Source organism: Lytechinus pictus, chromosome 3 (assembly GCF_037042905.1).
Source record: "Lytechinus pictus isolate F3 Inbred chromosome 3, Lp3.0, whole genome shotgun sequence".
Lineage (NCBI taxonomy): Eukaryota > Metazoa > Echinodermata > Echinoidea > Temnopleuroida > Toxopneustidae > Lytechinus > Lytechinus pictus.
Genome location: NC_087247.1, coordinates 49,129,988 through 49,202,076, shown reverse-complemented (window position 1 = coordinate 49,202,076; position 72,089 = coordinate 49,129,988). Strand labels below are relative to the sequence as shown.

At 36.9% G+C, this 72,089-nt stretch overlaps 3 protein-coding genes across 4 annotated transcripts in view; all 3 read right to left on the bottom strand.

Moving 5' to 3' along the window:
* Nucleotides 1–12,179, bottom strand: part of LOC129257090 (uncharacterized) — a 24,853-nt gene extending 12,674 nt beyond the window's left edge. Inside the window, exons 1-10 of one of the 2 annotated variants that reach the window (XM_054895343.2) lie at nt 10,471–10,531; nt 9,819–10,155; nt 8,994–9,183; nt 8,512–8,658; nt 4,633–4,751; nt 2,359–2,542; nt 1,693–1,817; nt 1,258–1,389; nt 538–640; nt 1–125 (exon numbers count right to left, since the gene is read on the bottom strand). The exon at nt 1–125 is cut by the window's left edge and continues 36 nt beyond it. In XM_054895343.2, coding sequence (XP_054751318.2) covers nt 1–125; nt 538–640; nt 1,258–1,389; nt 1,693–1,817; nt 2,359–2,542; nt 4,633–4,751; nt 8,512–8,658; nt 8,994–9,156 — 1,098 coding nt within the window. In that variant the 5' untranslated portion in view covers nt 9,157–9,183; nt 9,819–10,155; nt 10,471–10,531. Of the gene's footprint in view, nt 126–537; nt 641–1,257; nt 1,390–1,692; nt 1,818–2,358; nt 2,543–4,632; nt 4,752–8,511; nt 8,659–8,993; nt 9,184–9,818; nt 10,156–10,470; nt 10,532–11,846 lie in introns of those variants that run through there. The other variant, XM_064097255.1, reaches the window with a different exon arrangement.
* An 11,377-nt stretch (nt 12,180–23,556) lies between these two features.
* On the bottom strand, nt 23,557–47,495 carry LOC129255526 (uncharacterized). The gene is made up of 22 exons (XM_064097254.1): nt 46,923–47,495; nt 45,349–45,844; nt 43,551–43,589; nt 42,171–42,419; nt 41,629–41,818; nt 41,324–41,436; nt 40,703–41,055; nt 40,214–40,387; nt 39,663–39,838; nt 38,525–38,648; nt 37,574–37,843; nt 36,447–36,596; nt 35,668–35,925; nt 34,336–34,509; nt 33,899–34,024; nt 33,387–33,530; nt 32,539–32,706; nt 31,982–32,113; nt 30,698–30,823; nt 29,685–29,804; nt 26,193–26,312; nt 23,557–24,379 (listed from the first exon to the last, which is right to left on the bottom strand). Exons 2-22 carry the CDS (start codon nt 45,635–45,637, stop codon nt 24,179–24,181), a joined length of 3,696 nt encoding a protein of 1,231 aa, XP_063953324.1. The 5' UTR covers nt 45,638–45,844; nt 46,923–47,495; the 3' UTR covers nt 23,557–24,178.
* An 8,190-nt stretch (nt 47,496–55,685) lies between these two features.
* LOC129255528 (carbohydrate sulfotransferase 1-like) lies at nt 55,686–57,421 on the bottom strand. The gene has a single exon (XM_054893877.2). It carries the CDS (start codon nt 57,413–57,415, stop codon nt 56,177–56,179), a length of 1,239 nt encoding a protein of 412 aa, XP_054749852.2. The 5' UTR covers nt 57,416–57,421; the 3' UTR covers nt 55,686–56,176.
* Between the last annotated feature and the right edge of the window lie 14,668 nt (nt 57,422–72,089).

Genomic DNA, 72,089 nt, shown 5'->3' with positions numbered 1-72,089 from the left:
AAGGAAGCTTGAAATTGATCTGAGGTAGACATGTTCTCCATCATCACTCCCAGCTTCACCAGTATAAACAGGGATAGGACCAACTGTACAAGAACTCTTGGCAATATCAATCTGAAAACTCAGTCCTGAATCAAATTTAAAATGGATGATATCGATAAGATTAGAAGACCTACACATGGGAAATAATATGATCCTCGAGCAAGATTGGAATCAATCAGAACGAAAAAAAATGAGAAACGATTAAATAGGAATTAAGTAGATAGCAATATATTAGGATGGAAAGGATTATTTTGTATCAACATAATAGGTGTAATGAAGTTGTATCAAAACTTGAGTAGGGCCTACATTGATAAATATTCACCGTGGCAACTGACAACCCGTCTCACCGATTCACAAATAAAACACATTTCATTGACGTATTATAAATCTTCTTAGGCCATCATAACTCTTTAATCTTAGGACATGCTTTAAAACAATTTTTGTCTAAATTAATTTTATTCCAAAAGAAGTCTAAAAACGAAAATTAATAATATTTACCAAGGTTATAGTCGTGAACTTCTTTCATGGGATCTTTGGGCTCGCCAACACCCCAAGGCTGGAACTGATAGGCTACTATGTTTGCTTTGTAGTTATAATATTCCTGTGGAGTGTAGAAGACAATCGTATTACTATATAATCAAGGGATATGATAACTTTATTGTACTTATCATGCTTATAGTATCAACTATTTGTATCTACAGTTGGATAATACCGGGGATGCAAGACTATTTCGTTTTAGTGTTATTTCATAGAATAGAATTGGAGACTGTTTTACGGACTCATCGGGTAAACTAAGGGTTCAAATTTTTTTTTCGAGAAAACGTGAAACGGTATGGATACCACAGAAACAGAAGTAGTTTGAATTGTTAGCTTACCTGAGAGGAAAGATTGGGGGAAAGATTGCCGTCTCCCCATGTCAGAATTTTGCTGAATTTTCCTCAACACAATTTTTCTAAGGGAAACCCCATCCCCCAAATAGCATTTACCTTTCACAATTTTTTTAAACGATTTTTACCACTGCTGTGGATATTTCGTGTACTGTACGTAGCAAGTTTTCATAAAATTCATGAAACGTAACTAAAAGTTACCTTTTGAACAAAGTGAGAGGATCAATGAGATGTAAGCCTACTAGTGTTGGCATGGATGATGAAGGGTGTGCGGAAACGTGTGTGAGTGAGATGGTTTGCGGGGTGCGTGTGCGTAAGAATGAATACGTACCCAAATAGTATAGATACGGTTTGCTGGTGCCGGTACTGCTAGCTCCACTCCAACATTGAAAACATCCATATCATATAGTTCAGGGAATGGTTGCTCACTTATTCGGTTCTCACACATATATCCCAAAGGGGGCTAAAATGGAAAACGATCACAAGACCTTTAAGAATTACTGCAGACTGACGGCTAATCACATCCATACATCATAACGTGAAGTTCAATCATCATCGCTTACCCATTTTGATTCTTTTTAAAACTTGTATTTATTACTCATTTATAATGATTACTTTCGTCAGTTAGGTAATTCGACCATATAGACATAGACACAACATATACACCCAAGTGCACAGCGTTTTTACATCGACTACTGAGTTAGACGAAAACGAGTAAAAATGTTGCTCGAAAAGCTTACTTTTTTGAAATACTATTTTCACTGACCTCGAATGCTCTCTCCTCGGCGACAGGGCCTGGTATGACTTCGAAGAAATCATAAATGTGATAGAAACTGTGTCTCGTGGGGAGTGGAATAGGTTCACCCCCAGGACCAGGAACATAGGTCTGACCTGAAAGATGATAAATCATAAATCAAATATCAATTTTCACACCTTATCTGATTGTAAATTTCTTTCATGAGGAATAAATATTTTAAGAAGATCGTTATTATCATCTCCACTAGATGGGTGTTTTTACAGTATTTCTTTTTAGAAACATTTTTTTTTCAAATGATAAGTATTCTGGAATGCAGCGCAAGCGAAAACATTTTGGGTATTTCAAAATTAAAATAGACTGACATGGTGCTAACTTTACAAACTTTGTGTGATATACCGTATATGAGAAATAAACATCAATCCTGAAATGATTGTAATAATATACTATGTGACGACTAACATCGAATAAACATCTAACGTATGTATTCGTAGATTAGGTTGTACGTGATAATGAAGGCTGATGGCATCTCACTATCGTTCTCTTGTAACGCGCGTTAACAGTAACATTGCATCTTCAGTGATCGGTCCATAATATGTTCAAAGTGACTTTTTAAACGATATACCTCCTTAACTATCACCTTCCGAAATGAAATCTTCCAATGCTATTAGACCTCACCCGTTCCATTCATGACTGCCCTGACTGGGATTTCTCCACCACCTCCTGCTGTCTTATGACTTGGGATTGAAAAGAAGTAGTCAAGAAGATAGGTCTGGTTCGTGCTCTCGATGTACATACAGTTCTGCCAGTGATTTGTTAGGATACCTCTCACATACTCTTGGCCGATGTACGTCTCATTATACTGGATACATCAAATGGATTCAAGAGATAATGAAGAAAAATGTTCATAATAATGATACAGAATACTGTATGATTCTGATGTTTTCAAGTGCCCAATCACCGAAAAGATCTATCCCACGGGAATCCAACCATGATTTGACCCAGGGGCGGCGGAACCGGGGGCAGAGGGGGCTCCCCCTAAAAAAAAATCCCCGTAAGTAAAAAGTGCCTTTTTCAAAAAATAGAAAATGCCCTTTTCTTCAAAATGAAATGTGCCTTTTTCAAATTGAAATACCCTTTTTTAAGTAAAACATAATCATGATAATACATTTCAGGTAAGAAAATCACATCGCGCGCTTCGCGCTTGCATCAATTATTGCATAGTAAGGTACTCGTCCATTTCATAATTACCAGAATGCTTATATTGTCCAGTTTTCAAGTTGGAAAATCAAAAATTCATATAACCATTCATAAGTCACTTAATGCAGTCCTTCATTGGTTACTTTTCTGGTCAGTATATTAAAAAATTCAGCTCGCCCTTTGCACTCGCCTTAATTCTTTAGTTAGATACACATCTTTTTCAAGATTACAAAAATCTGCTCGGAATGTTTAATTTTCATGTCTAATTACATGAAATGTCCAAAAGTTTGAGCTAACGATTCGCGCTTGCAACATCTCGCAAAGATGCCCCTGTAACATAAATTTACGCCGTAATTAACCAAAAGTGAATTTTACCACTTAAGATTGAAATTTTTCCAAACCGCTCGCTCTGACATGTCTGAGCCTAAATAGATGTATTTTCAATCAGAAACAGAAATTACTTCAAAATGGCTTTGCTCAACTTAATTACTACAAAAAAACACACAACTTATTCACGCAGATTATAATCTCATGGTTAAAACAAATCCGTTTTCACCAAAATCCCATTTTGACATATAGGTGCCCCCCTTTTTTTTGCTTTGCCCCCCTAACGAAAATACGTACCGCCGCCCCTGATACAACCATGGACTTTGGAGGACTGTAACATGTCTCCCGCAGTTTAAAAGCTAGTTGTTAACATTTTAAAAGTATATACCGCGACAACTCCCCCCTGCACCCTCTCGCACTTAACTGCTTAAGTAAAGTCCCACATGCTACTGTTCGGACGTTATATTGCGGGTGATATGTTAGGGGATTTGTCGTTGCTTGAATATCTGCGTGCCCCAAACAGGTCAACAAAGGTAACCACTTGACTTCTCGGCCCCCACACCAAAAAAAATACAACAGGCCCTTTTAGATGACCCTAACATAATGCCATCTCTCTCTTCGAAAGGCTGTAAATAACTGAAATGTCACAGAATATAATTTTAGAACAAGAAGTCATTTTGATAAGTGGAGAATTATAAGCATCAATTCAGCTAATTTTCTAAGGACCTTGAAAATGTTAAGCACCATATTCAGGGAATTAGATCAGGGCCCCATCTTACAAAGAGTTGCGATTGGTCCGATCAATCGCAAATATGGAAAGCCAGCAACATCAACATCAACATCTGAAATGCATGTTGGTTCAAAATATTTTCTAGATATGCTGTATATTCATGCACTCATCCTTTTTTTTTTCAAGTTCAGTGTGCTTTTCTTTGCTTACAAAAGACATTGAGTACAATTTCCTGCAAAAAAATATGACATTGATGGATTTCCATAGAGTAACGATTGATTGGATCAATCTTAACTCTTTGTAAGACGGGGCCCAGGATCGAAAAGAATTTAAAAAAAATAATGTCCGACCATATCATGCATATTGATACTGTATATAGATTTGTATTTATCTCAGTTTGGGTGTCAACAAATATATACATATAGACATAAGTTTAAAATCAACGATAACGTAATAACTTATCATACTTGTAACATAGATTTAATAATGATAGTTATATATGATGACCGGGGAGTTCATCCTTTTCAAAATGCAATATGCGATAGAGATAGCAAATGAGATTGAAATTTAAATATACAAGATCAAGAAAAAGTGTCGGTTACATAGTATCTAATTTATTTTTGTCTCTTCCCCCAGAATAGATATGATTTTGAATATGGTCAGTCACGAAAGATTAGCGAACAAAGTTACTTCACCTTTCCACCAAAAGTAAAGATATCATTAACCCCTCCGATATGAGGAGAGCCGTCTACAAGTTCGAATCCATAGAGATTGAAAGGCGTGGTAGACATATTTGCAACGACACATCTGTCACCTGAATAATTTTAAAACGGGAAATGTAGAAACAAAACAAAATATAATACTCTAGTACAGTGTTCATCATTCCCTGAGAAAATTAATGCTAATGTTAGTGGTCTAACGGTTTTAAATCAAAAACTCACTTGGGGTACATAATTTTAGTAAATGAAGTATTCGGAATTCCAAAGAGTGATTCTTAAAATTAAAACCTGAGCCCATTTTCAAACATTACAAATGCTATAATGATAATATACTCTATACAATCATCAGGCACCTCGGGATAGTTTTGAGAAAAGTTACAGAATATTATATTTAAGACTGATCATTCCTGAGGAGAATACTTGGATACACTGAGACGACACATTATATGTTTATTTGAGCCTAAATAATATTGACTGCAGTATATATATATATATATATATATATATATATATATATATATATATATATATATGTGTGTGTGTGTGAAGGGTAGAGTAGAATCAAGGATGAAGCAAAGTGTACACTATGTTGTAAAGCTTTCGGCCCTGGCCTTCTTCAGTTTTTATTTGCTAAACAAAACAAATAAAGCAAATCATAGAATAAGCAACAGAACAAACATAATGTAAATAATAGCAAATTAAAGCAAAAGCAAAACGAAACAATAAGAGAAATCATATGGTAATACACGGAATAACAAAGGATCATACTCAACAGAAATAAAAAGTAAGGTGAATTAGTACCTGACATGGGTCATAGCAAATTCTTCTGAATTAGGGTTGTGTTGTGTACCGTGCGTGTGTTATTTACAAAGTAAAACGTATTAAAAGCGAAGAGGGCGTACTCAGAAATTTGTGTGCATTTGAGCAGAACTAAGAACAATACAATGTGGAAAGGAGTGGCTTAACGTGGGACATGTAGTAAACAAGGTAAAAAATATATTACTCTTTATTCATATTTCGATATTTTTACAAAATGGCGTAGAAATACATGTATGAGATACATGGACGGCAAAATAAAATGTATATAATAATTCAAGTATACAAAAATACAAAAATTAAGGTCCAGACCAGATGAATGAAGGACAGACATCGAAAAAGGAATGAAGAGGAAGTGAAAGAAGAAGAAACAGAAGAAGAAGAAAAAGAAGAAGAAGAAGAAGAAGAAAAAAAAAAAGAAGTAAGAAGGAAAGATAGAAATAAATTGTTAAAGAAAGAAAGAGAGAAAGAAAGGAAAAAAGAAGAGAAAGAAGGAAGGTATAGGAAGGTGAGAGAAACATATATATATACATGTATATATAAAGACAAAACTAATTGAAATGGTTGTGTTTTACGGCTCGCATAATGTTCAACCTACCTCTAAAATGTGATTTCGCAGAAATCTAAGAGTTTTCATTGGGCGAAAAGTTTTGCAAGAATAGATGATTTTCTTTTCAAGGAATCCGATGTTATTTCAAAATTATGAGATAAACAAAATAAGGGAATTAAGAAGAAAATTAGAGCAAAATTAATACTTTTGTAGATATTAAATGCTTGAGTTCAAAGTGCACATGATAAATACTTTTACTTTCAAAATGGAATATGTGGATTTAGAACAGAAAATACTTTTTTATGATAAAATATTGTTGCTATGGTTAACATAAATATTCCAATCTCTCATTCCCCGAACGACATGACACAAAATGAAGATGATAATTTTTTTTCCGAATGCAGATCACTTCATATATCTCTTTACACTTCCAAAAGTTTCAAAATATCTAGGAAAGATTGACCTTTTCTTCACCTCGAAAATTTGAGAAATCTAGGATCATTCTGGTAGACAGAGTTTAACAACCATATACATTCACACAAACAGCAAACAAGCTTGTTTGCATTCAGGATTAGAATTTAGGGATTTGAGTAAGTTTTTATCATTTATTAGAATCGTTCAAGGAACAGATTTTCAAAGTCTATCGTGATATATGAAATCAGTCGTAACAGTTTTGTGGAACCCGGTGTTACTTCTCGAAAGTGCTAAAAATGCCCATTATAATGGAATAGAAAAATGTTGAATCCATTTTTGAAGGGGCTTGATTGATGTTATTTTGCATTTTCATTCAAGTTCATGGTTGAGGTTATATTTGTAAACTAGTGTTTTTGAAATTGTGTGTGTGGGGGGGGGGGGCTAACCATGCAAATACTTACAACCAGATGATAATTTTAACGTTTTGGTACAGATTAGTTTTAAGGTCAATAGATTGGTAAGTTTAAATAAGAAAACAGATTATCGCGTCCTTGGTTATGCTATATTTGTTGAAATGAGATCAGGCTCATATGAGCAAAGGTTACGTTAAACGTTTACTAATGATGCAAATACGAACGAAATAGCTTAAAGGGATGGTCCGGGCTGAACATATCTATATCTAAATAAATAGAGTCAAATTCACAGTGCAAAATGCTCAAAATTTCACCAAAATCTGATAACAAATAACGAAGTTATTGAATGTTAAAGTTTATAAATATTTTGCGAAAACAGTTATAAGCACATCGTCATGAATATTCATTAGATGGGCTGATGATGTCACATCCCCACTTTCTTTCTACTTAGGTTATTACATGAAATCATAAATATTTCATGTTTTCATACATTATGTAAATGATGTGTCTCCGTTATGATGAAATAAGTTGCGGCAATAAATAACTAATGCACTAAATCAGTTGTCGATTCAATTTTAGTTCTCGGTAGAACATTTTTGAATAAACCTAATTTCATATAAAATACAAAAGAACAAGTGGGGATATGACATCATCAGCCCACCTAATGAATATTCATGACGACATGCCTAGGACTGTTTCACCGGAATAATGCAAATCTTTAAAATTCAAGAACTTCGATATTTGTTCTCCGATTTTGATCAAATTTTCAGCATTTTGCTCTGTGAATTTTGAGATGAAATATCTTCAGCCTGGAACATCCCTTTATTCCAAATTTTGAGAATTTCGCACCCCCATACATGATGTCTCACAACAATGAAGGCGGAAGCCGTTGTGCCAAATTATCTCAGCATGTCCAAATCACGTCTATAACATATGCATACTATACATTAGGAATTACATTGGATCATCTAAATTGCTGAATTTCCGTGCTTTCTGAAACCATCCTGCATTGCATCTACCATCTAGTTTATGACTCTGTATTATTTCCGCAACAAGCGTAGCAAGCGATGGCAAATATCTGACATTAACAATAAGACAAAGACATCTGGCAAGATCTGCCGAATGTATTCTTTTCAAGCACGTTGTAACATCTTGGAGCGACACAAGGAGTATCTTGTCTTGAACTATAGACAGATTATGTGGCCTTCACTTCATTATCTTTATGACACCTGACTCCCAAAATACTAATGAATACTTACAAGTTTACATTTTATTAAATCAATTCCTTCGTTTCTTAATCAATGTATTTTGCTAAGTTTGGTTTATTGCCAATTACAACACTATTTTTAACTTATATATTTATTCATTCATTTATCCTTTAATAATCAGTGAATAAGTCGGCTTGGGGCGTGTATCTACCCCCTCAGTTGACAACCATGTAGAAATGTCGACAAAGTCCCGACATTCAGAGATGTTATTCTCTAACTATACCTCTCAACAATGTCTTAATTTCATTTTGACTCTGCAGGACAACGTGCGCCCCTATCCAGTTTTGTTATAAACTAATAAACGACGAATATGCCGCGTGCTGGTTTGCCCTTTTAACATTATTTCATGTCCTAATATTTTGGTTAAATTGGTGAATTTGATACTTGGACGTACCTATTGTGGTGATGGACTGTCCGGTATTGTAGTTGTAGGAAGTATGGGATTGAAACCCTCTTGACAGGGTATCTGATGCACCCCTGTTACCTGGCTGGTCGTAATATTCCTGCATTTCAAGTGAGTAATCCTTATTCTTGATGTTCGCTGAAAAATAAAGATGCCAAACAGCACATTCAGTTGGATAACGGTTGCAATGGTGATCATGATAAAGACAATGACGATGAATATAATAACAATAATAATAATAATAATAATCACAATAATGATAATGAAATAATAATTATAATAATAATAAATATGTCAATGATAATGATAATATTGGCATACTAATAAACAATATTGGTAATGATACAAACGACAGCAGTAATAATCATAATAATAATGATGAAAACAATGATAATTGTGAGAATACTATAAATACTACTGAATTAGTATCCTCACAATGATAGCATACAAGTGTATCATGTAGATAAAGATACCTTCTATCCTGAGACGGTACTGGGTGGGTAATTTAGGGAGGGGTGGGCCCTCTCCCGTAGGTGGTGCTGGGATGCAGACATTGGGATCTGGCTCTCCTGCCACGATGAAGATAGACACCGACAGGATGAAAGAAGCAATCAGAAATCCTCTAGGTAATTCCATCTTGGAAATGAACTAGAAGCAAGTCCCCTGTAAAGTAAATTTGAATTTTGTATTTTTCGACTATTTTCTTCCAAGAACAAAATATAGACCGATAAATAGATGAGAGTGGATCGGTAATCATCAGACTTCGTTTATAGATATTTTGGTTTCGGAAAGTGAACCCTTTGAAGCAATGCCGAATCAGTCACGTTTATATTCAGGAGGGAACGGCTGACGGGAATATTAAAAAGATAATTAAAAAAATGAAATTCCTGATCTTGCTGTATTTCATTACATATCTAAGCAACATCGTTCATGTGTACCCCGCTTTCACACGAGAGATGTTATTGTATCGACATATGACGCCAGACAAAGTGTAGACATTGTTGTCGTCAATTATATGTATCGAGTCAAATGACGTGAATATATAATAAGTTGGTTCGACCATAGAGCTATTAACAGCTCTTATTAATAGTTCCATGGTTCTACTGAGCATCATTGCTGTTGCAGTATTTTTTGCCGCTATCACACAGATCAACCATGCACTCTGAAATAAAATCAATATACTCCAAGAGTGAAACTGCAACGTTCGACTTTAAACTCAGATGAAGGGCTCATGTTATTAATATTAGAAATTAATTGATGCAGTGGACAAACTGTATATGTTCATTTGTCATCCTTACCAGATCTGCAGAAGATGTATCAGAAGAGTGCGGTGGTAAACAATTCACACCATTCACATTAGATCAAATGACCAACAAGACGTGTCCGTTCCCTCCCAGCTCTAGATCAAAACAAGATCTATTTGACATGATCACGAGAAAGCAATCATTGAGAAATCGTTTCTTTTAATAATCTAGACTAAAGGTCACCTCCATCGTGCCTTACTGGATAGATTGATATCCACCAAAAGCAAACAAAGATGCGAGGACCCAGGAATTACCAGATTATACACTTTGTGTCTTGGGACACAAGTCTTGACAATACGACAAGATTGTGCACGGTGTGCACGATAATAGCCTGACAATTTGAGAAAAAAGGGCATCGAAATCATGTTTGTTATAAAGAAAAGCATTTCGAACATCTTAACACTTCCCTTTCGTTATTGAAAAAAAAAACAGTCTATCTTACTTCCCCTTTCAATAAAGTATTTTCATACAAATATCTAGCTGTACATCTGTCTATCAATATGTGAAATATATATCAATAGGTTATATGGAACAAGATAATCATTTCTACGTAATTCCAAAGTGTCGTCTCTGACAAGAATGGAATTCAGTTCCTTTCATAAAATAATCCACTATATCCCTTGATCACACCATCTAAAATGTGTACTTTGTTATATAAAACACCAAATTATTGTTCTCCCGCTTTTTAATCACTGGCAATATGTTATAATTCCCCCGTAATAGCAATTACACCCCTTTGATGTTTGTCTAAACCAAAGGTTGGATCGGAGGGTAATTAATTGCCCAGTCGGTTATGTAATTAGATTGTTCAATAGTACGACAATTCAAAAGTACAAGGCTCATCTTATCTGCGACAGTAACATTAACTGTTACCCATTTTATGGGGAATGTTCATCGGCATTGATTAGAAGTACCACCCCACGTGCTTCCATCTACACGTGTCTACATAAAAGAATATAAGGATTATAAAGGTGAATGAATATACAATGCGATATCAATATTGATAACATATGCCTTACTATTTCAAGCTATGATTTAATTATTACTTTGTTTGTGGGTTTTTTGTAGCGACCATTTCCCTTATATTTTGTAGTCAATATTGGTTATGATACCTGAATCATAAAAATATTGTTTGGGGTAATACTACTGGTGCCACATTTCATGTGTGGGCATCTCGCCAGATTCTTATGATGTTCTGACAAACAAGTCAAGGAGCTTTGCCTGGGTATGTTGTAAATGCTCCTCAACCAATATTGGATCCAGTAACTCACTGCGTGAGCTAAACCTCTCAGAATCGAATCAGTTCTCATCCTTACATTATGACTGCAGTAATGATGACGAAACAGTTCCTTCTTCGATTCCTTTAATGTATAGTCCTACTTCACACCCTGTGAGAAACTGTCGACCACGATTTCAACCGTCAACAAGAAATCGTTAAGTAATGGTTGTCAGCTGTAATGATCTAAAAGGTATGGCCAAACAGTCTCGCTTTCACTCTATTATCGCACATCTCACTCCAGACTTCATCCTTTGGGTGTGAATCAAAACTAGATAGCAATATATCTTTTTACTCAATTTTCCAAGTAATTACTCTTTCTATCCTAAGGATAGAAATGTTCATGGAGCTGCAGTTTTATAGCTGACATCGATACACTAACTGTTACTGAATGTCCTGAATTTGACTTTGAATGTGAGATTCAATGGTGTAATGTTCAACTTGCTAATGCCAAACCACTTTACATTGGCAGCTTCTACTGCCCTTTCAAACAACAGTTAACAAGGCCTTGACCGCTTGCATCATTCATTGATCACGGCAAGGCACAGACGCACTCATCCTAACATCATACTCGGCGATGATTTCAATCTTCCTGGCATCAACTGGGACAACCAGATGATTACAAATCCCGCCAGTACTCCCAGCCACCAGAAGCTCTTGGATATTTCACTTAACAATTCTCTGTTTCAAGTAGTTAGGGAGATTACTCGTCCTGTTTCAAATAATATCCTCGATTTAGTAGTTACCTCAAGTCATGCCCTCGTAAAGAATGTGTCTATTCAGTCTGGTTTATGGATCACAATATTGTCAGCTAAATGCTTGCTGCAAATCACTGATAACTCTCTGCGTTTGATAATGTCACTTCTTGCTGATCAGAAGGAGGCAGTTGTCGTTGATTGATCAAAGTCGACTTGAAGATATGTAATATCTGGCGTGCCCCAGGGTTCCGTTATCGGGCCAACCCTATTTTTCTGTACATCAATTACATCTTAGATAAGTCAACGATGCGTCTATTCGCAGATGACGGTGTCATTTACCGTGAGATCAAGCATCATGACGACCGCCGAATTCTTTTAAATGACCTACAACAACTGTCTAGTTGGTCTACCAAATGGATTATGGACTTCAACATAAAAAAATGCGCAGTGTTGAATAGTACAATAAAACGCACCCCCATCATCCATCAGTACCATCTGACAAATAGTGTGATCCCTAGAGTTAACAACTACAAGTACTTGGGTGTCACAGTTTCTTTTGATGGAACAAACGTTGCCATCTCATTCAGCAGAAACCAAGACAAAGTCCTACTCTTGGTCTCCTGCGTAGCACTCTTTCCTCTTGTACAAGATATGTGAAGTCGAGAGCCTACACATCTTTGGTGCGCCCTCAACTGGGGTATGGCTGTGAGGCCTGGAATCCATATACAGTCACAGTCAAGAACCTGCTCGAACAAGTACACAAATAAGCGGCTCGCTTTGTTTACTATGACTACAGGATATCCACATCACCTACTACTCTTGTAATGTCACTGGAATGGAAAGCACTTCAAACACGCCGAATCCTTGCCCAATGTTCTCTCTTTCAGAAAATCCACTACCATCATGTCTCAGTTACTCATCCACCTATCGTCACCCCAGCAACATTTCCCACAAGACATTATCACAACTTGAAGTACATCATTCCTTAGGCCACAAAGACCCCTTCAAGTTCTTCTTCTATCCAAGAACGATAGGGAACTGGATCAACCTACCCAGCTCAGCTACAAACACCATAGGAATGTGCAGTTTCAAGGAGGCTGCTCTCCCTTCCATCAGAATGATGCAGCCTCCTGTTGGATCCCAAATGATTTAAAGTCAAAAGCTTGGTTTTTACTTGCACTCGGCATAGCATGTTCTACCATGTTTACTGTATATTACAAATTGCTACGTCTATCCATCACCATTTCTGCACTTTTGCATTTCTGCAGAGGATGTAAGACGGAAGAGAATCTTGCCATCCGTTGGAAAACGTTTTGTATCCGTTGTGAACTCTTTGCATACGTCTTTCATACGCTCTACAGTGCGTATCAATCCTGTAAAAGTATACATTTGTTATATCCCAAAGATTTTTCCACATTTTAACATTGGTACAGATCCATCTAAGCAAATGACGATATAACTGTCGAAAAATATTTCCGCTTGAGTGCGCACCACTGATTTTTGGAAAGTTAGTGAAAAATGATTTGCGCAGAACTTTGAAATAGTTATGCAAATAAAAGTAGACCTTAATCATGAAGAACACATGGAATTTAGCTAGTAAAATTGATTTGAAGATATCTTTTACCTTTTTACTTGTTTCCTTGCCCAAACCACTTCGAAGAGTGCATTGCGCCCCACCCCACTCCCCCACACACCGAGGCCATCGTGACGATATTTACTTTACACTGAGCTGTGATTTACATGAAATGGCTTAGGCTTGATTTTCATTTTGTTGATCATTGTCAAGCTTGGGAAAAATGTGGAGAAACAAGTATTAAACGAAAAATGAAATGTAAACCCACTTTAAATGATAAAAACATAGTGAAAAAATGCTGGAGATGTCTGATATAAACGTTTGTTCAGATTCAGTTATGTCCTCAGATCCAGCTGGCACAAAAAGGGTAAACGTTGTGCTTACTAAGTGTTGAAATTTCAATTTGGGTAGCAAAACTGTTACAAAATGCTTGAATGTATCCGTTTTATTTCAATTGACTTTAAGTGCAAGGAAAATGCATGAGAAATGTTTCGCAGGGTAAGTTTGATTTCGCCCTTCCCCTTTTCTGCGCAAACAGATTTCTACGAGCTTCACAAAAATGGACAGTGCTCACTCAAGTGTAACATTCTGTCAAAACTTTTACTTTCATTGGATAGATGAGACCCAAACCCAAGATTATATGTGAAAAAATTACCCACATGTTGTATATTTTTTAAATTCCCATGGCTTTTTCAAAGTGTAAACTTTTTTTTGATACGCACTGTATATCCATCAAGCATCCGTCCACTGTGATTTCATTGTTCGTCTATTTTGTCCATTGTCTGGAGCGGATGAAAACGGATGGAGCCACCCCGAAATGTCCTTGTCCGCTGTATCCATTATGAACTACAGGAGACTGGGATTACCACCACTATGGTTTTTCAGGTATAGTCGAGGAAAATAAACGGAGGGGAAAAGAGGAAGAATGATGCAAGGCAGATAATTACTTTAAAAAAAATTGTTGGTCGTGTAACACTATATTCTCATGTGATCCTATTCGAATATGAACAAATGAATCGTCTTGCTCCCCCCAGTGGCGTAACAGGCGGGGGGGGGGGGGGCAGGGGGGCAAGCTGCCCCCCCCCCCTGGCGGATTTCACCGGGAAATTAAAAAAAGGGGGGGGGAATGAAAAGGGAGGGAGAAAGAAAGGGAAAAGGGAAGGAAAGGGGAAAGGAAAGGAGGAAAAAGAAAGGGAAAAGAAAACAAAGAAGAAAAAACATTTTTAATGGAAAAGAAAGGAAAGCGGGAAAGGGAACGAAAGAACATTTGAGAAAGAACAAATCATATAGGCCTATGTAATGCAATAGCATGATGGGAAATGAATTAAAAGATGACAAAATGGCAAACACTAGCGGGAAACGAAGGTAGAATGGAATTAGTCAAAAGCTAAATTAGAAAACAAAGAAAAGGGACAAAAAAACAAACTTCATATGACCGGGCTGCCGAGGATAGAAAATAAAGAGCGAGAAGAAAGATGGACTGCATACAACATTGTGCTATACGCTTGCTAAATTTTATTCAAATAAGCTACCGGGGCTTTGCCCCAGACCCCACGCAGTAGGGGCTCTTCATCTATAACCTCCAAATGGCTCTATAACGCCCCCTGTAAGGACCCTTCCTACATTAAGCTTTACGTTCAATCACTGGTGTACAGGCGGGGGGGGGGGGGGTCTTGGTTCCACACCCAAGAGGAAATAAAATAAATTAGAAGAGACAAAGTATAATGAAATGAATGGAAACAATGAAATGTGATATTTGCTGAATGTAATGGATATCTATCATATAATTAAAATTTAATTTCAATAGGCACTTTTAACAAATTTTCCTACATTGCTATATTTTGCCCCCTCAAAATACTTGGTTCAACTGGGTTGAATAAATGTGTTGTGTAAAAGCTATATTCTGTATATACCCGCGATTTGATTAAAAATAGCGGCAATCAGCGAGGTTTAAATGGCTTTGATATTAAAAAGTTCCGGGGGCTCCAGACGGAACCAAACCGCATAACACTGCCTTATATGAGTATGGAAGGGTTGGGCCATGGTCCCAAAAAGTTCTACAACCAAGAAAAAAAAAAGGAGGAAAGAAAAGCAAAGGAAAAGTGTAGGATATGATTTAATTTACTGAATATAATGTCAAAAAATATCTCAAAGTTAAATTCTCATGAAAATGTGATTTTTATTCTCGCTAGCTTCGCTCGCTCGGGACTTTTTAGCACATGTGCCATACTGCGCCTCTCTTTTTTTTTACTCTTCACGCTACTGCCGCAAAGAATCATGTTCACAGTGGCATACAGACCACAAAAAGGGAATGGAAAGAGAGAAGAGTGAAATGTATTATTTTCTGGATATCTTGTCAAAATCTATCACAATATTGGATTTTTGTAATAAAAATGGTCAAGATTTTTGCTCGCTTGCTTCGCTCGCTCGCAACTTAAAAAAAAAAAGATAAATTCTGCCTGATACGCAATGTCTGGCCCTCTCAAAATCGTCGCCTCGTACACCATTACGCCTGTTCATACCATAATGACCGGGAAATTGTTGGCTCTTGCCCCCCCCCTGGCCACCGACCCCTGTTACACCGCTGCCCCCCCCCCCCCCATTCGAAATATTCTGGCGCCACCCCTGTGTTGTACTGATGGGTAACGGTCGGTCAGTGTTTGTGCGTTGGTAGACGCATTCCTCCACTCTTGTGTTTCCTTCTCTCCCTTCTATTAGTTAACATTTATTTCATTTTAGCTAAATTGAGAATATATTGATGTAATATCTATTAGGGGATTGCGACCTATACTGTTCTATTTTTAGCAATGAATAAACGAGTTATCTCCTCCATCATCTGAACCGTGTCTATAATCTGGGTGTTTTTCTTCATAAACTAATAATTTGATGTTACGGTTATTTATTAAGTTTCAATATTTACATTGTTCAATTCACGGGAACTGCTGTGTACCTTGACTTATGATTGTCGGATATGGAGGTAAAATAAAATTAAATATTTACCTCAAGCAAATACATATTTTGAAATTTCGATTTAGTTTAGTTTAACCGAGCAAATTACACGAAATACCACGTCTTTGAACTTTGAGTCCGTTATTCTAAAAAAACACACACTAAGAATTTCTTTATTGTTCATGGATTCACCTTCCCCGTGTATCGTTTTGTGAAATCTATTTCCCTATTTTTCTTTCACTGCAATAGTTCTCTATCGTTTACGACAATCGTGGGCAGAAAACCGCTCATATCAATAGTCCCAAAGAAAACAAAGTAATACAACTACGTAGAAAAACGGTGTATGTCATGGATATTTGAAAGATTCTTCAACGTTCTCATTCAGAACAATTGATAAAAACGCTTTCCATAATGTCTTCCATCAACTTTTCATAATTCCTCATCCTCTATTTCATTTTTCATTTATAATTATGTTCAGGAAAGAAGCAAAAAGCAAAGCACCATAGTAACAATATTTGGAGGTTTAATATGTCAGTTTTGGAGTCAGTCGGCGAGATGGTTTGACGTTTGACGAAGTAAATATCTGTGACAACAGTGCAAAGTTGCCCACTACAAGTGTTTTTGGGCCAGTAGATGGTTTAATTTGTCACCAGATTATGTTTTATTTATCTATTTTATTATACTTCATTATTTTCCTTTTCTTGCTAGCCCTCAGATATGGGTAGGGACACGTGGTCACTTTATTCACCTCAGACCCATGTCAGATACGCCACGTTTATTCGACAGTAAGTGAATTTACACACGAATACTCCTTGATCTGAAATGAATGTGACCAAGTATCCCAATTGGTTCATATTTCTTTATAATACTTTCATGAATATGGCATCCACAGTATGACACTGACAAACGAACATTATTAATAATATTTTTTTCTTCGAAACGCCAACATTCTAATATGATAGGTTTTACAGTTTATTGTTGGTTTGTACGAAATTCAGAAAACTGACATTTTAAGTAACGAACGATTTCACAATTAACATAGACCACAGTTTGATTATAAACAAAACGCAAAGAGAACACGACATGATTGACACAAAACATATACAAAATAAATTTTAGCACCAGCCGATGCCCGATGATCAACGAATGGAATTGAAGAATATTTCAATGAAAACAGGCAAGATATTATGAAACATATAAGTTTCATGAAATATTTGTTCGATTAATCATGTAATGATAAAAATTCAGAGCATAATTGATTATGCAGAAATTGAAAATTGATTTAAAAAAATCATAAATCTGACGAAGCATTGCTGTAGTTCATGTGACAGGGTACATTCAATACACATGTATAATAAACAATGCACGCAAGACAAAACGAGTAGACCTATACTAAGAACCCATTAAACACTAGAGCATCTAAGATTTATGGATGGGCTATGGATCACAATAGTTCGAGATCAAAATGACTTTCCAAATCTAGCATTAATCATCAAAAATACATTTTATGAAATAGGACCTGTGTCTGAAGGAAAATGAAAGTATATGTATATAGCAAAGCATATCAAACATCCACATCATATTGCACTAATATCAAGATACAATGATGAAACTTTTGATTTTCGCCAAAGTAAGACATGACTGCAATGAATGAATCCAGATGTCAATGGTGTCATAATCCTACAAGGTTTGTATTAAAATACACTGCAAAAACACATTTTCCATTAATTGATATTAGAAAGGCTTAATAAACACTCTTAGGCTATATATCAATGTCAATTCTAAAATTAATTTAATTGAAAAATGGATTAGCAAATATAAATACGAACTCATGTAGAATTATGACTTCATTGGCATCTGGATTCATTTATTGCAGCCGTGCCTTACTATGGCGAAAATCAATCTTTACATCAGTCTCCTGATTATCAAAGCGTTAACACACATCACATAAATATGGCATAAAATTATTTGGGAGACGATTCTCTTTCAGTTCATATATAATAATTATGTGTTTATGACATACATTTTCCTTTAATTGGGGATTTGTGCAGCAGTGTCATTTTTTGTAACTCATACGGTCAATTTACTGGAAGAAATAAATTAGAATTACATTCTTAAAAATGAGAGTAAAAATTTACCCAACATTGGGTAGAAAGGGAACATGCATATGCTGAGTAATTTTGTCCCCCAAAATTGGGCAAAATGCATGTTTGAAGGGTACATTGTTTTCAACGCAACATTGCGTAAAATTTACAAAAAAAAATGGTATCTTTTACCCAACAAACATGCATGTTTCCATTTGATCCAGTATTCGGTAAACTTTTTTACAGTGTATGCTTTCTATTTATATATAAATCAGTACATATTGCACGTTTGGCCCTGTCATAAAAAAAACACGTAAACCATTATTGAAACTGATTAAAGGCCAAGTCCATCCCGTCATCAAGGTAATTTTAATGGAGAAAATCAAACTAGCAAACCACCAAAAATTTCATCAAAATTGGAGGTAAAATAAGAAAGCTAATGCATTTTGAATTGTTACTAATTTTTAGATAAAAAAAGTTACCAAAGAAATGCATACAGTATGGCTCAGTCGATTTATTTTAATCCACACTTTTTCTTAAGTGTTATATAAAACATGAACTATATTGTTGGTGAGTTGTTGTTTTTTCAGTTTGACAGTAAGAAAGTTTATCATTGAATTACAATATATTGGCTATATAGAAATTGTAATTTCACATGGTCATGAATGAATCAAACTAAACATATAATATATATAGAATATAAACGAATAGTTAGTGCATGACACCCAGGGACCTGAGAAGCGGGGGTGCTGGGGGTGCTGAAGCACCCCCAGAAATTATCCTGGGGGTGCTGCGTGTATTATTTTCCATAGGCAGCACCCCCACGAAATCAGGTTCCCCCTGTATTTTTTTAAATATGTTATAATGTACATAATTATCACATTAGACAATCGCAAATCATTTACATAGTCTTTCACATATTCCAATAACATCCCTCCTATATAACGCGACTCAATCAAGCTCCAGCGGGGCAAAAGCACTCCGATACGGACGTAGTCGCGCGCAATACGTGATACACACTGGGGTGGTTGGACTTGAAACTTCCAGGTTTGATGTCGAATCAAGTGAGCGCGCGCCCGACCGCCTGTGTATTGTATACAAAAATTACAAGTAATAGAAATCAAATTTCACAGTCTTTTTCTCCCTGCCCCATGGCCCTACGGGCTTGGAAGCGGGGGTGTTCGGGGTGAAGCACCCCCAAAATTTGGGGGTGCTGCGTGTGTTATTTTCCATATACACTGTTGGTCATAAAGGTGGAATAAAATATTTTTGAATAAAAATCGACAGTTTTGTTGGTATTTGAAAGGCTACGCGTAGACAAAATGGTAATTGAGTGATTACATAATGTTTCCCCATTACACAGGTGACATTATAACATGATAAATTTGGATTACGTAATAAATTATTTTGTTGTAGACTATAAAAGCCTATGCATATGATATTCTGTCCCTTTCCCTGATTTAGCACTGTGTATAAGAAGGTTGCATTTTTTCGAGTTCCTTGTACCGTTTGAAATAAAAATCGGTAGAGACGTTCCCTGGACTATGCCTGGTCCAACGGCAACAGCAACACACGAGAGAGTGGTAGCACTGCGACAGGAGGGCTACAAGCAGACTGATACCGCAGAAGTCCTAGGGATATCACAGAGTGCAGTCTCTAAGGTCCTGAAACGTCAACGTGAGGCGGGGAATGTGCGGCCACGGAAATCTCCAGGAAGTCCCAGATTGACCACAAGAAGAGATGATCGCCAACTGTTGAATTTCAGCCGCAGAAACCGGAAATCTCCCACGAGCCGTCTCCGTCGCTTGTGGAGGAGATATCATGCTGGGATCAACGTTTCCCGGTCAACCGTTAATCGCAGATTGCTCCAACATGGTTACCGAGAACGACGGTTGACCAAATGTCCACACCTGTCTGTTCACCTCAGAGTAGCTCGTCTTCTTTGGGCTAGGGAGCACAGAATGCTTCATCCAGGACATTGGCAACATGTGGTCTTCACGGACGAGAGCCGGTTCATCCTTGACCGAAAGGATGGGAGACAACGAGTTCGTCGATTAAACGGGGAAAACCTTTGTGATGAATGTATCCACGAGACGACTCAAGTCGGAGGCGGCTCAGTGATGATATGGGCCGGCATCCATTATGGAGGGAAAACGCCAATGGTGGTTCCGGACGGAAACGTCAACGCCGCCGCCTACAGGGATATATTGGAGTTCCACTGTCTTCCATATGCAAGACGAGTGTATGGGCACAATTTCCGACTGCAGGATGACAACGCTAGACCGCAAAGGGCCGCTGCAGTAAAGGAATTCCTGGAGGCAGAGGGCGTCGTACAGTTGCCATGGCCAGCTTGTTCGCCGGATATGAACCCCATAGAGCATGCATGGGATGCCCTAGGCCGAGCCATCAACGACAGAGAGGTCATTCCTCAAAATCTGCAGGAGTTGGCAGATGCTCTGAGGGAAGAATGGGACGCTATGCCTGTTGACGTCATCAACAAGCTAGTGGACAGCATGTAACGACGTCTGCATGCGCTGGTTCGTGCCAGGGGTGGACATACCCGATACTAGTGACTGAGTAAGAACAATGACTCACGTTTGATGCAAATTTGTCCATGAAATCACAAAAAAAAGTCATCTGGAAAACTGAGAGAGATTGAAAAAAATATCTCATGATCCTTTAATTTACTGTATATTGTCGTCAGTGTTGTTCTATGCTCATGACATCCATCGCTTGGGACATAAACTTGTAAATTATCACTGTCAAACGTGTAAAAAAGGCAGAATTATAAAGTAAAGTGGTTATCATGCACCATAAATGCCATATTCAAATCATGTTGTAATAATTACGCTGAGAAAATTTGGTGAAAAAAAATATTCCACCTTTATGACCAACAGTGTATATAGGCAGCGCACCTCCTGGAAATCTAGTGGTAGGTATGATAAATGACAGAAATGTAATGAAAATGAACGACGTTTTGAAGAACCCCCCCCCCCCCCCACTTCAGAATTTTCCGACACATTACTTGAAATAGTCTTTAAATTCACCCTCTTTCAGATAGGAATATCCAATGTTTTCTGCTCGCGCTTCGCGCTCGCATTATTGATTTTTATCATAAAAAATGTAATTAGAATGCCCAGATACTAGGTCTAACTCTAAACACGCGCACGCATGTTTTATTCAGATACGCAGCTTGATTTGGGGGGGGGGGGGTACTCCGGGCTGAAAATATTTATATCAAATACATTTTATCAAAATAAATACATTTTATCAAAATCTGATAACGATTAGTTAAGTTATTTAATTCTAAAGTTTAGCAATATTTTATGATTTGCATGTCGTCATGAATATTTAATAGGTGGGCTGATGCTGTCACATCCCCACTATCCTAGCTGTTCCTTGTGGAATCAAAATTGTTTCATTTTTTTCATACCAGAATGAATGATATGTCTCCCTTATAATGAAATAAGTTGCAGCAAAAGAATATCTAATGGACTAAATCAGTTGTCAATTCAACTGTTTTGGTTCTTGAAAGGAAAATATTGAATAAACCTAATTTTATATAATAAAATACAAAAGAGCAAGTGGGGAATAATGCTAATCTTTAAAATGCAATAACTGTGATTCCTTTTCTGATTTTGATCAAATCTTTATTCTTATGTTCGTCTGAGTTTTCTTTATCTGTTCAAACCATTTTACATTCAGTGTGGAGTTTTAGATCAGAATATCAAAAAATTTCTGCTCCCGCTTCGCGCTCACACTATTAATTTAAGAATATATCCAATTACCCATCATTTTCTTCAGGTCTGAAATCTCAATTTTGTTTCCGCTCGCGCTTTGCGCTCGCATCAATTGTATAGTTATATACATGTACCTATCCTGTTCATGATTAGAAAAGTGCTTAAAGATGTCTCATTTTAGGTTTGAAATCTCATTTTTATTTCCGCTCGCGCTTCGCACTTGCATCAATTGTATAGTTTTATACCTATACTCATCATGATTAGAAAAGTACTTAGAATCTCTCTTTTTTTTGGTCTGAAATCTCAATTTTGTTTCCGCTCGCGCTTCGCGCTCGCATCAATTGTAAATATACCTATCCTGCTCATAATTAAAAAACGTGCTTAGAATGTCCAGTATTTAGGTCGAAATGTCAAAATTTTCAGCTCGCGCTTCGCGCTCGCATTATTTGATTGTTGATATATGTATCGTCTTCATGGGTAACTGCAAAACAGTTCTTATAACACATCCCTTTCGATCAGGCCAGAGCGTATATAAAAAAATATCTGCTCGCGCTCACAATTATTATTTGTTACATACGCATCTTGGACCACAATTTTCAGGACAAAATACATGAAATTTCCACAAAAAATAGCTCGCGCTTCGCGCTCGAATTATCTAATTATATATTTATGTTCTTTTATAAGAAGAAAGCCAATAAGTGACTGTCATATATATGTATATTTATATATATATATATATATATATATATATATATGTGTGTGTGTATGTGTGTGTGTGGTATGTGTGTGTGTAATTATGTTAAACTCAACTGTGTCTGTCCCCCCCCCACCTCCGAGGAGAGATTTCAGCACCCCCACTGAAAAAATCGTTCCCAGGTCCCTGATGACACCATCGGCTGCCTCATTTGCATACCGACGAAGATGTGCATATGTTTTATGAAATAGAGCTAAACTGTCATAACTTTCTTATTTTCATCTAATTTTGATGAAATATTCAGAGTTATGCTTGCTTGGGCTTTCTCTATTTTGTTTTAAACAACTTTTTGTTGAGGTGAACTTGGCCTTTCAATAACAAAGTCAATTTCACATCCCCGATAAAATCATAATCAAAACATGGAATGTGAATGAAGTATTTTACCATACCACATTAACTCATAGTGAGATAGGACCTACTGATATGGTTTACATATCTGGATGAGTAATCAGCTTTTTTCTTGTTAAATGATTTCAGTCAAGTATGAAAATTCGGCATTATTGAAATGCGGAATAGAAAAACGGTCTACTCCTATCATCATTATCAAAACAGGTGCTTCTAAAAGCATAAACGGGTCGTATGAATATCATTAATGAACGCCACCCCTCCCCCCCCCCCCCCACAAAAAAGTTAAACCAAAAAACAATGTTACGATATAGAAACATTTCCGCCATTTATTTTCCCCACATTATAAAAATGAAGCAATGCCGGCATTTGCCTTACATCAAAGTTGTGTAGTCCCAGATAACTGATAGTAGGAGGAACGCAATAGATGACTTCCTATGGTAACCTTGTGAAGATGTACTGTAACAATTCAATTCACTTTGCATTTTGTGAAATGTCTTTAACAATGACAAAGCATTGTTGCATCTTCAAGGATCAACATGGGCGGAAATCCCAGGGGGGACGTGTCCCCCCCCCCTACTCAAAATAGTAGGGGGGACACAATATCAAATGCCCCCCTACTATTTGTGGTCTTTTATGATGGTAAGAAATACATCATTCAAAATCGAAATAAAACATGTATTTTAAGACGAGATGACCTTACTTTTGGGATGATAACCTTTTTTTTCTTTTGCTTGTCAAATTTTCCACTCCCTTGTCCCCCCTACCTTTTGGGAGAGATTTCCGCCCCTGAGGATCAAGGATGTGACTGTCCTGTGTGACATTAAGATAATCAGACTCCCTTCTTGTTTTTTTTCCAATGTATTCAGTATACACGGATACAGTGGCAGTGCGATGTCATGTGCGGCCGACACGTATGCTTCGAAAACTTGAAATTAATTTTCATCGTCATGGCTTCCCGAGGGCGCTATTCTCTGAAGAACGTATATTTCGTCGCCTTCATCGACAGTGACAAACAATGTAAAACATTGATTGCACACAACTCTTCTGATGCGACTGTTAATCATGAACTTTTGAAGCTGCGAAATGGTCCCTGATGATTTGTCGATTCGCCACCATTCTAAGTAACCTTTGTCCTAGAGGAACGGAAAAAAGAGAAGATGAAAAAAAGAATGAATTTTAAGGTCAAGAGGATGACTGTGACTTTTTGAAATTAGGTTTTCAGTATTGCATCTACAACTCGGTAAAATTCGCTGTGCAAAGAAAGAAGGTATCCTTATGGTAGAAATTTATTTTCTATACCTATCATAGATTTGTCTCTTTTTGCAAGGGGCTTTTTTCTGAATCATGTTTTACCATCAGCAGCGCTAGTATAATAATGAATGTGCACCCGTGTTGTTTCTATAGAACAAATCATGACTGGTGTTCGTTTCATGAAGAAATAAAAGAAGAAAAGGGGAAAGGAGGGGGAGATAGAAAAAGTCGAATATAATCAATATATATATATATATATAGGGCGCTTAAACCCCCTACTTTCAAGCTATTATGAGTGGGCTTTTTTTAACACAGACCATGTCGTCATAAAAATACCCTGACACTGCACCCCCCCCCCCCTAAGTAGCAATGATGAGTAGGGTGGGAGATCACTTCTGTCAAAACCCCATGTTCGTTTATCATCTACAAGTTTTGATATCACAGTAAATGATGTTCCATTAAGCCCAGCGCACAGTATGCGATTCTTTGCGATCCGAATTTCACAGAGATTGTAATAACATTTGATATGGATATCCAACCAATACATTCTCAGCGATCATGAGCCCGGGGGCCACTTCCATTGACGAGTGAATACCATGCACGACCATGTGGTCTCGAAAAGCACCCTAAAGAAGTATTTTCCATATTCTGAAAATGCACCCCTTAACAAGATTGGCGTGTGAAACCCTACGTACCTTAACAAGTATTGGAAACAAAACGACACTCTTGGAAAGTATTTCCTGAATTGAACCCCTAAACAAGTACAGCGATATTTTAATTGTTATGTCACAGACGTCGGTCCTTCGGTTTTACCTTTACCTACATCATTGGGGTATAGTACGGCCAAACCTCCCACACCTCGCGAAAATCGTACTCTAAACATGTAGTGTTGACTGTTGGGGCAAAAAGTACATCCTTTATAAAACATTTTAGTCTTATTTTTTAAAACCTCGCAAATTCCCTAAAACACGTAACTTTCCTAGCAAAATAGATACCATTTTTTTTTATTATTTTAGTGTTTTTACACCCTTATTACGTTACGTAGGTAACGTGCCCTATCTTGAACTTTAACATTTAATGCAAAAAGGGATTTATTTAAAAAAATCGCGTCGCATCGGATCGGATCGCATAGCGAGCGCTGGGCTTTATGATCACTTTGCCTTATATACAGTCCAGGTAAATTATACAGACTCCAAGTTTGCAAGATCACACCATAGAGCTATTAACTTATTAACTTCTCTTAATAGCTCCATGATCACACTAAATGAAAGCATGGTGAGCAGGTGTTAACTAAGGCATTCCGTTATTCTGCTAGAACAGTGTAATAGCTTTGCTGAAAGAAAATTCTAATTAATGGGCAATACACCTGAACAGTTTTCGATCTGCATTGATCTTTCTTAGCTTTCGTGTGGTTCCCATTGCCAAGTGATTGAATTTACGCTGGCTCTCCCCTGATTTAGTGGCGGAAAATGAAGCATACTCTGAACACTTGGGGGAAACATAAGTAGACACAATATCACTCTTCTAGAATGTCCAGTATTTTGGAGACGTTGATATAAGCTTGATTGAGTAACAACCTTACTCCACCACTAAATCGAACAAAGCAAATGAATTCACCAGGAGCGAACGTGAAACTGTTCCCTTTCTACAACATGTCCCGAATTGTAAAGAGTTTTTAGTGTGGTATATACTCACAAAGTATTTAACTGCTCCAGCAGTGACAAGCATGGTTCCATCAGACGAGAAATGATAGTCAGTTACATCCGCATAGGTCGTATGTATACCTCGCCTGCACAAGGTTCTAGACTCGAACAACTGAATGAAAATTATATTGTAAGATTAGAACTGTTATTCATTAATCAATTTTATTCTTGATTTCCTGAGTTGAACCATCCAACATCAAGACTGATATTTTAGTAACTCAAATATCAACAGTACACCCTATTTGCCAATCAACAACGTTGAGTATCCACCCTTCTCTTCACTTGATATGTTTTTTTTTTTTAAATGAAAGTAGTGTGAGTGGTTTAATCCACTACAGGCACTTTTTTCAGTTTCTTGAAACAAGCCTTCTGCCGTTTCAATCACGTTAAACATTTATTTTTAGGAAACTTTCGCAATTACGAACTATGTTATCATCATCTGCTCGAATTTTACATCATTACAACCGAAAAAACACCTGGACCTCACGAACAGCAATCAATCGCTGGTGTACAACAAACTAATATATGGTTTGACCCAGAGGTTTAAATATGTTTGCCCCAAGATCAAACTAATCAAACTAGTAGTAGTTGATTATCGAGACTAAGGAGTGGGATACAGCATTCGCACATCTTGGTATGTTGTATTAAATAGTTTCATTGTAAGGAGAAAAGCAAACACATTCTCCTCTGTCTAACATACCTTTTTATTATATTAAATATTTCAGTGGTTTGTATAGTCGGGCTGATAGTAGCTCAAACCGAAAACTTTTGCCTACCCACATAATGGTAGCTCGAGTGGCAGGCCAGCGCCCCCCCCCCCCCATCCAACCTTCCACCAACAATATATGATTTGGACACTCAATGAACAAATGCATGTCTCATACACAAAATAAAGAAAAGAAAGGACTGATAGTAGCTCAGTCCGCTAGCATTTGCCTACCCACAGTATGGTAAATGAAGAGGCCGGGGAGCATCCCCCGCCTACCTAGATATCCTCCCGCCATTATGTGACATGGAGCATCAAGAACCAAGGTATTTCTCACAAACAAAATAAACTGATAAGTGAACGGGCTGATAGTAGCTCATGCAGTTCGCAAGTGTATGCCCACGCATATGACGGTCACTTAAGGGGCAGGCAAACAGCGCCATCCTACCTAGCCTCTTGTCGAGGCCCTGGCGGCTGCTTCCCGAGCGAAGCGAGGGATTTCCCAATTCGCAAAGCGAATTAGGCCTGGCTCGCTGCTTCGCTATATCCCTCGCTTCGCTCGGGAAGCAGCCGACAGGGCCTCGACAACAGTGGCGTAGCTACGGGGGGCCTGGGGGGGGGGGCACGTGCCCCCCCTGAGATTTGGTGTGCCCCCCCCCCCAGGTGCCCCCCCAGAAAAAAATTGGCAGAGCAAAAAAAAAGGGAAAGAAAAAACGGAGAAAGAAGAAAAGAAAAAAGGAAAAGAAGAAGAAAGACAGAAGAAAACAAAAAAGAAGAAGAAAATAAGAGGAGGAAGACGAGTGAATGAAATAATGTAATTGAAAAAAAAAATCTTGTTATGTTACTATATAAAATGTTTGCTGGCGCATCGCGCCGGAATTGCCTGTTCGACGAGATTCATATCTTGCTCAATAGGCTGATATGGAGCAAGTTTTAAAGTCAATATGCAAAACATATTTTAGCTCGGACATCCAGCTTTCATTATTTTTTTTTCATTTACAAATTTCAGTGCTCTGTAAAATGTCCGTTTTATGGTCTACATATATCAGCATTTTAAGCTCACGCTGCGTGGTCACATTGTTTGATTTGCGAAGTTCATAATGTCTACGTGTATTCCATAATATTCCATTAAACAAATGTATTCAGAATGCCCAGATTCTAGGTCTAAATCTACAACATCGCGCGATAGCCTGCATGTTCTTTATTTAAAATATACATGTACTTAAATTATCCAGTTTCACATCAGAATATCAATAATTGTCTGCTCACGCTTCACGATCGCATTATTAATGATACCTTATCGACTATATCCTATTAATGATTTACAAAATATGAATAGAATGTCCCGCTTTTAGGTCTAAAATCTAAATTTTCTTCCTCTCGCGCTTCGCGCTCGCATCAATTGTTTAGTTACATACCTATCCCATTTATTAATACAAAAAGTGCTTAGAATGACAATTTTTTAGGTCGGAATATAAAAAAAATTTGCTCGCGCTTCGCGCTCGCATTATTGAAATATATACCGTCTTCGTGGGTAACTGTAAGCAGTCCTTAACAGGTCCCTTTTCGATAAGCTAGAACAGTTGATAAAAATTTCTGTTCGCGCTTGGCGGTCGCAGTAGCCATCTAGTTACATACGAATCTTGTTCAGGATCACACATAACATTGCCCAGAAAATTAAATTAAAAATACATAAAAGTAAAAAAAAAAAATTGCTCGCGCTTTGCGCTCGCACTTTTTATCAGGCTTATGAGATTATTTCATGTTTATGTTGTTTTAAAAGAATAAAACTAAGAAGTGACTGATATAGGTTAAGATAATTTCGGGCCCCGTCCATTGTGACACATACACACACACACACACCGGAAAAATGGTCGGTGCCCCCCCTGAAAAAGCAAGGACCCCCCAGTGCCCCCCCGGGTGAAAAATCCTAGCTACGCCACTGCTCGACAAGAGGCTACTTCTTACCTAGACAGCTGGTAGCCGTCTGTTTCGAGGAGCTTTTTTAACATTTTTTTCCTCCTCGTACACCATGTACACAGACGGCTCGCGATCGTGCAGCTGCCATTAAGGGGTAAACAATGCAAATCCCCCCCCCCCCATTCCCCGACGGGGCACATATGCATATCGATTTTTGTCTTTCTTTCATAAAAAAATATATTAAAAAGAATGGGCCAAAATAAAGATTCTGTTTCAACCTAAAATGCACCAAAACAGGAAAAAATAAACTTAAAAGGGGAAAAAACAGTGACTTACTTCGGCTGTCGCGCAACTCCCACTGCCTGGTTTATCCGAACTTAATACATAAACATATGGCCATTGAGTCCCTGTACAGATCGAGTTACAACTTCGGTCTCTGTAATTGGAGAACGGAGCCAACGGAGTTCAGCGGAACAACCAATAAAACAGAGGCCGAAGCTGTTGGTCTACCTCCTACACAACCTCCCGCCATTATGTGATTTTGTGCACTCACATTGCTATGATATCTGTTGACCTCACATGGATTTTTTTATTGTCTGTGAATTGATGTCTAATATGAATTTTTTTTAATTTACCAAAGTTCGGCAAAGCTTCTCCCAAAACATTCATGATCAGCAAATAAAATTTTCGTGCAAGAACATTTAGACTAACCAAATGTACATAGGCCTATCAGTGGCCTGTCCATGGCCCTTTAAAAGAAGCTTTAAGTGTGCAGCAGCTTTTAGTAATGCAATGCAAAAATTTACAAGCAATTTATTTTACGAATTTTATAAAATAGGAAAGACGATGAAAACATACCATTATTGACCCACCGACAACGAGAAACAACATGTCACTATCTGGTGTGAACCTGACACTTGAAACCGTTGTCTTATGACTACCCTTGGCTATCTGGGTTCGGCATTCTATATCAAATACCTGAAAGAGAAAATCCGTTTTATTAATAGTGTTTGACAGTTAATTTCTACCACACACTGTGTCTCAACCAATCAGAAGCAAGGATTCACTTCATGAATTAACATTTCACAATCGTCTTGACATCTTACACATTTTGAAAATTATCAATCATAATGCATATAATTAAACAGACCCAATTTGAATCACGTGCCAATATTATCGCAGTCGCCTACATCTGATACGAATCTTTTACAAAAAAATAACATTATCATTGTTGTTCCTTTCAATTTCATCCAGATGGATAAAAAAGAGCTCATTAACATTAACTAAATTATGTATAAGATTTAATTACAATAATATCGGGGGAATTATATAATACGAACATGAAAACAGTTCATTATTAATGTACACTGTATTGGGGAAACAGTTTTACAAAAGGCAAATAGTGGGCCATAGCTGAAGAAAGAGTTGAGTAAATCTAAAACTATAGCACAACGAGAAAATACAGCAACGAAGATTTATGAATAAAGCAGCCTTAAGGCTTGGTCCCACCAAGGAGATAAATCTCCTTGGTCCCACTGCTCTTATGGATGCAGAGAGGATGTAAGACGGAAAATAATCTTGACATCCGTTGGAAAACGTTATGTATCCGTTGTGTACCCTTTGCATACGTGTTTCATACGCTCTATATCCATCGAGCATCCGTCCACTTTGATTTGTTCGCCTTAAAGTTTGTCCATTGTCTGGAGCAGATGAAAACGGATGGAGCCATCCCGAAATATTGCTTGTCCGCTGTATCCGTTATGAATCCGTTTTGTGTCCATCGGCCAGTGGGACCAGGCCTTTAATCAATAAAAGGTAATGGATTTAAAAACATAATAATTACAAAAATATACTTTAAGACTATTAATTACCGCAACGTGTCTGTTCCCTGAAACTGCTAGAAGCTCATCATTCGGTGAAAAGACGCATCCAGTTATCATGGAGCCATCCAAAAAGAGCATCGATATATCACAGTCATCGATTTTGGAACCATTTAGCTATATGAGAATAAAGACATGTACAATGTAATACTGGTGTAATTATGTCAATATCAATATTCCAACATCAGTTGGTCTTTTTAAAACTTGAATTTTACTATCAGATTTTATTGTTAGAGTTTTAAAAAGAAAACCGCAACACTGTAGCCTCATTTCAATACATTAACTTCATGTAAGCATTAAAACACAATATGACTTTGAAAAGTCTCTTAAACAAAAACTCTGAGGCCCGTATTCTGAACCCGGGTTTAAATTAAACCCTGGTTTAAAGTTGTGGTTTAACTATGGAGAGCCAACTGGGGCACAGATCCCTAACATTGCACATCCAATTTATTAACTATTTGGACACTCAAATTGTTCATAACTGTCTGGGAATGATAACTGAAGTATTTCGAAATATTTTTCTTCATTATGTAAGCAAATGCAAACAAAATAATAAACATAAAAATATACAATATAAACAGAATTTGTGAATTTTTGGTTCCCCATAATTTTAGCACAGGGTTAGACCGTGGTCTTAGTTATTAAAACCTGACTTCAGAATAGACAGGCCTGAATCTTTAAATCTACATGTACATATTGCACTTGGAAGCTATTACACCATTATCTAATACATTAATTCGGATTCAAAAGTAGCCTTCTGGAGGTTCAAAGTCATTAATAATCGCTATTGAAAATTCTGCAATGTCTAATTAATTCAAACGAAGTTCCCACAGATCAGTTTTGGTGTTATAATTATTTTTTTTCTCGAAAATACTGACTGGACACGGTCGCTCATGGGTAGAGCGCCCCTAGATCGCCCACCTCATTAGCGGGAGGTCGTGGGTTCGATCCCAAACGGAGTCATGCCAAATGCTTAAAAGAAATTGGAACTTCTGCCTTCTTGGCAAGAGCTAATCGTTTTAGAAAGGAGATGGGTAATAATAATGTTGTGTAATGCAGGGCCCATTGGGAAAACAGTTCATAAGATCTAAAGTGGCAACCCTGGGTATAATAATTATTTAGTTCGTATAAATTTCCCAACCGATTTACCTATATGATTAACTTTAAATAGTACAATATTCGCAACATTTAAGTTAAGGGAGGTGTAAATTCACAATGTGTCTGTTTGAAAGTAAATACATCAGAAAATGAATGATGAACCACCAGTGAACTCACTTTCAAGACTATCACAGTGCTATTGGTGCACCCTACAGCAAGCTTTCTATGGTCATGTGATAAGTCAGCTGATAATGCTTGTTGGAAATCAATATGACGGCTTCCAGTTAAAGTTCCACTTCTCGACCAGCACTGGTTAGGAAAGAAAACAAATGCAATCATTAATAATTACGAATGCCTTTGCTTTGTTTCCATTTCTCACCCCCCCCCCCCCACCCGCGCGAAAGAGACAAAAAAGAGGGCAGTAATTTATGAATGGTGTTCTCCTTAGAGGTCAAAGTTAAGAGTGTTGACATGTTTTGTAAAACACACAGAAACATTATTTTATAATAAAAAAGATAACTGAACAGCCATTACATGAATACGAATACATAATTCCAGTATAAAAGCATTAATCTCTTCTGTAACCACAATAGTGAAAATTAAGAGTCAAATTAAAAAAATTAAGTACTCAAAATCACACTCAGCCCAATCACTAAGGTTATTACTTCTAAAGTGCAAGTTATTTTGTAGTTATCTACACATGGAATGTTCCGATAAGTTTCACATATTCTTACTTCAATAACAATTTGAGTCCCACTGGAGACCGTGATGATATGGTGAGAATCGAGGAATTTAGCCATAACAACCCTGTCTTGAGATGGGATGATATTGAACTCTTTTGTTATCACTGACCCTTCTTTTCTTTTGGATTGCCTGTTGAGGCAGCGTGGTAATGGCGATACCTAAAAACATAAAAAGAGATGCGCTTTTAAGATGAAATCAAGTCACCAAGTTCTTTTTATATCAGTAGTATTTGAATACATTTTATGTAAATATTCACATACGCACAATTTCCTTTAAAACAGCGTCAGTTTTCTTGCAAGTAAAAAAGAAAATGCACCAACAAAAAAATCTTTGATTCTCATTAATTTCGCAACTATCAGCACTCCCAAACTGATAAGTTACAAAGGTTTATAAGAAATGGAAAAGAAATATGGGCATTTGCTGTAAAGTGCAAATATTACGAATAAAAAATGGGACATTTTAATGTCTGAAACGCATACATTAATAATTGTTTCTTGGCACATTGCAAGTAAAGCAAGGACCTGAAAATATATGTAAAATATATTCTGTCAATGAGGGGTGGGACGCTACATATTAAAAAAACATTCTGTGTTTAAAAAAGAAGCAGCAAGAGGACCCAACAGCTATAAGTCATATCCGAGGAGCTATCCATATCCCCGAACTATACGAGAACAACAACTATTGCAAAGACAGACTGTAATCTAGTTATTCTACATATTTGGAGAGGTTATGAGGAAGACATTTCCGTTTTATCTTCCTATCATTATTTTTTTCGACATCATTCGAAGACTTCACTCTTCAATTGCACAATAATAAGTAACAAGACTTTTGACCTTACCTTGACGCGATTACTGGTATACGATATGATACCATGTAGATTATCGTGGCCCATCTCGATCTTTTCGATTGTTTCAAACTTCCTAGTCTTGTATATTGCTTTTGATTTCTTAGCAATGGTATTTCGTCCGCAGCATTGCAGCATCTTTAGAAATAATAGATACTTACATGATTTACGAACAATTCATAAAACACTCTTGCGATCCGAGGCAAACAAAATACGTGAATAGGACAGAGGTCAGGCAACATTTTTTACAACACAGGTCAATGTTAAAAGCATCCTGATTCTTTTATTGCAGATTACCGGAACTGGCATTCATAGCAGATTTACAGAAAATGTTGATCTGTGCTAGGCTTATAACCATTTGTATTATAATATTATCTGCTGAATGATACGTATTTTGAAGATGAGGTAACACCAAAACACTGACACACAAAAAACGACCAAACACATAACACCGAAAACAACATCAACATAATTATTCAGAGGATATTAGAGTTCATTCAACTTACCATACACTTTCGGGGATTCCCTGGTTTCTTCCCGATTAGAGCACGAATACTACCATCAGTTTTAAAGGAAACTCCAAAGGTACTTCCATCAATCTGAGGCCTGGAATCCTGTTCTATCTTCCACACCTAAACAAACACAATTTTCTTGATTAAATTCATAGGTCCATCTGTCATGTAGAAAGCCATGAACAATTGGGTTAATATTCACCGAACTTAATTGCATATAAGCCTTGATATTTCAGTTTCAGCTTTGACGATTTGATAAACTTCCAAATATTTTTTATAATCATTTTAACGTTTAGAAATACAGCTCATAGGCTTTAGGAATCTACGATAACGTTCTGAATGCGAAATGTTTTGAAACCAATCTTAATTCTGATATATTAAAATGCACCATTAATAATTACAAAAAAAAAATCAATCTTTAAATACATTACCAAAATGAGTCCGCAACTCTGATTGGTCACTAGGTAGTTGCCACACGCGCCATTACCATCATTGATACACTCCATCCACATATTGACGATGTCACGATAAATCCCTCCCACATTCAATCGATAGTATTCTGTTATCCGTTTAGTAACTGGAAAAAGATTCCCTAGATGAAGTACCTTTACCAAAACGCAAATAAAAAGAAACCGCTCAAAATAAACTCTTTGTATCGGATATTTGAAGGATAAAGGAGAGAACATGCATTGAGCCTGCGGGTGGCAATTCTTTTGACAATAATAATAATAATAATAATAACATTTGTAGGGCGCTTTATACTGGTGTTTCAAAGCGCACAGGTTGGCAGATTATAATAATATAAGTTATGAGAAAAGGTGAGCTTTAAGTGACGATTTGAAAATTTCTACGGAGGGAGCATTTTGGATATGAATTGGGAGTTTATTCCAGAGGGTGGGAGCAATTACAGAAAATGCACGATCACCATATCGGGTCTTAGTGCGAGGGCCATGAATTAAATTATTGGAATATGATGAACGTAAGGATCTGACAGAAGAGGAAGAACGAAGGGAAATAAGGTCTTGGAGATATTTGGGTGACATATTATGGGTAATTTTGTATACAATGAGTAGAATTTTTAACGTTATGCGAGAGTGAACCGGAAGCCAATGAAGTGATCGGAGAATAGGGGTGATGTGTTCGTGTTTCTTGCTCAAGGTTACCATTCTCGCTGCAGTGTTGAGGATTCGCTGGAGGGGAGAGATGGAAGAAATTGGGAGGCCGGCAAAGAGGGAGTTGCAATAGTCTAGATGGGATGAGACGAAGGCATGAATGAGTTTTTCAGTAGAGGCTTGGTCGAGTAGTCGCCTGACCTTACCAATCCTAAATAAACCCCATGATGCTGATTTGCAGATGTTCCTGATATGTGGCTGGAGGGTAAGGTGCTTGTCTAAAGTGACACCAAGGTCTTCTTTTAACTATAAACGCTGCAAACCTTTAGCAAATTAAAAGTCTATAATTATTTTTCCCAACAGTTTATGATTATCTTCCTCATCAGTATCGACATTTGCTTTCATCCAGAGAGGTATACGCCAGAAATGGAGATCAACTAAAGCTAAGGTGGCTCGCCATGTCCAAACTGTTCATGGAACAAAAAAAAAACATACAAAGGTCCAGTGAGAGATACAAATATACATTCACTTGTAATTTCCATGTACAAACGAGATTGGAGATTGTTAGTAAAACCTCTTTGTTAGTAAATGCATGATGTTCTGTCGACATACTCTTTTAATATATCGCAATTATGGAATTATGATACATACTGTTATAAACCCTGTAAATCCTTGCACAGCGATGAAGTGGCCGTCTTTACCCTGAGAACAAGAAAGTTTGCAGAAATTCACATTGTCCCCACCATTTATATCGGTCCAACGAGACAGCTGTCCCCCTCTCGTGTTATAGACACCAAGCACGCACCAGGTAAGGGTGACGATAAGACCATTGCTAAGAAACGAACAGTCGCGTACACTGGCCTCGTGGACTAGCGCCACTTTTTGACTTCCGGTTTGAAGTTTAAATACCTGCACGAAATAAGGAGGTAATTACTGTGGCATTTTATGAGCAACTCTCCAGTTGCTTCCCCAAACAAATCAATAAAAGGGACATTAAACAATCAACTTTTGTAACTAAATGACACATTATAAACAGCTCCACTGCAGTGAAATCATATTTCGAACAATAAATGAGGGGATATAATTATCCTCTAAACACATGTTCTGTTCGAAGTGTGGATCAAGGGGCAACGCCAATTCTTCTTTTTGCCCCATTTTTTTTATCACTAAAAGTCGTCCCTTCGAAATCATCCAGTATGTGTATGACTAACTCTCGTATCACATAGACACAGGTTTATGCAACTTGAGCTCACTTGATGAGTTCATAGCAATACTTCCGACACCACTTAGAAACTACTCAGATTGTGTAAATAATCAAGATTTGACTTTACATTCGAATCTAATTTTTATATATACGCTTTCTTGGGACCTGTTAAGCAATTGTTTCAGATTTTGCATGATAGGGGAACCAGTACAATAATGTGACATACCCTGACAGTATTGTTAGACTTGGTGCATGCTGCTACTAATCCTTTCTTGCCACACGGACTGCACGCTAAGATCGCTAAATCAAGGAGCAGGTCCTCATCTGGACTCTTAGCTTGGATCGAGTACTGTAAGTTGAACGAAGAATCCCACACCTACATAAAGAATGACATATTGAAACGATAAATAATTGGATTTTACTATTTTACATATTTTGGACGTTGTTATATGTTTACGCTTTACAGTACACTATAGTAAAATTTTACTGAAAAATTGTAACTTTTCTAGCTCAAGTTGAAAATGAAACTAACGTACAATTTACGAAACACCCAATTAAACGGCGAAGATTATAAAAGCACCATTATTTTACGCTGATTCATAAACGTTACAGACGAAAGTCGCGCAGCAGGTTTTCAAAAAATTACCATTAAAACAAAATGAATAAATTTTACCAACTTACTACGCGACTTTCCACTTTTACATTTTAACTGGTTTACTGTCAAATTTGAGACACCTTTTTTATACATTATTTCCAGCTCTCTTACGGTGAACGTCGAGACATAGTATACATTATACATTATGGATGGCCTTGGCTAGTTATTTATCGAAATTTATCATCTATCTCAACTTCTCAAGCAGCTCGCTGATTTTCGTTATTGGTAAGGGGTAGACATTAATTTTGAGGGCTGTCTGCACCAGCCCGAGTTTTCAAATTAGCGCGCTATTTCTGGGGCCCATTTCATAAAGAGTTACAATTGTTGTAACTTTGCCATTATGGCAACTACCATGGCAACAGGGCTCAGCAGCCAATCAATATCAAGGTTGGTAGTTGTCATAATGGTATAGTTACAACAGTTGTAACTCTTTATGAAACGGGCTCATGATCCGGCAAAGCACCGCCTTAAGACTACACAAAACAACATTTGAATCTTCAGCTTCCCATGTCTGTGGCACTGATTTATCGTATAGATGCTTTTTTTTTTTTTAAGATGATAGTTGTAACTATCAATATACTACTAATATGCAACATTTATAAAGCGCTTTAATTTAAACCAGATTCAGCATAGCCGTTGATAAGGAGATTTTTATATACTTTGCAGGTGCTAAAGATAACAGATATGAAATTATTCACCTTTAGAAAGCCTGATGAATCTCCAGTCACTAACAAAGATTTGCCATCGCATTTGACAAAGCTGCACCTTATTAGATCCGATTCGTCGCAAGTGATGCTCTTAATATGTGGTAGAAAACAGTCTGTACGGCTTAAGTCCCAGATGCAAACACCTTTGGTAGGAGAACAGATCGCCAGGAGAGAACCGTCCGAACTAATGCTCATATCCGACACGTTGTCGGCATGCCCTTGAATTAACACCCTTGTCTTTCCCTCAATCATATCAACAATCTATGTAAACATGGAGTGACGAATGATAAAACAGTCATTGACATACATGAATATTCATTAAAAAAATACATTAGCGAAGCGATTTTAATTATGTCGTTGATTCTTGGCTCTGCTTCTGCCACTGTAGACGTTGATGATGAGTATGATAAAAGATTTTCCTATAGAGCTTGTTCCTACAACACAAGGGATTCACGGTGTTTTAAGATAATAATAATAATAATAATAACGTCATATTTTACCCAGGGTAGCCACTTCAGTTCCAAAAACTGTTCTCCCAGCGGGCACTGCTTAACATGGCAATGATATTATTACCCCGGCTTTTGCACGGCTACCTTGATCGGGCGCTCGAACATTCGAGGAATTTCTTCCTACCGGGTACCCATTCACCTCCCCTGGGTCGAGTGCAGCACAGTGTGGATAAATTTCTTGCTGAAGGAAAAAACGTGGCTAGGATTCGAACCCACGACCCTCTGTTTGAAAGGCGAGAGTCAGGCCCACTAGACCAAGACGCATCCATCACCAATCACCAATAAGATCACCAATATAGGTACATTGTGTTAGTCATGAAAACTTTTGTTAAACCGTTCTTTTTTATATAAAGACATAGAGGCATAATGAGGAACAATGCAATTGTTAATAAAATGTAAAATAGTTCGAAACAAAAATACTATTAAAATTTACCTGAACTTGTCCGCCATAACCAGCAGTAAGTATTTCTTTGCCATTGGGTAGTAGTTTTGCACACGTGGCATATTTACCAGCAGGACTGTGTGTCACACTTGATAACAAAGGACGTTTGTCAATTCTGAGGAAGAGATTGGTAATATTGAGGAAAATGTAACTGATAAACATATAGACCTATTCATTGCATTTATTATCAGTCCGATATTTTTTTTTTTTTTTGGGGGGGGAAGGAGCTTTCAAACAAAATGGAAGAGTGTTAGTAAACCAATTCATTCCAAACATCCGGACCTAGGTTATTGGAGGTGTTTATTGTATTTCATCCTCGTTTTTATTTTTCAATACTACATTAAAATGTTATTTTACATATGGCCTACAAGGTCCTGCTGACCTAGGCCCCCTACTGTAGAATCAAAATGTTACACAGTGTTAACACGTGTGGTCACATTTAAAAGTATGTCGAGTTCTTTCCATGCAGTAAATCAACAACCTCAATGTCTAATGAAATATATCAACAACAAAAAAAAGCGAAAGAATAAACACGAGTTTTCACGACATTTTCACGACATTTATTTTGAGACGGAAATAGCGGCGCCTGGGTATACAAAATGGTTCGTACAAGCTCAAAAACTTATGTTGTGAAACTACAATGCAAATTGATTTTGAAGTCAACATTCTTAAATGTATGATCATTTTACTGCAATCTAGTTATTTCATGCCGTATATTCGCCGATAATTTGAATAAAAAAGGGAAAAGGAGTTTTGAAAGTACATTAGCCTGTGAAACAATATAACTAAAACAATTTAATATAAACAACATACCGAATTGCAATGTATTTTTATCAGAAACGGATTACAGCATCAATGTAAAAAAAAAAGCTTTGGTGCTTTGATTAAGAACTCAAAGCATCAGAGTGTTTTTACTTTTGCATTGAGCACATGGAACTTAGCATATTTTATCATTATTACTTTTAACATTTTTCCGAAAAGTAAACTAGGGCCTTTACAATTTTGGAAATTGCGTGTCGTCGAAATGTACATGCGGTCTCATCAGAGAGATTCCGCGTCGCGCATGCGCGCACATGGAATGCAATGAGAATATGAATACATATCGACGGTCGATCAATAATTAACTTACACTTCTGCTACATAAAATCCATTTTTCGACGCTCTGGCTCCACTTGCCATCTTTGCTCTCCTGTGTATCTCGGAGGCGTGGGGTAAACATAGACTGGTCTGGATCATATCTCTCCTACAGGTCCGGAACCGATTGAAAACCATCAATGATCTGAATTCATTACACGCTACGGTGTCCTTTTAAAATAAGACGCATTCATGAGTATTTCAAACGTAATTCGGTTTACTTTATCTGTTTATATATAATTGATATTTTGTGGTTCATTTAATATATCCATCTGTCAAACGGTAGATGGCTCAAATCAAAAACTGGCAAATAATGACAGGTCATTAATATATGTTTCATGATGTAAATACAATGAGATGCTACTGACTACCTGGAAATTCAAGCGATAACGATGTATAATGATTCCTGAAAATTGCCAGGAATGCTTTGACTTTTATTTCCAGACTCAAATAGCGGATTAATTTTAAGATTACAATATAGGCTATTCACTTGTAAGCGTTGTGGTCAGTTCTTTATGGTGACTTCCATAAAAAAAATAGTTTTACCTTATCATTTGCTACTTTCTCTGACATTAGATAATCATACACCAGATCATGAACCCAGAATATTTGATCTTTGTCATCTGGGTCACAACCAGAAATGGCAAGATGACGTTGTGTTAGTATCTTCATGCGGTCTTCGATTTCTTCAGTTGAACATCCCTCCAGCATGCTAAGTATCTGCGGAATTTAAAAACAAAACAGTGAGTTGTCAATTAAATTATGTTTAGAGAAACAAAATGTGTCACAGAAACATATGTAAACAAGGAATGACCACATTAGTGCATTCCATATTTATTAATTGCGATTATCCAAGCTTTGCGCTCGGATAAAAGGGTTTTATCCGGTTTGTTGCAAATTCAACATGAAATTATGCCATATTCTGTGATCGTTACATTTCACGAATGTTAATCTTCTGTGAATTATTAACGAAATCACGAATTAGAAATATAACCAGAATATTTTTTGGGTGATTAATATTAATCATATAGTCACCTTAGATGATAACCTCGTTCCTTGGTCAAAAACGGCAAGCCAAGAAAAAAGCCTCATGACTTCTTCGCGAGAGGGCAGCTCCTCGACACTCAAGTGGATCGCATCTCGAGCCGTGGACAACTTCTTCAGATTTCTCTCTTCAAGCTGCGTCACGTAGTATTCCCATCGATGTCCATGCTCTCGGAGAAGACTGCCGATGATTGAAACGACTAGTGGGGATCCATGGCTGAGCTCGTGGATGCGAGCTGCTTGTGGGGGAAGATCACTAGGCGGAATTCTCGTCCATTCCGACAGAGCCTGCGCTGATTGTGATTTGGAGAAACCTTCGAAAAGAACGATTTCTTCCTTGCGACCTGGAAATCAAGACAATTCATTAATTTATATTATTTGTCTGTGCTGCAATGAAACTCTTAACTGAAAGCTTTTGCTATTAAGCTTATGTAATACTACATGTATGTAAAAAGAGAGGAAATGCAGTTTCTAACAGTAATACAGAGAATGCTGCTGAAGCAGTAGAGCCTAGCTGTCAAAGGATTTGGTTGCAGCTAGTCGTGGTTTTCAGGAAACTTTTTTCAGAACTCTGTATATCTATACAAACATCATCATTATTACAACGCTTACCTAAAGCACATGAGTGAAGACCCTTGTCTCGAGTTGTGACAATAACCGTTGAACAAACTCCAAACGCACTGATTACACCTTGATCCCACACGTCGTCGAGAACCAGAAGGCACCTGAAACGAGGAGGAGAGAATGCACTCAACAGGTTGCAGAACCCTTGGAACTCAAACCACCACCTTGCACTTACTAAAAAACAAAAGAAACATAAGATACACAAAGAAAATTACAAAAGCATATACAGGGACTACGAATAATCCATGTGGCATGTTCCAAGACGAAGCCACCGGGTATAGAACCCGTTTTACCTCGGATATGACTGTGCGATGAGTGAGCTTAGCAGGTTCTTCCATTGATCCTTTGTTTTAGGAAGAGATGGTGCCATGAGGAGTTTGACATCTAAAGTCCGGCAAAGGGTCTCTAGTCTCTCTGTAATACATGCTGTACCACGAACTGCGGCTCCGATTGGTAACCAGAAAACACCATCGGGGAAGCATTCTGTACCAATACAACATCAAGAAATAGAACATGCTAATGATGAGGGAGTTGATGAAAGTTATGACTAAACTCGTAATCGTGATAATAATCCTGATAATGTAAATGATGATTCCTTAATATATCCCCAAAGCTGTGTCTGCATAAGACTCTGGAAAAAAAATATCAAATAACTTCAAAACCACAAAAGCCATCTCATCTTATTTATATACCACGTATGTCATAAATACAAATTTACTGATTCATTATTATTCCGTTTATTTATTCTAAAATACACTGTTGACTGCTCATGGATTTCACCAAGTTTCAAGGTAAAGAAATCTCATGTCAGTTGGTCCCTATTATTCTGCCTTGCCTTTGACGAGCTGTTCATCTCTGATTGCCTGGTTGATGAGGACTGATTTACCCATCCCTCCAAGTCCATGGACAAATAGCCATCGGGTGGCTGATGTGGATGACGACAGCGATGTCGATGTGGATGACGACAGCGATTTCGATGTGGACAGCTTGCGGAGCTTCTTGTTGACATCAGCGATTTCAGCAGATCTATCAGTAAGGCAGTCGGGTAAAGAAGGTACATTTCCTCGTCTGCATATGTAGTCAACTGAAGAAAAAAAAACGTCTTTGTATTTCAAAACAGTCGATTTTTTTCAACAATCATCCGGTCTTAGTATCGCACTTGTAAGAATTATGTTACCATCCTCATTCAGAATGAGACCACAATGTGCATACCATGGTCTACACGTGGGTAGTAAAATATTCACATGTTGTGAAAGTAGTGATGAGCAGCTTATGGAAATTGTCTATTGCATCAGAAAATAAGAAATTGATTCACGTTCGCTTAATCATTTTGTACAAGTAATTCCGCGTTTTGTTTAAATAAAGTTTCCATTATTTGGTTGGAATTACTTAGTTTGTGGCCTTTTCGGCAAGCCCTCAAGAACAGCAAAACGTTTCACTCATTACATATTGTCGGCGGTAATTGGTGTATACAAAAAAATCCAGGGCTGATTCGTAATATCAACCTAATTATTTGCGTAACATTCGCATAAATCCTTCATGTATATCGTTTTTAAAATAGTATGATCCTGCCCCCTCCGCACATACACACGCATTTATTTTTCGATTCTAACGCAACTGCCCCTCCCATTTCCAGTGGCTATGGTCCGGACACAGGGGCGTCGATAGGATCAGGTGAGACAACCTAAATTTGTTTCCCCCCATAGCAATATAGAGATATAAAATAATTGCACAACCCAAGACACTTTTTATAGCATTCTTTCTCTTTTTCACATTATTTTTCGTTTTTCACGTTTCTCCTCTTTTCTCCATCTTTTGACAGGGGCATGCCCCCTCCCGCTGTAGACCCCCCCCCCCCCTGTCTGGATAAACTAGCTAAATGGCTTTGGCGGTTTTTTCTTTAATACGGGTAAGTTTGCATTTAGAAAGCTACAACACTGCATGTGTTCAATGCTGCATATCATAACGTAATTCTACACTATTTAAAATGCCTATCCTATATCATGATGCTCTCTGTTAATGATAAGCATAAAATATTATTATTTTTCAAAATGAATTTCTTATGATTTTAATGCAAGAGACAATCTATTGTCTCTTGTATAAAAATCACCAGAAATTTATTCGAAAAAAAAATTGCTGCATTAGAGAACAAATAGGATGAGACTATGAGAGGTAATAATTACGTTGGAAATTGTTATTATATTAATGTACTTACTATCTTCCTGTGGAGCAATAGAAAGAGAGGACTCGATCTCTGTCAAGAGAGAACATGAGAGAAATAATACAAATTAATATTCTATTCACGCATCAGTTACGAAATGTGCTATGAAACAGCAGAGGCAAATGCCATTTAATTATCGATTTTTTTTCACTCCTTTAGATCTTATAGTATAAAAAATACCCTATTTAAAGTTTGCATCTTGCAATGATAATAAATGTTTGAAATTTGATATTGTCTAAATATAGAACTACGCTTGTTTTTGTCTGTTTAAGTTGATAAAAACGTAGCAAATCATAGACTGATTGCAATCAAATTGCTTTTAAGAACTTACCAAAACAGGCAATATTTCATGATTATCATGATTAGGCCTATGGGAAAAAAACGTTTTATCATGCTTAAAAAGGAAGCTCGGTCAATTTTTTTATCCCGAAAAAAGTGTTAAACAATTAATATGCTTATCATCATTAAACTACTACACGTCTAGGCAGCAGCATGATGGGTAAAATATTTTGTGAGAGGCAAAACACGGCGTATTAAAGGGGAGGCACTCCCAAATATTCGTGAACGATAGAAGTAATAAAAAATGACCTTTTCAAAATGAAAATCAAATTTCTTGACGGAATATGTTAACATAGCATGCAGAAAATAATATATTTTACCATTTTCGTGTCATTATTCTTCGTTTCCCCCAAAACGTCCCTCCATTTTACGCCAGTTTATCTTGATCACGTTGATAAACTCATTTATATATGAAACTTTTTAGGTAAATGGAAAATACCCTTTTGTTTGGTCTACGTCTACGTGTGTATTGACCATGATGTGTTAATACCACATTTTGAATAAAATATGTTAATTAATGTCCTATAACTGATAAAGCTTGTATTTTGTATTGCTCCTACCTGGTATGGGGATTTGTTCTATACAAGACATTCTATCACGACCATAGAAAATAGCGGCTTATATCGTTGAATGGAATCTTGAAGTTATGTAGGCCTAATAACTCACATACAGTAGAAGTTCATTGAATTTGCATTTTTGTTTAAACTAGGCGAGACTACCTTACCTATACTGAACTTAACTTCTAGTATAAAGTATAAATGCAATTGAGTAGAAGATACAAGATTCATTTCAACGTTTATTTCCAAAGCATTGCCACATTATGACATGTATTTACTGGAGGTGACAACTCTGTATAGAACAGCTTTACCGTATAGCGAGTGCACCGTAGATTAAACATTACTTTTCATAGCAGTTTCCTAAACATATCAATTATTAGTGAATGAGTTCATGTAATTCATGAGTTCTTTATCACCCCCCCCCCTCCGTCTCTCAATCACTCTCATTGTCCCTTTCTTTCATTCACTTTGTCTTTTCTCTTCACCAATTACATTTTTCTTCTGATTTTCCCATTCAAGGATTATTATAATCGTGATATATCGATTTCGCTTGATTTATTTATCAATTCAAATTCACTGCATGCTGCTTCTACTAATAGCATACCTTTAATAATATACCTTTGCATTTGAAATTAATGAATATCAATATTAGTCAAAGCAGTTTTGCTTGTTGATATTTTTATATTCAGAACTTTAAATTGGTTGTTGGTAGAAATACAATTGATCATTCCGACCTCTCCCGATCTCCTATTTTCATTAAACATTATGATAGAAATCATATCTATCAAATTAGAACCTCATTGTGTAAGATGGATCTCAAGAAGATGAATAAAGTATATGAAAAGTCAAATGATAAAATCCAGACTAATAAGATTGCATGCTGTTTCAAATCTCACCTGCCTCTAGCCAATCTGCGGCAGCTTGATTGCCTATCTGTTTCAGTGATTGGATGAGTACATGTGACGTCGCACCACGCCCATTACGTTTTGTCCAATCAACCAGAACCTGATAAATACATTCTTGAATGTTTCCACATTTCATTTTTTCGAGGTTTGCCAGTCGAGTCTCTTGAAAACCCAATGTCAAACCGAGTCGCCTGTAATCATCAGGATGCAGATGCTCCGAAAGCTCATGGAGACGAAGAGCTGACAATAGGTTGCCATAGCAATCCGATATGGCCGACATGATGCCAATGACTTTTCTTGTTCAATTGCCTTGATTATCACATGGATAATTTGTTATTCGCTTGAGTCAACACTGACTTAGTAGTCTACTGTTACTACTACTCTGACACTGACATAATTATGTAGAGAGAATATCCTTCAGACTATGAAGTTCATGCCTCGTTTACATAGTTGTCTCGTAAATGTATGTTCATGAAAGGTTTTCCATCTGAAAAAAATACATATTACCTTTCATGAGTTAAAGAATGTCGGTACAGTCACGCCACATTGATTAAAACAAATTCATTTTATTCAAATCATAAAGGAAAGGGAATACGACTGGAAACTATATGTCTATCCCGTATGACCGGGATGAATATATACAAGCAACACATAATATCATCATTTAGGAGGATCACATTCCCACATCCATATGAAGCCCTCAATGTTATAATAATTCACTTACTGTCATTATCATCGTCTTCATGGGACTAAAAATGAAATTAATGTCCTTAATGAATATTCATAAAGTGCTACGTGTTAAAGTAGTGCAAACACCAATAGTGCTCACTGAAAATGGCAACATAGGTGGATCCGGGGCCGCCCCGCCCACTATTGGCAGCGAAAAAAGAGGAGCATGACGATAATGAAGAACAGGTGGAGAGAAGAAGACAAAGCATATAATAATTTTAAGAACATGGAAAAAATAAGGTGACGGGGGAATAAAAGGAGGAAGAAAAGTGATTGAAAAGATTTGCTTGCTTTTCACGCTCGCACCGCATGTTTACCGAGATACATATTCTACAGTACATGAGGATTACATGTACGGGAGTTCGGATTATAAGCATGAAGATATGTTTATAGCTCCATGTTATAAGCATGATAAGCAAAACTTCAACTCGATCGGCCTCGCATTTGTAGTTTAATGAGATATGTTTCCTGTTCATGACGTCACATGACAAGCTAGTATATAAACCCTGTCCCCTTTTCAGATCCTTTCAGGAAATATATATAAATGAAGGTAAATATAGACATCTGAAAATCCTAATTTCTTTCAGCAACAGCTGGCACTGGCTCTCCAGGCATAAAATGGTTTGTGACATAACACTCAAACTGTAAATGATGCTTGGTAAATTGACTAAATTGTGAAACATGTGTGGGGTTCTTGGCATGTTGATCGAGTCATAATGAAGCCTAATCACGCTATATAGAGCAAGTAATACTAGGCCTAGATCGTGATACTATTATCATGGAGCTATTGTAGCTCCATGCTATTATGGTACGTTTAATTTGCACAATGAACTTACCAGGTTGAAAATAACATACATCCATAACATCCAATCTGTGTTTATATCTCATCGACCCTATGACCATGCTGACGAGGGAAGGCTTTTATGAAAGAAGCTACAACCAGACTACAAACACGAAAAAGGCTATAGCTAGGCCTACTATAGCTACAGCTCCCGTTTGATGGTTATTTTCCTTCCGCTTTTTTTTACTTTCCGGTGACCATGATATCGAGAATACACGCCTTATTCACGTTCCGCGTGGTCGGGCCGCCATTGAAATCCCAAGCTAGCTGTCTTGATAGTTCCATTATTATGGAAAGGCGATGTCGTCTTCGAATATATCTGCCGTGAAAGCTGAAGGATGAGTCACAGTCTGCTCGTGCAAGGAGTAATACAATTATGATCGCCGTTCTTTCATAAAGAGGCATCTTCGTTTGTGTAGTCGTTCACGAAGACCTTATGAGAGCATTCTGTGACAATTTGGGGCAATTTGTACTTTTTGAGTTTCAGTATATATCTGTCTTCTTTGAGAAATAATCAGAAAAGGCAGATCTGATACATCGGTTTGGGGGATCTTTTAACAACCAACATGCTTCTTCATGATCTGTCAAGGACTAGAAAAGCAGATGGCCGGTGTCTGCAGATCTAATACAACTGGGCGTTGTGGCGTGCGCCTGTAATCCAAGCTGTGGGGAAGTTCCCAGGACCAAAATCCAGTTAAAACCAATTAGGGCAAAACCAATTGAAACCAGTTGGCCAACTGGTTTCAATAGGGAAATTGGAACAACTGGTTCCAATTGAAAACCAGTTGCCAATTGGTTCCAGTTAAAAACCAATTGAAAACCAGTTGCCAATTGGTTCCAGTTAAAACCAATTGGGCAACTGGAACCAGTTGGCAATTGTTGTCAATTGGTTCCAGTTGTTCCAATTTCCCTATTAAAACCAATTGAATCCAATTGGAGGCAACTGGTTTCAATTGGTTCCAGTTGAAACCAATTGGAGGCAACTGGTTTCAACTGGAACCAGTTGAAACCAATTGGTTTCCAACTGGATCCAATTGGAACTTCCAGTTGGAACGAACTTAATTAGTTACAAATTAATTAGCATTTGCAGTAACTATTTCTCATGCCAACACAGAAGCAGTGTTATATGTCTATTAATACCAATGTAAAGGGCATTGATAAAATACAGACTTTCATGTATATATATTTATATGGAAGATCTTCAAATATATGTACTTTTATTTGATGTAATTTGGTAACAGTTAGTGGTGTACTAATTATCCTTTAATCTGTTTTAATTATAATCTATAACATTTATGAACATGGTTTTCACTGCTAAGTATTCTAAATACTAATTTTTAAAAAGTGTGGTACTTGAAATTGTAAAGAATTAAATAGATACATTGTTAATGATGATTAATCTCATAAAACATTAATCTGTGCACACTGGCAAATAATATGCAAATTAACTGGTTTCAATTGGATCCAGTTGGGTAACTGGAAAATTTCCAATTGGAAACCAATTGGAAATAATTTCCAGTTACCCAACTGGTTCCAATTAGAATTCATTTCCAGTTACCCATCTTTCCAGTTAGAAGTCATCTCAGTTACCCAATTGGTACCAGTTAGGATTTCCAGTTACACAACTGAATGGTTCAAGTTAGGATTTCCAGTTACCCAACTGGTTCCAGTTAGAAATCATTTCCAGTTGGAAGTCATTTCCAGTTACCCAACTGGTTCCAGTTAGGATTTCCAGTTGCCCAACTGGTTCCAGTTAGAAATCATTTCCAATTGGAAGTCATTTCCAGTTACCCAACTGGTTCCAGTTAGGATTTCCAGTTGCCCAACTGGTTCCAGTTGGGATTTCCAGTTACTCAACTGGTTCCAGTTAGAAATCATTTCCAGTTGGAAGTCATTTCCAGTTACCCAACTGGTTCCAGTTAGGATTTCCAGTTGCCCAACTGGTTCCAGTTAGAAATCATTTCCAATTGGAAGTAATTTCCAGTTACCCAACTGGTTCCAGTTAGGATTTCCAGTTGCCCAACTGGTTCCAGTTGGGATTTCCAGTTACTCAACTGGTTCCAGTAAGAAATCATTTCCAATTGGAAGTCATTTCCAGTTACCCAACTGGTTCCAGTTAGGATTTCCAGTTGCCCAACTGGTTCCAGTTGGGATTTCCAGTTACTCAACTGGTTCCAGTTAGAAATCATTCCCAATTGGAAGTCATTTCCAGTTACCCAACTGGTTCCAGTTAGGATTTCCAGTTGCCCAACTGATTTCAATTGGTTTCAACTGGAAATTGTTAAATTCCAGTTAAAACCAATTGAAACCAGTTGAAACCAATTGAAACCAATTGAAACCAGTTGGAAATCCAACTGGTTTCAATTGGATTTTGGTCCTGGGTTACAAATTGATGCAGAGGTTCGAGGTTCGAGCCCTGGTCACGTCTTTCGGACGGTGACGTTAAAGGTCGGTCCCAGACGTAAATAATCATATCTGATTGATACACGTCTGACAAAACTCAAATACACACTGCATTATGTCTTAGCGAGTCTACGAAAAGGGGATTCCCTTTTTGAGATTGTGATGATGTAATCACTATACACTGCAAAAACGCCGGTGTTAATTTAACACTAGCCTGGTTTGATTATTAACTGGTGTTAATTGTTTTATCGCTTCTCTGGTGTGGATATAGATAGCGGGCTGGTGTTAAATCAACACCGGTGTTTTTGTAGAGTATGACTTTCATGTCCGCCATCGTCTCCAAGACATGCAGACTGGTTACACATACAACTTGATGTATATAGATTGACTCGGTGACATTGAAAAATCTTACGCATCTACAATTGTATGACTACAAGCATGTCAGTAATAAATCTCTCGAGGCTACTAATGGATATTTTTTTTCTTTCATTCATTATGGAGCCCCCCCCCCCCCCTCCCTAAACTAGGGTTGTTTTAACTGAATCTACTGCGTCATGATCGGAACATCCGCGCTTTGTGGTATTAAAGTCATTACAATAATTGTACCCTTTGTATTGGAACTTGAACCAGCCATACACGCCCACTAAGTACAAGATGCTAAGTAACATGTTTAGTGTAGCAACCAATAAAATAAAGGTCTTATGGTAAGATTACTGATGTGTGTAAATCATAGAGGTGCTAATAGATAAAAAATGTAAAACCTTTCAAAAATGAAACTACCTCATGATATGTTTCATATTTCCAAAGACGATGTCTATGGGTTCCATGTTATTGGTATAATGATACTTGTTGCATGTTTAAAAAATCACCTTAACACCAAACTTTCTCCATTTGGAAACCATAATTATTATGGATTAACCTATGTAAAACATATGTAAAAGATCGATCATTCTTATTATTAAAAAAATAATGCACAGGTTACTAGTATATTGAATGAAGCCTGTATTCGGGAAACCCCATTTTCAGCCGCATGATTCACAATAGTCTATGAATACGATGTGGATTTTATGATAAAATTAGTGTCAAATATGATAAGTGAATATATGACTACTGAGTTGTATTGGCTCGATTACGAACTTTATGGGAGCGATAAACGTTCAATCAAGACGTTAAAAAAAGAGTAGGGGAAGGCGGGGTATGTTGTGACACTTTTTGCATTTTGCATGTTAGAATTGATATGACAAATAATATTGAAGTATTAAGTACCTTGCCTTTAAGTTTGATTCTTGGGAAATATTTTTCACCTATATACAACTTTCTACCCCCACACTGAAAGCCATTGTGACCTTTGAAAAAAATGATGTCAAATGGCTCAACTTGCCCCATCTGTGGGGTAAGTTGTGCCACCTTCTGGGGTAAGTTGAGCCACAAAAACTATGTACAAAATTTATGCGGGAAGAACCGGCATGTCAATTTTTCATTTAAAGTCTTTTCACTTGCTAATTCTCTATAAATACTAACATCCTCTAAAAGTAAAAGAACTGTCATGTGAATTTGCTCCGTTCTACCTGCATATCAATGACTTTTTAAGGTTGTTTTTTTATTATTATACATTACCATAAGAATTACCATGGCTCAACTTGCCCCATGTTGGCTGGCACAAATTACCCCAGTCCGAACTTACTGCGATATTTTCACATCCACACATTTTTTATGCATCCATCATGTAAAAGACTATGAAAAGAATGAGAATACATACCTGGACTAACAATATTGTTCTTATTTCTTTATTATATTTTAAGATGTTTGTGTAAAAAGTACTTATCTATTTCAAACCCTTTTTTTTTTTTTTTGCTGAAATTTGTATTTTCCCTCTAAAAAAGTACTTTTTGTTTCAAAGTTGAAAACAATGCGGTGGGGTTAGGGTTATGCAATGGGTCATCAATGCATGACACCACCACAATGTCTGACTCATCCATTATTGGCCTAGGGCTGGTGGCTCAACTTGCCCCTATGCTCAACTTACCCCGCCTTCACCTACTGTGATTCACGCCGATCTATTAATCAATCCTGGGCGACTTCTGTATGGTCAAGGAAATTAGAGCAATGTAGGCCTATTTAAAAGCAGAAACGGAGGAAAGGATTTTGCAAGGGAATAGGCCTGAATTATTGTGTGAAATATGAAAATTCATCCGAGTTCATTTTGATAGAAAGAACACTTCATTTCTATGTATAACTACATTCATATTTTTAAAAAAGTCCGTCTGACCAAAAAAATTGTAACGTGAGTTAAATCAGATAAGCAATGAGGAAAATGGATTACAGAGACAAATTATATATTATGTTTCTAGTATACGTTTTGTTATTGTGAGAAGGAATTATTTTAAGAGAATGATAACCTGCTTTCCCATCCCTTTTGCTTAAAATACATTGTTAATAATCATATAGCATTCTTTTACTCTCTCTTTTCACTTTTCCTCCTAAGTATACTTATGCCACAAATCTAGACCATGCTCTATAACAAAAAAGATCTAATACAGGCCAAATATTTCATTTTAGACCTCAGATAAATAAATACATGTAAAAGGGCCAATACATGATAAATAACTAAATACATTTACAATGACGCAAACACATATAGAAAAAGGGCAAAACCTCCATCGAAATCGTATAATAAGAATACACAGTGTGATACAACATCCAACTGATTTGTTGCGTACATTTGAAAATGAATGAACGGAGGATGTCATCAGCCTATTATTTTGTTTCATTTTGTTGTATGATAATCTTTTCCGTAAATCATTATTCCAGGAAGGTCAACATTTTATATAGCCCACACATTAATTGCAAAGCACGATCTATATACTTTATTCCAGAAAAATAGCAGATTTTGGGTGGAATATTAAAAGTCAAGCCCACCCCCCCCCCAAAAAAAAAAAGTTGATTTGAATAAAAAGAGAAAATTCGAACAAGCATAACACTGTAATTTTCATCAAAATCGGGTGTGAATAAAGAAAGTCAGGACATTTTAAACTTTCACCTATTTTTCACAAAACAGTTACACGCACAACTCAGTGATATGCAAATGAGGTAGTCGATGATGTCCCCTACTCACTATTTCTTTTATTTTTTATTGTTTGGTTTATACAATATTAATTTTTGTACAGATTCGACGATAAGGACTGTTTTGTTTTAACTTCAAAATGTTAAAACAATGATTATTACACACGTTCATGAGGAATAAAACTTCGTGTCATCATGATCATATGGCAATGAGGAGAGAATTATAATATTTCATATTCCATGTAATGAAATACAAACGAAATAGTGAATTGATGATGTCATCCGTCCTCACTTGCACACCGACCAGGATATGAAAATAACTATTTTGTGAAATTAAGCGAAACTTTAAAATGTCATAACTTTCTTATTTTACATCCGATTTTGTTGAAATTTTCAGTACTATGCTTGTTTTATTTTTTATTTTTATTCAAACCAACTTCATGATAGGGTGGACTTGTCCTTTAATATCTGAATATGAATTTGAATTAAGAATCCTTTGCAATATATAGATGACGGATTCAATTTAGTTATAGAGACAGAAATCGTTGGGTTTTTTTTTTTCACATCATGCCTACCAGCCTACAGTCATATCATACTGACATTACATCCACTATCACCCGTGTACATTCCTTCCCTACAAACAGACAAACATACATATTTACACGGCGGATGGGAGAAATAGAGAGCGAGAGAGAGAGGGGGGGGGGGGCGATCCGGGGAACGATATTGATGCAAAAGGAACCTAGGAATTGTATTAGTTATAGCATGGAGCTATTAAGAGATAGCTCTATGGTTATAGCCTTCCGAATGTATGGGTTCAATGACTACATTATTTTATCTTAAATATTAATGATCTTACATGATTTGCGAATTGCTAAAAAAAAACAGCAGATCGATACACATTCTTGTTTTAACCAATTTTCTAAAACTTTCGCCACGAAATACCTATTGTACCGCGCATTGGCACATAGTCTCTAGATTAACATAATTAAGACCTGAAGACGGAGGCCTGAACATTGATTTCCTCTTTGGCAATATACCAAACAAAATCCTGTCCCCACTTCCACTGCCAACTATCTATCATCTTTATAAAATAATTCAATCACATCTTAAAATCAAATTACCTTCACACTGAATTTTATTTTAAGTTCTGCTCACATTGTTAATAAGACGATTCGAGTTTAATTTGCCATTCATATTTGTGTAGGCTATCTCGTAGAAATCTGTAAAGTATGATAGACCTACCATGAAGGTTGGTAATATCAATGCTTATAATAACCAATATTTTTTTAATTATCATCATTTGTGTTATTGTCATTACTTGTATGATTGTTATTAGGCCTATAATTGTTATTGTTGTTGTTGTTATTATTATCATTGTTCTTGTTATCATTATTATTACTATTATATCATCATTATTATTATCGTTATTATTACTAGCACAATCATTATTATTATTATTAGCATTATTTGATAAAAATGTTATTATAATTGTATTTTTTCGTTAATTTTTCTGTTTTCGTGTCCAAAGCATTGAGTGACACCGCATACATTCGTATTTCCGAAGGTTCGTAATTCCGAAGGTTCGATAATCCGAAAACGAAATAGGTTCGATGTTCCGAAGGTTCGTTAATCCGAAAACGAAATAAGGTTCGTTGTTCCGAAGGTTCGTTAATCCGAAAACGAAATGAGGTTCGTATTTCCGAAGGTTTGTTAGTCCGAAAACGAAATGATTAACGAACCTTATTTCGTTTTCGGACTAACGAACCTTCGGAACATCGAACCTTATTTCGTTTTCGGATTATCGAACCTTCGGAATAACGCCACAAATGTTCGGATTAACGAACCCTTTTACGTTTTCGGATTAACGAACATCGAGGTATAGGCAATTTACGTGTTTCGGAAATACGAACCTTCGGAATAAAGAACCTTCGGAAATACGAACCTTCGGAATTACGAAGTGTAACCGAGTGACACATAGGCAATTCTGGAAGCCATCTCAGAAGTTTCATAGAATAATTACTTCCATATTATTCATCTACGATTCTTGCATGCAATGTTGACCCTAGCTCGTGGAATATCTCCAGTATCACATTCTGTGCCGTTCAATATAAAATAATTGCGTATTCCTGCATAAATTAGAGGAAAAACATATTGATTGCATGTATTACTCGATATTGTGTAAAAACAATGTGACAAAATGCATTGTTCAAGTTACAGTTACACCCTCGACAGTGTTTCTTATAGTGATTAATTTTACTAATGACGACACGTTGTGTATTGTACTTGGAAGGGTAATGCATGCATTTTAACGGTATTATACGTGTTTCTAATAAAGGGTATTAACTGTTTTGTTCTACATAATGTTAATTCCTTCCTCTTAGTGAAAACAATTTACTATTAAAATAAATCGTATATTTTAATCAACGAAAGTAAGAATATAAACTATGCATGAATGCATATTGTACCAACTTAATGAAACTGCCTCACATAAATCTATCAAAACTCAAAATTTAGACTTGTTTTTCTTTTCCATACAAGTCATATTCATGAATTTAATCATATAATAACATGGTTTTTATATATTTCCTTAATATATATTTTCAAATAAAAATAGTTCATAAGCAAGTTATTATTATTATTTGTTTGTCGTCACCTGTGCCCGGGAGGTGAAAAGCGAACTGAATCACTATGACCCGCAGGTGTCTCCTCCCGATACAACCGATGGGGGGAGTGCAGGTGGACCACTACACCGGGGTTTCCCCCTACTCTTATACGACTAGTGCAGTGGGGTTTTAACGTGCAAAGGTAGTGACTCTCCTTTACACGGGACCTCAATTTAACGTCCTATCCGAGGGGCGGAGTGTTTTTCCATTGTAACATAGCTTGCATCTATGAAACATGGGAGAGACGTTTACACACAACGCACTGGCTTCAGTCATCCGCCCGGGGTGGACTCGAACCCATGATCTTCGTTTCGACGGGCAGACGCGTTACCGACTGAGCCAACAACGCTCTCTCTAAGTTAAGATGAGATTCCAAAATAAATATTCACCGTGGCGCTCCGTTTCTCTCCCTCTCACACAAATACACTCATCCCCACCTCCACACAAGTATAGTCATCCTCAGCCCCATTAATAGCATGATTACACAAAGTTTATCCCCCCCCCCTCTCTCTCTCCCTCCCTCTCTCTGCACCTCTCCCTATCTACCTCCCTCACTCCCTCCCCTTCTCTCACTTTCTCACTATCTATTAATTTTCTTTTAATTTGCAATTTCGCTAACCGCCTTCATAATTCAATCCATACGACCTTCTTCGAGTAGTTTCTATATGGTCATGATGAAAATAATTTATTTATTATAGACTGAGAAATGGTATGTAGAAGCGAATCGAATAGGAGAAATGCTTTGAAATCCAAATTGGTTTCTTAAAATAAGCTGTAGAAATGACCCCAAATCTACCCCTTCCTTTCTATTTCAGGAAGATCTGATTGCAAATCTACAGTAACGGCACTGGAGGTAATTTTGATTAGATAAGAAATATTGACAGTCTAACTTCGGTCCCTTGAGGTGACGACACAAATATTCTTCTTTTTTTCATAGAAAAGATAACGATGAGTTTCGTTGTTGTTTTTTCAAAACAAACGTATCAAGAAGGCCTATTCATAATTTAATTACAATGAAAGGGATTCACCCACAAAAAACTTGGAAATTTGTAGAGTGTACGTTGATTCCTAAAAAGAATAACAATATCCACATTTGTATTGTACGCACTGTGCAGTATCACACCACTGGTAGATACGATAATGAATTCATCACGTGACTACACTTTCCTTCTACCTCTTTTCTTATCGTTTCAGGAATACTGTTCTTCCAGGCATTGATGACCTTATCTGAGTCTCGTGTTCGTGAAAACGGACGATCCGCCTCTGATACACTGTGAGTATTGTTCTTCACCCAACTTAGTACATTCGGGTGAATCTTCATTCCTAAGTGCTGATACATCCGCTGTATTTCGTCTAAAGGATTTTTCGCTACATCCTCAAAGCGCACTAGCATGTATTTTCTCTTTAACCAACTTGGTTGTTCGTCGTTGTACTGTAGATTTCTAGCCATATGCTCGCATAGATCCGTGATCTCGTCTGCATGAGGACCCTTCCGTCGCTTCAAATCATAGTTGGGCTCTTTGAGTTTACGACGAGAATTTATGACTGCCCTAGGATCGCGGACGAGATGGATGATCTTAAGGTTCAAGCTCGGATCCTCAAGGAAACTCCTTAGGTCCTTGATGTCATTTACTCTTATCGTTTTCAGAACGGTGTAAGTGTGATCGGAGCACAGTTTGGAGATGATCGATCCAACCTCTATCCTGGGGATCGTCGGTTCTGGACAGATGAGCTTAGATCTGTTCAATGCTTCTGATACCTGGCAAGTTTTACAACCACCTCGTCTCAGCCAGTTATCAGGTCCTTGACTGGAACTTAAATAGTTACAACGGAGAGTGCGGTTCCACACAGAGAGCATTACTGCATCGGCCTGCTCGTTTTTTACACGGTGATTCAATACATCGAAAGTCACATGAAGCAAAGGCTCATACATGTAAAATATATCTGGATTCGAATTAAACAATTCTCCAACAAAAGATGATCCAGAGCGTTTTGTTGTGACAATTATTATTTGGCCACGTTGTGGTGATGCTGTTGGGGACGGCGTCTCAATCATTTTGAGTGGCAATCGGTGGATTCCTTCTGTATTCTGAAAGTTTTGAAGGTGATATTCCTCAGATGAATTTTCCCTTGATATAATTCCCTCTCTAGATATTTCGATAACGTCAACGAGAGTATCATTCTTGATGTGCTTTTTAGGATGTGACTCCTTTGAATCTCCCAATTTGTTTCCACGATACTCAAAGATACTGCCATCTTTGAATGAATCATTAAAATCATCATTCGATATGGCACGCGAAAACCCGTATAGTTGTCCAGAGTTCAAAACTTCCTTTGCTACTGCGAACGTCGGCATAAATCCCCTCTCTGTAAATGTAAGCAAGAGTAAAACATGACGCTGTTTTTTAATAGACACAAGTGAAGCGAAAAGAGTAATTTTAACAGAAAAAGGAAGTCGAATAGCACAAGAGATGAGGGGAGAAAATGTCAGGTAAAAATCAAGATCGGTCTTCAAAGATTGAATGAATATTTATCACATAACTGTAAGATAATAAACATAATACAGAAACTTAACGATGTATATTAAGTAGATCGTCACTTCATCGATAACATGTACACTCTAAAAAAATATTTGGAAAGAGTGCTCCATGAGGGTAATTATGAGTCCAACCAACATTGGGCATTTTTATTTTAATATCCAGTGTGATGAAAATTTTGCCCATTCTAAAGTAATTGCTGCTTTTTTTTACCTTTCTGGACAATATACTTCCCGCATTGGGTAAAATACTGCCCAAAATTGGTTGGACACATAATTGCCCTCGTGGTGGTAAAAAAAAATTACCCAATATTTTTCCAGCCTGAGTATTAGTGCATGGGTTCTCTGCACATTTCCTTAACAGTACTGTGCCTTCTTCGCAACTTTAACCGCATGTTATTATTTCGTTACAGTTTTTTTAATATTTGGTATATCATTCGGACGGAGGTCTAACTCCAGTCACGGTTTGCATTTGGTCTACACAACCATGACAACTCTGTCTACTGCACGATTTGTCTCATCACACGTGATCATATCCCATTTTGTCTACAATTGCCATGTAGTCTGTTTACCGTTCCATCTATAATTCTCATTTAGGCTATGCCATATTTTGTCAATTAACCACTTATTTATTACTTCTAAGCCTAATCACCACTTTGTTCAATGTTCTATTCGCCTATAACCATTTTGTCAAATTACTTTTATGTCTAATTCATTGCATTTTTTCAGTTCGTATTTTTTGGCAAAGTGTCATTTTGTCTAATAAAATAAATCCAGTAATTCTTCTGACCAGTTTCAATCATCATATTATGTTGCCTCGTTTTCATATTTATATAGACCTGTTCCATGAAAGTTAGCATTATGGTATACTGAAAATACTGAGGTGAGTGAGGATACTGAAATTACTGAGATACCGATATATATTTATATATATATATATACGCATATATAGGGCCCATTGTATATCTATTTTTTTCCTTTGTGGTCGAAAACTGTTTGGGGCTTCAGTCCCCAAAGCCCCCCCCCCCTAAAACTGCGCCTGCACCACGAGTGGACCCAGGGGGTAGTGCCCCCCTTTTTTTTTATCCGTGCGTCTATACACAAAGAAGGACAACTTGCACGACATGAGGTAAGCTGAGTTCCCATAGGCGCTCTCTTTTTTAAATGTATTTTTGGACAGAAAAGGGACAGAATTTTAAAATTTTTATTTATGTACTTATTTCTGCACCCCCCCCTTTCTAAAATCCTGGATCCGCCCTAAATGGTAATGGCGAAGATCATCCGTCATGTCATACCCTTTTATGTTAACATAGGGGTTGACACGACATTTGCTCCTGCGACAATTGCGCCGTGCTTAAAGGAGAATGAAACTCTTGGAGCAAGTTAGCTTTTGTGAAAGCAGAAAAATCAAAGAATAAGATCAACAAAAGTTTGAGTAAAATAGGACTAGCAATAGAAGAGTTATGAGCATTTGAATGTCGAGATCACTAATGCTATGGAGATCCTCCCATTGGCAATGCGACCAAGATCTATGATGTCACAGATGAACAACTCTCCCCTTTTGGACACTGAAAATATACCCCAAAACATCTCTTTTCGCTCATTCTAATCATATGACAAACGATTCATCAATGATATAATGTTTTGAAACCTTTGTACTTGTCCTCTCATAAAGAGAACATCTCATCTTGTGATAGACTCGATAAAAGTGAGAATATAAGTGAAATAAGTACTAAAGTAATGAGGAAGTTGTACGTGTGTGACATCACAGATCTTGGTCGCATTGCCAATGGGAGGATCTACATGGCTTTAGTGATCTCAATATTCTAATGCTCATAACTTTCTTATTATTCATTCAATCTTCCTCAAACTTTCAACAATATGTTTCTTTGATTTTTCTCTTTGATATGGATTCAGCTGGTTTCAAGGGTTTCATTCTCCTTTAATTTCGTCTAAGATGTAGGTTTAGGGTTAGATTTAGGGCAGGATATATTGTTAAACCCAGGGTTGAAGTTGGTCATTTGATTGGTGTATGGAATTTAGGGCGGAGCAATCGTCGCCGGAGTAAATGTCATGGAAACCATTTAGGGTCCCCGTTTCTTGGATCAAATACCACATGTCACTGTTCTGTGTAATCATAATGATGATAGAGTTTTCAATCTGGGTGTAATGATTCCCTCAGAGTGTAAGGAAATATCGATTCAATTAAAAGCACAATATGAGTGTGTTTGCTTCAGCTGTTTGCGATCATGTGCATGTACATAGGTACCTACTTGAAGGATTGAGAATTAATTATGTCTGACGTCAGTGGCGTATCGTGGGTCAAGACATTGTGCACCAGAAATTTTTTTTAGTCACTTAGTGGGCGCGCGAAGCGCGCTCAATTGCCAGGTATACGGTTATATTAGAGACATTTTAAGGACTATGCCATTAAACAGATATGTATATCACTGATCAAGTAATGCGAACGCGAGCTGAAAATTTTTGATATTCAGACCTAAAAAAGAGACATTATAAGCAATTTTTAGAATCATGATACGTACCTGTCTCACTAAACAATCAATGCGAGCGTAAAGCGCGAGCTGAAATTCATGTATATATTGACCCTAACTAAGGAAATTTTAAGGATTATTTTTTTAGCAATTCATTATAAGAGCATACAAATCTCACCATAGTCATTTAGTGCGCTTGCTGATTTTATTAGAATTACACCTAAACACGTAAAGCACTTTTTGTAGTCATTGTAATCATGAACATGATACGTATCTCACTAATCAAATATTGCGAACGCGAAGCGCGAGCTAAAAATTGTTGATATTCAGACCTGAAGAGGGGCATTCTAAGGCTTATTTGTAGAAATTCACTAAAACCATACGTACAGTATTCCACTAACCAAATGATGCGAGCGCGAAGCGCGAGCTGATTTTTTTTTATATTCAGACAAAAAAAAGGACATTTTAAGGACTCTTTTACGGAATTCATTAAGAGCAGACATATCTCGCCAATCCACTAATTAACTCTTTTTCTCCTTTTCTCCCGTTTTTTTTGAGGCACGGGGGCACCTGTCCCCCCCCCCCCCCCCCCCGTGGTTGCGCCACTCTCTGACAAAAGGTTTAGGGTTGGAATTAATTTATAATTTAGCGTGACAATTATGCCTGTGTGAATTTAACAAGTAAACGAAACATAATAATTTAATTAAATTATTTTATAATAGAATGGGAATAGTTTTTTTTTCAAAAGGTAGGCCCTGCTCTTTAACATTTTTTTTAATTTAGACCTTATACGAGCAATGATTTTTTTCTCTTCGCAAATCTGCGAAAAAAACTGGCTGAATTTTATAATAGGCCAATCAGCTGGACAATGCAGGGCATCTTAACTCTTTTCTGCAATTTAAGCGGGGTGCCATCCTAGAAGAAGCGGGATAATATAATAAATTTATTGGTATGATTATGGTGGATAAATTATGTTAATTTGTTTAACAAATGGTAATTAATACAATCATGTACATAGATGGCAACTTTCTGTGCATGCAAGCTTGTGAATGTAATTCCAGATTAAATTCAGGAAGGCTGTTGGTTCAGCTATAGGCTGCTATGTCGGATTCTGTACCCCCTGCTCTCCAGCCTGGTAGTGGTTGCAGTAACTTGATTTAAAAAAAAAAAACTTTGCTCTTTTATCGTTGACACTCTACCGATGGACTGCACTGCCGTGAAGCACAAAGGAACAGATGACTACTACCAAGGAGTTTTAAGAAATGGAGAACCATCCAACACATTCCCTTTGAAGTCACTTTGATGCCGCAAGGATAAAATATGTTAGACAGTTGTGTTCTTCATTGGATTTGTCTTGCAGATTGTAGACGTAAGATTTAAACGTAACTAATACTGGCCAGATACAATAGGAAATATGGTTTTATAATGATAATTACTTTTCGCTGCCTCTGGTCGGATACTCTGAGGAGACAGACACATGGCTAAATTTTACGGGGGAAAGCAAAAATAGTTGTTGCAATATTCATTGAAACATAATTTGATACTATTCGACTGGCCGCAACTGTGACACATAACATAAGAAATATATGTATTTCCTCAAACATATATTGCTTTTTGTAGTGTGGATGTGTGTGGACATTTGAAAAAAAATGTTTATTTAAACATTGTCAAATTCAGAGGGTTTTTCACATTTTAAATCTGTTATCATACAATATTTTGCCCAATTTCAGAATATATGATAAGGCTTTGAGATATATTTCGTATTTTTTTTAATGTCCAGATTTTGTGATCAAATTGGAAATATTTGCAATCATCTATTTTTAACACAAATCACTTTTCAGTTTTCCAATGAAATTGGAGGCATTACAGGTAGCCACCAAAGGCTATTGTGCACCGGTGACTTTTTTGTATTTCTTTAGAAATCGAAAGTTAAACATTATTTTGCATTTCGTTGTCACTCCATCTATTTACCTCCCTGCTACTACTGGACTCAGCCTTATTTAATGTTCCCATACCCCCATTTGAATGTTTGCTATCTATACTTATTTAGTCTACGTGTGTAATGGTTGCTCAGCTTACTTATGTCAGTTAAGTTATCAAAGTTTTGTAACATAACGGATTTGTGGAAATAAAACCTAAATGAAATGAAATGAAATAACTTTGAATTTCTTTTGTGTGATCTCGCTGCCTATAGCACCTGGAAGTAGGCCTATGCTAACCCTGTGAAAACTTGTACAAATGTTATGTACATGGACCTGGGAAGCGGGGGTGCTGGGGGTGCTGCGTGTATTATTTTCCATAGGCAGCACCCCCACGAAATCAGGTTCCCCTTGTATTTTTTAAAAGATGTTATAATGTACATAATTATCACATCCGACAATCGCAAATCATTTACATAGTCTTTTATTCCAATAACATCCCTCCTATAACGCAACTCAATCAAACTCCAGCGGGGCTCCAACACTCCGATACAGACGTGGCCGCGTGCGATACGTGATAACCATACACACTACTCGATAGCAGGGAGGGACATGGATGTGGTTGGACATATTCTAACCTCCAGGTTTTATGTCGAATCAGTGTGCGCGCCAACGACTGCCCGTGTTTTGTATAAAAAAATTACAAGTCAGACAATAGAAATCAAATTTCAGTCTTTTTCGCCCTGCCCCTTGGCCCTGGGAAGCGGGGGTGCTGGGGGTAAAGCACCCAAAAATTTGGGGGTGCTGCGTGTGTTATTTTCCATAGGCAGCACCTCCTGAAAATCTAGTGGTAGGTATGATAAATGACAGAAATGTAATGAAAATGAACGGCGTTTTGTAGACCCCCACCCCCTTCAGAATTTTCAGACACAGTAATTGAAATAGTGTTTAAATTCATCCTTTTTCAGATCAGAATATCAAATATTTTCTGCTCGCGCTTCGCGATCGCATTATTGATTTTATAATATAAAAATGTATTTAGAATGCCCATACTAGGTCTAACTCTAAACACGCGCACGCATGTTTATTCAGATACGCAGCTTGTTTTGGGGAGCTCCGGGCTGAAAATATTTATATCAAATACATTTTATCGAAGTAAATAAATTTGATTACAATCTGATAACTTTGTTGTTGTTTGTTGGAAGTTAATGGCGACCAGTCATATTTGACTATTACCGCCAACTCGTTAGGCCAACTATTATTTTCTTTCTTTTCTTCGACGTGTCCTTTAAAATCGTTCCTCTCCTTCTTTCTTTGTTTTTTCTAATTACGACACCGTCCAGACATCGTCCTGTCTCTCCGGTGTAGACAGGGGGCTCCCTTTGGGAGTATAGTCTTGAAACTCGGAAAAGAAATAGAGAAATAAACTGTTAAAGAGTCTTTTCCCGTGAAATAATCTCGCATATACCAATCAAATACATGTATGTCCGTTTTGTTTTGTAAAGAAAAAAGATAAAATTTGATATGGGGAGGTTCGGATGATTCGAAATTTATGGGGGCATCCAAAATGAGGGCTTTAATAAATGAAATGGTGCATTGTTAAATCAAGAAGTTAGATGGACATGGAGATGGTGTTAGTAAACAAGATATATATATATACACACATGCATATACATATTTTTTTTCCTTTCTTCCATTTCTTCATCTTTATTCTTTTTCCTTTCATTTCTTCTCCTCTTCCTTCCATTCTTCTTTTTTTTTCCTTCTTTTTCTCCTCCCTCCCTTCCTTTTCCCTTTCATTTTCTCTTTCTTTCCTTTGTCTTTCTTTTTTTCTCTTCTTTTTTTCAAAATGGATAATAAGCTCTACTGAATACAAGGAATATAACCTAGAGAGAAGAGAGATATATCTTATTCTAAAACAAACAGAACAATGACCATCGTCTTATGTGGTCATCATACTCATATAAATGACATATATATACACAAATACACACATATGTATCTATATGAACAAATAAGTAATTATATACTAATCAAATATATATTTTTCTCTCTTTCCTTCACGGATAAAAAAAAATATATATATCTTTCCTGCTATCGAATTATTCTTTTTGGAAGCGTTTCGTTCTTTGAACGAAACGAAACAGTGCATTTTGGACACCAGGGTCCCAAGAATTCAGGAGCCTAAGGATTTCCTCGGGATCGGCGATGTCTGCCTCGACAAGAAGCATCGACCTTTCAATTACATACTTAGGGCATTTTACAATGTAGTGTTCAATTGTTTCTTTCTCCGTACATGAATTGCACTGTCCCGTTGGGTGTATTTTCATTCGCCAGAGATCTTCATTTAGTCCTATATGACCTAACCGGAGTCGACGGAATATCTTTTCTCTTGCTCGTTCTAATGAGCAAGTCGGTGTTTGTAAGACCGACTTTTGGATTATAGACAAGACCAATATGGGGAGAATTTGAGTTCAAGGAGCATTTTGGGGTAAAAGTTGGGAACCGGTCTATTTCACCTAATTTGAATGTGCTGAATCTGATAAGACCGGTTCCCAAGCCAATTTTTCATGTTTTGACCACCTAATTTGCATAAACAAAATGGCTGCCAAATTGACAATTTATAATCTTATTTCTACAATATTCTTTTATGATATTCGCTTTCACCGATATGGATACTGCAAAATCCTGCATACTTAACATGTACCATTTGGGAAAATTTGTTATTTCTGTTTGTGGCTGATTAATTATGCAAATTTATGCATATTTTGCAATATTATGCTATAATTTGAAAATTACACCTAAAATGTTTATTATTTTGAGTACAAATAGCATTTGTATCATTATAATAATTGTTTAGCCCTTAAATATAATATTCAAGTCAATTTTTATATGTATTTTATTGTTCTTTGATATTTCTTTTGTGTTCTTGTATTTTCTGCCATTTGCTTTGTATATGTTTGATATGAGATCTTTAAAAAAATAATATCAATGGCAGACAAATATTGAGCTTCAATGATTGAATCATTTGATAAACTTCTTTTGCCACAACTGTTAATTGTACTCAGGAACAAATACACACACATGCTCCCACACCCACACCTGTATATAGAAAGTAATATACTTGCAAGGTATAGTAGACATGCCCAATATAAAAACATTGATGCTGATCCTATAATCATGACACTTACCAAATTCAATGAACCCGTAAGAAAAGAAGAGTTTAGAAGTTGGAAAACCTGTAATTATGCTGAACTTAAATTTCTTGAAATAGATATATTAAAATGTTTCATAACAGATCAAATAATCAATTAAACGTATGATTTACGCAGTGCAGTTTATCAATCGGATATAAGTATCAGTACATTGTTATTATCCTTGCAGCAAAATTATATCTTTGATTCAGCTCCATCAGAACTGCAATCATGGCAGTTAACCAAAAAACAATTTGTAATAAATGCAAAGGGTCTGTATTACTGCATCACTTACTAATTTTTTTGGTCATTATATACCGATTTATTTATTTATGTTGCAACGATACATTTTCCCCAAGTCAACCATCAAAGTGAAAACTGAAAACCACAGCTTTTATCCAATCCTTACCTTGGAAGATTCTTTGACGAACGATACTGAATACAGAAGAGGAAATGATAAAAACATGGGGCTAAACACAGATTAGCTCCATGGTTAAAACATGGGCAAAACAAGTTTTCCAGCCCAGTCACTGCCCAATGCAGAACAAATTTTCACATTGTGACCTATGGTTAAAAAGTGCTAGAGATGCCTGTTGAAGGTAAACCAGCACGGAGACAGTTGCAGAAGTCCAGTCTAGAGGTTATCCGGTCATGGATGATATTTTCTGCACCACCTCATGTAAGACAATGTCTGATTTCAGCAATTCTGTGGAGCAGGTAATATGCAGATTGGCAGACATGTGATGTGTGTTTCTTCATGCTCATTGTTCTATCAAAGACTACGCCAAGAGATCTAGCCTTGCATACTGCAGATATATAGCTTCCTCACCTATTAAGACTGGAGTTGTAGTCATAATAATTACGCATATATGGAGATGACAGAACAAGATACCGGTACTTTGCTTTTTATTGTTAAGCTCCAGGAAGTTGACCTTCATCCAACATCGAATCCTCAATGGCAGCACCAACAACAGCAGCTGCACGAACATCTGTATATTTACCTTTTGGATCAAAAGTGAGGTATACAGCTGGATGTCATCAGCATAGAAGTGTATACCAACACCATGTTGCCACATTACAGAGCCAAGAGGAGTGATGTACAGTTTGAAGAACAAGGGACAAGGACAGACTCCCAAGGAACTCCATATCAAAGGGTAGTCACAGGAGACTGCATGCCAGAGATGAATACAGCTTCATACAGCTCTGTTGGCAAGGTAAGAGAAAGCTGCCATTGGAGTGCAGAATCATCAATTCCAAAACAGACTGTCAGTCTCCCAAGAAGAATGACATGTTCACTGGTATCAAAACCGGTTGACAAGTCAAACATAACTTAGGCAACTGCTTTCCTCATAGAAAGAGAAATCCTGGCTCTACAATCGAAGAAATTCTCGACCTAGACTTTGATGGTGATATCTCAGACTCGCATGCAGCCTATCAGAGCTGGGTAAGCTATTGGATGCTGTTGGGTTTAATACCGATCAAAATAAGTGGATTAATAATCACCCACAGGAACGCCAAACATTCCAGGAACCCACCATCCTCTGAAAGATATCTTCGTTATCAATTTGAAATAGTCTATCTTATGAAGATATGAAGATGTGTGAATATTAGAAGTTCGATGAATGGCCTAGAAGACATTACACAATTCACTGCGGTATTGAAAAGGTGCACTCCGAGCATTTTAACACCTGAAACAAGATCTGGTAAGACAGCAGATTCTCTCTCAAGACAAAAGTTTAGGTTTTCTCTATGGATCTGTGACATGAGAATCGGACATATCTCAAGAACACAAACACGATGACTTCGATACGAACGGCCTCCACAGAATACTTGTACTAAATTGTTTTGATTTCAACAATTAGAGATGACTTTTATAATATGAGGCTGCCCTATCAATCAAGCCATCCAATTGAACACCAAATCGATGATAACTGACATTGATCATTCAACACCCCGAAGGTAAAGGTGTTTATCAAGCTGGGGGAAGCTGGATGCCTCTAAGTTGGATGAAGCGGCAATCCTTGATAGGACAGGTGCAGTACTGCATTGGAAAAGATATATTATGGAGATGCACATGTAATCCGTTCATGAAGTCCAATGATAAAAAATTGGCTTTTAAAACACGGAAAACGGTCTAATTTATAGGCAAAATGAGAAATTAGATGGATTATATGTGGGTTCAGTTCTGATAATTTTTTTCAATATTGGGACAATTTGACGAGCGTAATGGAAAAAAACACAGGACATCTCATTTTCAGCAGACGGTTTTCACTTCATTTTGCTGAAGAAAAACACACTAAATATATATACATGTATGTGTGATCAGATTCTGTTGGTCGGGAACATAACTACTCCAAAGGATATTAAATGCAACTGATTGACTATTAAGGAGTTGAGAATTACAGTACTGTTATGATTCAAATTTAATAATTCATAATCTAAAATTGTAAATATGAATGAATTGATTGATATCATAATTCAATATACCATTTTATAATAAAAATATAAGCAATTAATAGTGACATTCGCTTGAATACAGATAGGTTCATGAAATTCGTTGGATCTCCACCAGTGTGCTTTTAAATGGGAAGGCCCTCCGTGCAGGAGTTTACCTTTTTATGCAGATGTGGGTGTGGGAGTGGGTGAATCTGTTTATGCCCATGGATGTATGCGAATAAAAAAGTGATTACATAATTAAATAATTGAAGCTTATTATTTTCTGCCACTGATAATCAATAATTTGACAGATCCCATAACAAAACATGTACAAAACAAAAGGTACAAAATACAAAGAAATACATAAGAAATTCAAAAACAATAAAATACATTATTATTCACTGTGATATTATATTCTAAGGGCCGTACAATTATTTATAATGATGTAAATGCTATTTGTACCAAAAATATAAACAAATTGAGCTGAAATTATCAAATTATAGCATAATGATCCAAAATATGCATAAATTTGCATAATTAATTAGCCGCAAACAAAAATAACAAGTTTTCCCGAAAGGTACACGTATGTATGCAGGATTTTGCAGTATTCATGTCTGTGAAAGCGAATATAATTAAAGAACATTGTCGAAATAATATTCTGAATTGTCAATATGGCAGCCATTTTGTTTATGCAAATTAGGTGGTCAAAACATGAGAAATAAGCTTGGGAACCGATCTTATCAGATTCAGCATATTTGAATTGAGTGAAACAGTCCGATTTCCAACTTTTACCCCAAAATGCTTCTTAAATTTTATATAGGCCTGTTTTTCCAGAATGTGTCTAGTCTATTACTTTATAGTGGGTGTTAGGGGAGTTTTGCCATCTGGACTGCCATTGATTAAAAGAAATTATCTTTAAAATGTTATTCACGTCGGACGTACATACTATGGGTTCATTACCCATTACCCCACAGTGGGAGGGGATCCATTCAAGACTAACATCAATATTTTTCAATTTTAGATGGGACAAACTTAATAGTATTTCCGAAATGAAATTTTCTTCTTTGTTATTCTTTAATGGCAGTAAAGCGCTTAAAGAGTCTGTAAAAATAACAGTACCTACATAGAGGTTATCTAGCTGGTGTAGCCAATTAAGGGCCAGCATGATACCTGCCAGTTCGGTTCTGTAAATAGAAGTACCATCTGACAATCTCTTTGATTGTTGATAAGAGAATGCTGGAACGCAAAATGCTGCAGAACTGCGCCCTTCCTTGGGTGTTTTGGATCCATCAGTAAAAATGTGGAGCTGATTATTCCATTTCGTATTAATAAATTCTAAGCTTGTCTGTAGCAAAAATAATGGATTATCTGATTTACTTACCTGGTTTGTCAGTTCCGTTGATATAACTGGTTCCGTTAGTAGCCAAGGGGGAAAATTTGTGGGTTTAAATTTTTCTATACATAAGTAATTATTCGAATTTGCTGTTCGATACCCGAAAGGTTTATTGCAATTCTTACCTTCCATATACTGATATTGCCAGCAAGGTTGTAAGCTTGAGAAAAGAGGATGCTTAGGTTGAAGTTCTATACTATGTTTGAATTTATGAGCTAGCTGTTGTCTTCTGAGGTCTAGTTGAGTTCAACTGCGTAGCCAGGATTTCATTTTGGAGGGGGCGGCGGTAAATGCACGCGAAGCGTGCCAACACTTACAGAGCGCGCGAAGCGCGCTCCCTAGGGGGTGGGTGCAGGGAGGGGGAGTTTTCCCCCGAAGCTTTCGGTGTTTCATAAATCAAAATGGAAAGGAGCCGTTTCTCTTGTCTCTAGTACCTATATTAGCCCCAATTCAGTTGACTATATTGTGATTTTGAACCTTGTTTTCAAAAGTGATTGTGAACGCACAAAAAAGGGATAAATGGAGGAAATGAAAATAATATTGACCCTGCGCGAAGCGCGGAAGCTAAAGCGTTTTATCATTTTTTTTTTAAAGAAAGGGTCCCGAGAAAAGGGTATTCTCTAAGTTATCAGCATTGAATACTTCCCTTGGAAAGATCAGATTTGATTACAAACAATATTTAGCGACAGTGCATATCTGTAACTCGCAAAACAGAGGAGAAGAAGGATATATGCCGGGAGGAAGATATTCCTCCCTGCGCATAGCAATGAAACTCTTAAAATTTCAAAGGGCGGACGTTTCGTCAATTGTTTTCCCTCTAAGACTATTGAACTTCATTACAAGGAAAATGGTGCGCAAAAAGTTGAAACTTCTGTGATTTATTTAAATTATATAAAACAGGATGATGTATAATTTCTTTGACTTATCCTGATGCGCTTCATTTTGAATGATAAAGAAATATAAGTGTCATTCAAAAATTTTAAACTGAGGGTGCAAAACAGGACAGAAGATGAATGTGTAGGGAAATGACATGAAGTTTAGTAGAATTTGTTAAAAAAAATATTGTACTTTTTATTTAATACGACACGAGTTTTATACTTTCCTCTTTTTAAATTAGGAACTTGTTTGCCCCCAAATTATGGTTGTTTAGTATAATGAGCTGAAAAGCGGGAGAAGTTGCCTATATGGAGGTGACGGCAGAAATCGATAAAATAATTTTACCCGCCCGGAGCCGACCCGACCAGAAGTTGCGCGACCAATTAAAAAAAAAGGATAATTTCATACTTCGGTCTATCCTTACTCTAATTTCATGCCCTAAATGTATATATTTGAACTTTAACTGGCAAGAAACACATATAGCTGAGGTGGAAAAACAGGGTTAGAGAAAGGGTGAGAAAAACAAGGGAGAACTGCAATATTTGTCATTTAACCGCGCGCAGCGCGGAAGCAAAATTCACTGTATATATAAATTTAGAGCAAGAGTGAGGGATTTTCTTTTTTGAGAAAAAAAAAAGAATAAAAGGAAAAACCCACTAAGCTACCTTTCTTCCCTTTCCTTCCTTCGCTTTTCCTTTTCTCCTCTCTTTTTTCCCTTCTTTTTTTTTGGGGGGACGTTTTGGGGGGGGCGACCGCCCCCACCGCCCCCCCCCCTGGCTACGCGCCTGGTTGAGTTTCTCCCATTTCTACTTGTAGAGATGCTAAAGAGGTAAGTGGAAGTGCACCTGCACATATCCTTAAAGTTTGGTATTGTATTGAGTCTAAAGTTTTCTTAACACTTTCTGAAGCACTATCATATGCCTCACATCCGTAGTCCGGGAGGGATCGGATATAGGATCTATATATCATCATTAGAGACTTAGAAGAGCTTCCCCATGACGTACCAGTTAAACATCTGAGGATATTTATTTTTTCTTACACCTGGTTGCAATGTTCTCTATATGTTGAGTCCAGGTAAGTTTCTTATCAAAAATTATTCCTAAAAAACGATGCGAATCTTCACATTTTAGAGGTATGCTGTTTATAGTAAGATTTATCTCAGATGATTTTCTGCTCTTAGTAATAAGTATGGGGACAGTCTTCTTTTGGGAAAGCTGGAGGCCCCATGAGGAGAACCATGCCAGAGATCCATATTGCACAGTCATCGGCATACAGTGAAATTTTAATCGAGGGATCTGTAGGGATATCATGTAACATAATGTTAAAAAGTGTGGGACTGAGAATACTACCTTGGGGGAGACCTCTATCCATCTTGAATTATTTTGATAATTGCTTATCAACACGTATTTCATAAGTGCGGCCTTTCAAAAAGTTGTGGAGAAAACTAAGCAGGTTACCTTGTATACCTATTTAATTCAATTTACGAATTAGACCTTCTATCCATATCGTATCATATGCTTTATTTATGTCCAAAAAGCAAAAAAAAGATAGCTAATGTACGTTCCTTGTTATTTATACTCTTTTGAATGTCGTTCTCAAGGTTCACTATACTATCTATGACACTCCGGTTTCTTCTGAAACCGTTCATGAAGGATGGTAATATTTCATGTTTTTCGAGGAACCAATCGAGCCTTGACTTGATCATGGTTTCCATGATTTTTATCAAGCATGATGATAAGGCTATGGGCCGATATGATGAGGTATCACTTGCGTTTCCATTATGTTTTAAAATTGGGATCATTATTGAGTGCTTAAGCTGGGATGGAATTTGTTGAGATTTCAAAATCGAATTGAAGAGCAAAAGTAAGTACTCTTTTGCTACGAGGGGAAGGTTTTGGTATACTATGTAAGGTATTTTGTCCTTTCCCGGAGCAGAATTTCCTTTCTTTTCGATAGCTCTATTAAGTTCTGTAATACTTAATTCCTCATTCAGGACATGCGAGTTTGTTTCCTCTGGTCTATTATTTTCCCTCTGTTTATGTTGTTCGAAAATAAATTTCTGCTTGTTTTCAGTGAAATCCGTTGCTTTTTGGGTAAAAATCGTGTGAAAGAATCTCCCAAACAAATCTACCTTGTCTTGGTCAGATTGGACAATTGTGTCTTTGTCTTTCAATACTGGGATTC

Excerpts from the sequence above, each read along its gene's own strand:
- LOC129255528 (XM_054893877.2), bottom strand. The coding sequence starts at position 57,415 with ATGCCGACGTTCGCAGTAGCAAAGGAAGTTTTGAACTCTGGACAACTA.
- LOC129255526 (XM_064097254.1), bottom strand. The coding sequence starts at position 45,637 with ATGTCGGCCATATCGGATTGCTATGGCAACCTATTGTCAGCTCTTCGT. Across the intron at positions 43,590-45,348 it reads CGCAGATTGGCTAGAGGCAG|AGATCGAGTCCTCTCTTTCT; the intron begins GTGAGATTTGAA and ends CTCTCTTGACAG. Across the intron at positions 35,926-36,446 it reads AGTCTAACAATACTGTCAGG|GTATTTAAACTTCAAACCGG; the intron begins GTATGTCACATT and ends TATTTCGTGCAG.